At 53.5% G+C, this 69,732-nt stretch overlaps 1 protein-coding gene across 1 annotated transcript; it reads left to right on the plus strand.

The window, feature by feature from the left end:
* Positions 1 to 6,395: 6,395 nt before the first annotated feature.
* LOC141157785 (uncharacterized) lies at positions 6,396 to 59,682 on the plus strand. Its single transcript, XM_073645314.1, has 11 exons — positions 6,396 to 6,409; positions 42,050 to 42,173; positions 42,840 to 42,893; positions 45,038 to 45,060; positions 45,428 to 45,488; positions 46,122 to 46,175; positions 47,967 to 48,023; positions 55,629 to 55,958; positions 58,895 to 58,969; positions 59,204 to 59,263; positions 59,635 to 59,682. Exons 1-11 carry the CDS (start codon positions 6,396 to 6,398, stop codon positions 59,680 to 59,682), a joined length of 900 nt encoding a protein of 299 aa, XP_073501415.1.
* Positions 59,683 to 69,732: the final 10,050 nt, after the last annotated feature.

Raw genomic sequence — 69,732 nt, forward strand, 5'->3', positions numbered from 1 at the left:
CAGTGAGGCTATGGATTCTTTAAGGCACGAGCAGTGAGGCTATGGATTCTTTACAGTACGAGCAGTGAGGCTATGGATTCTTTACGGAACGAGCAGTGAAGTTATGGATTCTTTACGGTACGAGCAGTGAGGCTATGGATTCTTTACGGTATGAGCAGTGAGGCTATGGATTCTTTACAGTACGAGCAGAGAGGCTATGGATTCTTTATGGTATGAGCAGTGAGGGTATGGATTCTTTACAGTACGAGCAGTGAGGGTTTGGATTCTTTACGGTACGAGCAGTGAGGGTATGGATTCTTTACAGTATGAGCAGTGAGGGTACAGATTCTTGACAGTACGAGCAGTGAGGGTACAGATTCTTGACAGTATGAGCAGTGATGCTATGGATACTTTACGGAACGAGCAGTGAGGGTATGGATTCTTTACGGTATGAGCAGTGAGGCTATGGATTCTTTACAGTACGAGCAGTGAGGCTATGGATTCTTTACGATATGAGCAGTGAGGCTATGGATTCTTTACGGTATGAGCAGTGAGGCTATAGATTCTTTACGGAACGAGCAGTGAAGGTATGGATTCTTACGGTACGAGCAGTGAGGCTATGGATTCTTTATAATACGAGCAGTGAGGCTATGGATTCTTGACAGTATGAGCAGTGAGGCTATGGATTCTTTATGGAACGAGCAGTGAGGATATGGATTCTTTACGGTAAGAGCAGTGAGGCTATGGATTCTTTACAGTACGAGCAGTGAGGCTATGGATTCTTTACGGTATGAGCAGTGAGGCTATGGATTCTTTACAGTACGAGCAGTGAGGCTATGGATTCTTTACAGTACGAGCAGTGAGGCTATGGATTCTTTACAGTACGAGCAGTGAGGCTATGGATTCTTTATGGAACGAGCAGTGAAGGTATGGATTCTTTGCAGTACGAGCAGTGAGGCTATGGATTCTTGACAGTGTGAGCAGTGAGGCTATGGATTCTTTACGGTATGAGCAGTGAGGGTATGGATTCTTGACAGTATGAGCAGTGAGGGTATGGATTCTTTACAGTACGAGCAGTGAGGCTATGGATTCTTTACGGTACGAGCAGTGAGGGTATGGATTCTTTACGGTACGAGCAGTGAGGCTATGGATTCTTTACGGTATGAGCAGTGAGGCTATGGATTCTTTACTGTATGAGCAGTGAGGCTATGGATTCTTTACAGTACGAGCAGAGAGGCTATGGATTCTTTACGGTATGAGCAGTGAGGGTATGGATTCTTTACAGTACGAGCAGTGAGGCTATGGATTCTTTACAGTACGAGCAGTGAGGCTATGGATTCTTGACAGTGTGAGCAGTGAGGCTATGAATTCTTTACGGTATGAGCAGTGAGGGTATGGATTCTTGACAGTATGAGCTGTGAGGGTATGGATTCTTGACAGTATGAGCAGTGAGGGTATGGATTCTTTACAGTACGAGCAGTGAGGGTATGGATTCTTTACGGTACGAGCAGTGAGGCTATGGATTCTTTACGGTATGAGCAGTGAGGGTATGGATTCTTTACTGTATGAGCAGTGAGGCTATGGATTCTTTACAGTACGAGCAGAGAGGCAATGGATTCTTTACGGTATGAGCAGTGAGGGTATGGATTCTTTACAGTACGAGCAGTGACGGTATGGATTCTTTACGGTACGAGCAGTGAGGCTATGGATTCTTTACAGTACGAGCAGTGAGGGTACAGATTCTTGACAGGACGAGAAGTGAGGGTACAGATTCTTGACAGTATGAGCAGTGAGGCTATGGATACTTTACGGAACGAGCAGTGAGGGTATGGATTCTTTACGGTATGAGCAGTGAGGCTATGGATTCTTTACAGTACGAGCAGTGAGGATATGGATTCTTTACGATATGAGCAGTGAGGCTATGCATTCTTTACGGTATGAGCAGTGAGGCTATAGATGCTCTACGAAACGAGCAGTGAAGGTATGGATTCTTTACAGTACGAGCAGTGAGGCTATGGATTCTTTACAGTACGAGCAGTGAGGCTATGGATTCTTGACAGTATGAGCAGTGAGGCTATGGATTCTTTATGGAACGAGCAGTGAGGCTATGGATTCTTTACGGTAAGAGCAGTGAGGCTATGGATTCTTTACAGTACGAGCAGTGAGGCTATGGATTCTTTATGGTATGAGCAGTGAGGCTATGGATTTTTTACAGTACGAGCAGTGAGGCTAAGGATTCTTTACAGTACGAGCAGTGAGGCTATGGATTCTTTACAGTACAAGCAGTGAGGCTATGGATTCTTTACAGTACGAGCAGTGAGGCTATGGATTCTTTACGGAACTAGCAGTGAAGGTGTGGATTCTTTACGGTACGAGCAGTGAGGCTATGGATTCTATACAGTACGAGCAGTGAGGCTATGGATTCTTGACAGTGTGAGCAGTGAGGCTATGGATTCTTTACGGTATGAGCAGTGAGGGTATGGATTCTTGACAGTATGAGCAGTGAGAGTATGGATTATTGACAGTATGAGCAGTGAGGGTATGGATTCTTTACAGTACGAGCAGTGAGGGTATGGATTCTTTACGGTACGAGCAGTGAGGCTATGGATTCTTTACGGTATGAGCAGTGAGGCTATGGATTATTTACGGTATGAGCAGTGAGGCTATGGATTCTTTACAGTACGAGCAAAGAGGCTATGGATTCTTTACGGTATGAGCAGTGAGGGTATGGATTCTTTACAGTACGAGCAGTGAGGGTATGGATTCTTTACGGTACGAGCAGTGAGGGTATGGATTCTTTACAGTACGAGCAGTGAGGGTACAGATTCTTGACAGTACGAGCAGTGAGGGTACAGATTCTTGACAGTATGAGCAGTGAGGCTATGGATACTTTACGGAACGAGCAGTGAGGGTATGGATTCTTTACGGTATGAGCAATGAGGCTATGGATTCTTTACAGTATGAGCAGTGAGGCTATGGATTCTTTACAGTACGAGCAGTGAGGCTATGGATTCTTTACGGAACGAGCAGTGAAGGTATGGATTCTTTACGGTATGAGCAGTGAGGGTATGGATTCTTGACAGTATGAGCAGTGAGGCTATGGATTCTTTACGGTATGAGCAGTGAGGCTATGTATTCTTTACAGTACGAGCAGAGAGGCTATGGATTCTTTACGGTATGAGCAGTGAGTGTATGGATTCTTTACAGTACGAGCAGTGAGGGTTTGGATTCTTTATGGTACGAGCAGTGAGGGTATGTATTCTTTACAGTACGAGCAGTGAGGGTACAGATTCTTGACAGTACGAGCAGTGAGGGTACAGATTCTTGACAGTATGAGCAGTGAGGCTATGGATACTTTACGGAACGAGCAGTGAGGGTATGGATTCTTTACGGTATGAGCAGTGAGGCTATGGATTCTTTACAGTACGAGCAGTGAGGCTATGGATTCTTTACGATATGACCAGTGAGGCTATGGATTCTTTACGGTATGAGGAGTGAGACTATAGATTCTTTACGGAACGAGCAGTGAAGGTATGGATTCTTTACGGTACGAGCAGTGAGGCTATGGATTCTTTACAGTACGAGCAGTGAGGCTATGGATTCTTGACATTATGAGCAGTGAGGCTATGGATTCTTTTTGGAACTAGCAGTGAGGATATGGATTTTTTATGGTAAGAGCAGTGAGGCTATGGATTCTTTACAGTACGTGCAGTGAGGCTATGGATTCTTTAAGGTATGAGCAGTGAGGCTGTGGATTCTTTACAGTACGATCAGTGAGGCTATGGATTCTTTACAGTACGAGCAGTGAGGCTATGGATTCTTTACAGTACGAGCAGTGAGGCTATGGATTCTTTACGGAACGAGCAGTGAAGCTATGGATTCTTTACGGTACGATCAGTGAGGCTATGGATTCTTTACAGTACGAGCAGTGAGGCTATGGATTCTTGACAGTGTGAGCAGTGAGGCTATGGATTCTTTACGGTATGAGCAGTGAGGGTATGGATTCTTGACAGTATGAGCAGTGAGGGTATGGATTCTTGACAGTATGAGCAGTGAGGGTATGGATTCTTTACAGTACGAGCAGTGAGGGTATGGATTCTTTACGGTACGAGCAGTGAGGCTATGGATTCTTTACAGTACGAGAAGAGAGGCTATGGATTCTTTATGGAACGAGCAGTGAGGATATGGATTCTTTACGGTAAGAGCAGTGAGGCTATGGATTCTTTACAGTACGAGCAGTGAGGCTATGGATTCTTTATGGCATGAGCAGTGAGGCTATGGATTCTTTACAGTACGAGCAGTGAGGCTATGGATTCTTTACAGTACGAGCAGTGAGGCTATGGATTCTTTACAGTACGAGCAGTGAGGCTATGGATTCTTTACGGAACGAGCAGTGAAGGTATGGATTCTTTACGGTACGAGCAGTGAGGCTATGGATTCTTTACAGTACGAGCAGTGAGGCTATGGATTCTTGACAGTGTGAGCAGTGAGGCTATGGATTCTTTACGGTATCCGCAGTGAGGGTATGGATTCTTGACAGTATGAGAAGTGAGGGTATGGATTCTTGACAATATGAGCAGTGAGGGTATGGATTCTTTACAGTACGAGCAGTGAGGGTATGGATTCTTTACGGTACGAGCAGTGAGGCTATGGATTCTTTACAGTACGAGCAGTGAGGGTATGGATTCTTTACGGTATGAGCAGTGAGGCTATGGATTCTTTACAGTATGAGCAGCAATGCTATGGATTCTTTACGGTATGAGCAGTGAGGGTATGGATTCTATACAGTACGGGCAGTGAGGCTATGGATTCTTTACAGTACGAGCAGTGAGGGTATGGATTCTTCACGGTACGAGCAGTGAGGGTATGGATTCTTTACGGTACGAGCAGTGAGGCTATGGATTCATTACGGTACGAGCAGTGAGGGTATGGATTCTTTACGGTACGAGCAGTGAGGCTATGGATTCTTTACGAAACGAGCAGTGAGGGTATGGATTCTTTACGGTACGATCAGTGAGGCTGTGGATTCTTTACGGTATGAGCAGTGAGGCTATGGATTCTTTACGGTATGAGCAGTGAGGCTATGGATTCTTTACGGTATGAGCAGTGAGGGTATGGATTCTTTACAGTACGAGCAGTGAGGGTATGGATTCTTTACGGTACGAGCAGAGAGGGTACAGATTCTTTACAGTACGAGCAGTGAGGGTACAGATTCTTTACAGTACGAGCAGTGAGGGTACAGATTCTTGACAGTACGAGCAGTGAGGGTACAGATTCTTGACAGTATGAGCAGTGAGGCTATGGATACTTTACGGAACGAGCAGTGAGGGTATGGATCCTTTACGGTATGAGCAGTGAGGCTATGGATTCTTTACAGTACGAGCAGTGAGGCTATGGATTCTTTACGATATGAGCAGTGAGGCTATGGATTCTTTACGGTATGAGCAGTGAGGCTATAGATTCTTTACGGAACGAGCAGTGAAGGTATGGATTCTTTACGGTACGAGCAGTGAGGCTATGGATTCTTTACAGTACGAGCAGTGAGGCTATGGATTCTTGACAGTATGAGCAGTGAGGCTATGGATTCTTTACGGAACGAGCAGTGAGGCTATGGATTCTTTACGGTACGAGCAGTGAGGCTATGGATTCTTTACGGTATGAGCAGTGAGGCTTTGGATTCTTTACAGTACGAGCAGTGAGGCTATGGATGCTTTACAGTACGAGCAGTGAGGCTATGGATTCTTTACGGAACGAGCAGTGAAATTATGGATTCTTTACAGTACGAGCAGTGAGGCTATGGATTCTTTACAGTACGAGCAGTGAGGCTATGGATTTTTGACAGTGTGAGCAGTGAGGCTATGGATTCTTTACGGTATGAGCAGTGAGGGTATGGATTTTTGACAGTATGAGCAGTGAGGGTATGGATTCTTGACAGTATGAGCAGTGAGGGTATGGATGCTTTACAGTACGAGCAGTGAGGGTATGGATTCTTTACAGTACGAGCAGTGAGGGTATGGATTCTTTACGGTACGAGCAGTGAGGGTACAGATTCTTGACAGTACGAGCAGTGAGGGTACAGATTCTTGACAGTATAAGCAGTGAGGCTATGGATACTTGACGGAACGAGCAATGAGGGTATGGATTCTTTACGGTATGAGCAGTGAAGCTATGGATTCTTTACAGTACGAGCAGTGCGGCTATGGATTCTTTACGGTATGACCAGTGAGGCTATGGATTCTTTACGGTATGAGCAGTGAGGCTATAGATTCTTTACGGAACGAGCAGTGAAGGTATGGATTCTTTACGGTACGAGCAGTGAGGCTATGGATTCTTTACAGTACGAGCAGTGAGGCTATGGATTCTTGACAGTATGAGCAGTGAGGCTATGGATTCTTTATGGAACGAGCAGTGAGGTTATGGATTCTTTACGGTAAGAACAGTGAGGCTATGGATTCTTTACAGTACGAGCAGTGAGGCTATGGATTCTTTACGGTATGAGCAGTGAGGCTATGGATTCTTTACAGTACGAGCAGTGAGGCTATGGATTCTTTACAGTACGAGCAGTGAGGCTATGGATTCTTTACGGAACGAGCAGTGAAGTTATGGATTCTTTACGGTACGAGCAGTGAGGTTATGGATTCTTTACGGTATGAGCAGTGAGGCTATGGATTCTTTACAGTACGAGCAGAGAGGCTATGGATTCTTTACGGTATGAGCAGTGAGGGTTTGGATTCTTTACAGTAAGAGCAGTGAGGGTATGGATTCTTTACAGTACGAGCAGTGAGGGTACAGATTCTTGACAGTACGAGCAGTGAGGGTACAGATTCTTGACAGTATGAGCAGTGAGGCTATGGATACTTTACGGAACGAGCAGTGAGGGTATGGATTCTTTACGGTATGAGCAGTGAGGCTATGGATTCTTTACAGTACGAGCAGTGAGGCTATGGATTCTTTACGATATGAGCAGTGAGGCTATGGATTCTTTACGGTATGAGCAGTGAGGCTATAGATTCTTTACAGTACGAGCAGTGAGGGTATGGATTCTTGACAGTATGAGCAGTGAGGCTATGGATTCTTTACAGTATGAGCAGTGAGGGTATGGATTCTTGACAGTATGAGCAGTGAGGCTATGGATTCTTTACAGTACGAGCAGTGAGGCTATGGATTCTTTACAGTACGAGCAGTGAGGGTATGGATTCTTGACAGTATGAGCAGTGAGGCTATGGATTCTTTACAGTACAAGCAGTGAGGCTATGGATTCTTTACAGTACGAGCAGTGAGGCTATGGATTCTTTACGGTATGAGCAGTGAGGCTATGGATTCTTTACGGTACAAGCAGTGAGGCTATGGATTCTTTACAGTACGAGCAGTGAGGCTATGGATTCTTTACAGTACGAGCAGTGAGGGTATGGATTCTTTACAGTACGAGCAGTGAGGCTATGGATTCTTTACAGTACGAGCAGTGAGGCTATGGATTCTTTACAGTACGAGCAGTGAGGGTATGGATTCTTGACAGTATGAGCAGTGAGGCTATGGATTCTTTACAGTACAAGCAGTGAGGCTATGGATTCTTTACAGTACGAGCAGTGAGGCTATGGATTCTTTACAGTACGAGCAGTGAGGCTATGGATTCTTTACAGTACGAGCAGTGAGGCTATGGATTCTTTACAGTATGATCAGTGAGGGTATGGATTTTTGACAGTATGAGCAGTGAGGGTATGGATTCTTTACGGTATGAGCAGTGAGGGTATGGATTCTTGACAGTATGAGCAGTGAGGCTATGGATTCTTTACAGTACGAGCAGTTTGGGTATGGATTCTTTACGGTACGAGCAGTGAGGCTATGGATTCTTGACAGTATGAGCAGTGAGGGTATGGATTCTTTACAGTACGAGCAGTGAGGGTATGGATTCTTTACAGTACGAGCAGTGAGGGTATGTAACTAATAGCTGGAACAGCGTCAGTGCAATAGGAAAATACTATATTTTCAAAGCGTGAATAATTTGCACAAACATTGGACATTCTGCTGCCTCTGCTGTGTCTTCTTCTGTCTCTGACGTCCTCGCTCCGGCAGGGTCCGATGCCCCTCAGCTGCCCCCGCTCCGGTGTCTGCACCTTGTCCCCTGAGGAGCTGGATGAGCTCATGTCTCCGGATCTCAGGTGTCATTACATGCCAACGGCACACAGGTGACTCCGGGGGCGGCTCATCCCCCAGGGTCCGACATGGTGAGGTCACAAATCTTCACAGGGCTGCACCAACTCAAATGGCTGATAACAGGGAGTAGTAGATTGTAGTCCCCTGTGAAAGATAAGGCAGAATGTAACGACTGCAGCTCTCGAGGTGACTGTAGGATAAGACACAATGTAACAGCAGAATAGTGACTGCAGCTCTGGAGGTGACTGGAGGATAAGACATGATGTAACAGCAGAATAGTGACTGCAGCTCTGGAGGTGACTGGAGGATAAGACACAAAGTAACAGCAGAATAGCAACTGCAGCTCTGGAGGTGACTGGAGGAGAAGACATGATGTAAAAGCAGAATAGTGACTGCAGCTCTGGAGGTGACTGGAGGATAAGACACGATGTAAAAGCAGAATCGTGACTGCAGCTCTGGAGGTGACTGTAGGATAAGACACAATGTAACAGCAGAATAGTGAGTGCAGCTCTGGAGGTGACTGGAGGATAAGACATGATGTAACAGCAGAATAGTGACTGCAGCTCTGGAGGTGACTGGAGGATAAGACACAATGTAACAGCAGAATAGTGAGTGCAGCTCTGGAGGTGACTGCAAGAGAAGACCTGATGTAACAGCAGAATAGTGACTGCAGCTCTGGAGGATGAGACATGATGTAAAAGGAGAATAGTGACTGCAGCTCTGGAGGATGAGACATGATGTAACAGCAGAATAGTGACTGCAGCTCTGGAGGTGACTGGAGGATAAGACCTGATGTGACTGCAGCTCTGGAGGTGACTGGAGGATGAGACATGATATAACAGCAGATTAGTGAGTGCAGCTCTGGAGGTGACTGGAGGATAAGACACAATGTAACAGCAGAATAGTGACTGCAGCTCTGGAGGTGACTGGAGGAGAAGACATGATGTAAAAGCAGAATAGTGACAGCAGCTCTGGAGGTGACTGGAGGATAAGACACAATGTAACAGCAGAATAGTGACTGCAGCTCTGGAGGTGACTGGAGGATAAGACATGATGTAACAGCAGAATCGTGATTGCAGCTCTGAAGGTGACTGGAGGATAAGACAAGATGTAAAAGCAGAATAGTGACTGCAGCTCTGGAGGTGACTGGAGGATAAGACACGATGTAAAAGCAGAATAGTGACTGCAGCTCTGGAGGTGACTGGAGGATGAGACATGATATAACAGCAGATTAGTGAGTGCAGCTCTGGAGGTGACTGGAGGATAAGACACGATGTAAAAGCAGAATAGTGACTGCAGCTCTGGAGGTGACTGGAGGATGAGACATGATATAACAGCAGATTAGTGACTGCAGCTCTGGAGGTGACTGGAGGATGAGACATGATATAACAGCAGAATAGTGACTGCAGCTCTGGAGGTGACTGGAGGAGAAGACATGATGTAAAAGCAGAATAGTGACTGCAGCTCTGGAGGTGACTGGAGGATAAGACACAATGTAACAGCAGAATAGTGACTGCAGCTCTGGAGGTGACTGGAGGATAAGACATGATGTAACAGCAGAATCGTGATTGCAGCTCTGAAGGTGACTGGAGGATAAGACAAGATGTAAAAGCAGAATAGTGACTGCAGCTCTGGAGGTGACTGGAGGATAAGACACGATGTAAAAGCAGAATAGTGACTGCAGCTCTGGAGGTGACAGGAGGATAAGACACGATGTAAAAGCAGAATAGTGACTGCAGCTCTGGAGGTGACTGAAGGATAAGACATGATGTAACAGGAGAGTAGTGAGTGCAGCTCTGGAGGTGACTGGAGGATAAAACACGGTGTAAAAGCAGAATAGTGAGTGCAGCTCTGGAGGTGACTGTAGGATAAGACACAATGTAACAGCAGAATAGTGACTGCAGCTCTGGAGGTGACTGGAGGATAAGACCTGATGTAACAGCAGAATAGTGAGTGCAGCTCTGGAGGTGACTGGAGGCCCCTGTGCGGCGGCTCTTGAGCTCAGAGAAGTGTTTGTATAACTGACTGGAGGATAAGACACGAAGTAAAAGCAGAATAGTGACTGCAGCTCTGGAAGTGACTGGAGGATATGACACAAAGTAACAGCAGAATAGCGACTGCAGCTCTGGAGGTGACTGGAGGATAACACACGATGTAAAAGCAGAATAGTGACTGCAGCTCTGGAGGTGACTGGAGGATAAGACAATGTAAAAGCAGAATAGTGACTGCAGCTCTGGAGGTGACTGGAGGATAAGACACGCTGTAAAAGCAGAATAGTGACTGCAGCTCTGGGGGTGACTGGAGGATGAGACACAAAGTAACAGCAGAATAGCGATTGCAGCTCTGGAGGTGACTGGAGGATAAGACACAATGTAAAAGCAGAATAGTGAGTGCAGCTCTGGAGGTGACTGGAGGATAAGACACAAAGTAACAGCAGAATAGCGACTGCAGCTCTGGAGGTGACTGGAGGATAAGACACGCTGTAAAAACAGAATAGTGACTGCAGCTCTGGGGGTGACTGGAGGATAAGACACAAAGTAACAGCAGAATAGCGACTGCAGCTCTGGAGGTGACTGGAGGATAAGACACAATGTAACAGCAGAATAATGACTGCAGCTCTGAAAGTGACTGGAGGATAAGACACAAAGTAACAGCAGAATAGCGACTGCAGCTCTGGAGGTGACTGGAGGATAAGACACGAAGTAAAAGCAGAATAGTGACTGCAGCTCTGAAAGTGACTGGAGGATAAGACACAAAGTAACAGCAGAATAGCGACTGCAGCTCTGGAGGTGACTGGAGGATAACACACAATGTAAAAGCAGAATAGTGACTGCAGCTCTGGGGATGACTGGAGGATAAGACACAAAATAACAGCAGAATAGCGACTGCAGCTCTGGAGGTGACTGGAGGATACGACACAAAGTAACAGCAGAATAGCGACTGCAGCTCTGGAGGTGACTGGAGGAGAAGACATGATGTAAAAGCAGAATAGTGATTGCAGCTCTGGAGGTGACTGGAGGATAAGACACAAAGTAACAGCAAAATAGCGACTGCAGCTCTGGAGGTGACTGGAGGATAAGACACAATGTAAAAGCAGAATAGTGAACACAGCTCTAGAGGTGACTGGAGGATAAGACACAATGTAAAAGCAGAATAGAGACTGCAGCTCTGGGGGTGACTGGAGGATAAGACACAAAGTAACAGCAGAATAGCAACTGCAGCTCTGGAGGTGACTGGAGGAGAAGACATGATGTAAAAGCAGAATAGTGACTGCAGCTCTGGAGGTGACTGGAGGATAAGACACGAAGTAAAAGCAGAATAGTGACTGCAGCTCTGGAAGTGACTGGAGGATAAGACACAAAGTAACAGCAGAATAGCGACTGCAGCTCTGGAGGTGACTGGAGGATAACACACGATGTAAAAGCAGAATAGTGACTGCAGCTCTGGAGGTGACTGGAGGATAAGACAATGTAAAAGCAGAATAGCGACTGCAGCTCTAGAGGTGACTGGAGGATAAGACACGCTGTAAAAGCAGAATAGTGACTGCAGCTCTGGGGGTGACTGGAGGATAAGACACAAAGTAACAGCAGAATAGCGACTGCAGCTCTGGAGGTGACTGGAGGATAAGACACAATGTAAAAGCAGAATAGTGAGTGCAGCTCTGGAGGTGACTGGAGGATAAGACACAAAGTAACAGCAGAATAGCGACTGCAGCTCTGGAGGTGACTGGAGGATAAGACACGCTGTAAAAGCAGAATAGTGACTGCAGCTCTGGGGGTGACTGGAGGATAAGACACAAAGTAACAGCAGAATAGCGACGGCAGCTCTGGAGGTGACTGGAGGATAAGACACAATGTAAAAGCAGAATAGTGACTGCAGCTCTGGAGGTGACTGGAGGATAAGACACAAAGTAACAGTAGAATAGCGACTGCACCTCTGGAGGTGACTGGAGGATAACACACGATGTAAAAGCAGAATAGTGAGTGCAGCTCTGGAGGTGACTGTAGGATAAGACACAATGTAACAGCAGAATAGTGACTGCAGCTCTGGAGTTGACTGGAGGATAAGACACAACGTAAAAGCAGAATAGCGACTGCAGATCTGGAGGTGACTGGAGGATAAGACACAAAGTAACAGCAGAATAGTGACTGCAGCTCTGGAGTTTACTGGAGGATAAGACACGATGTAACAGCAGAATAGTGACTGCAGCTCTGGAGGTGACTGGAAGAGAAGACCTGATGTAACAGCAGAATAGTGACTGCAGCTCTGGGGGTGACTGGAGGAGAAGACCTGATGTAACAGCAGAATAGTGACTGCAGCTCTGGAGGTGACTGGAAGAGAAGACCTGATGTAACAGCAGAATAGTGACTGCAGCTCTGGGGGTGACTGGAGGATAAGACATGATGCAACAGCAGAAAAGTGAATGCAGCTCTGGAGGGGACTGGAGGATAAGACACAATGTAACAGCAGAATAGTGAGTGCAGCTCTGGAGGTGACTGTAGGATAAGACACAATGTAACAGCAGAATAGTGACTGCAGCTCTGGAGGTGACTGGAGGATAAGACACGATGTAAAAGCAGAATAGTGAGTGCAGCTCTGGAGGTGACTGGAGGATAAGACACGATGTAAAAGCAGAATAGTGACTGCAGCTCTGGGGGTGACTGGAGGATAAGACAAGATGTAAAAGCAGAATAGTGACTGCAGCTCTGGAGGTGACTGGAGGATAAGACACGATGTAAAAGCAGAATAGTGAGTGCAGCTCTGGAGGTGACTGGAGGATAAGACACGATGTAAAAGCAGAATAGTGACTGCAGCTCTGGAGGTGACTGAAGGATTAGACATGATGTAACAGCAGAATAGTGACTGCAGCTCTGGAGGTGACTGGAGGATAAGACACGATGTAACAGCAGAATAATGACTGCAGCTCTAGAGGTGACTGAAGGATAAGACACGAAGTAAAAGCAGAATAGTGAGTGCAGCTCTGGAAGTGACTGGAGGATAAGACACAAAGTAACAGCAGAATAGTGACTGCAGCTCTGGAGGTGACTGGAGGATAACACACGATGTAAAAGCAGATTAGTGACTGCAGCTCTAGAGTTGACTGGAGGATAAGACACAAAATAACAGCAGAATAGCGACTGCAGCTCTGGAGGGGACTGGAGGATAACACACAATGTAAAATCAGAATAGTGACTGCAGCTCTGGAGGTGACTGGAGGATAAGACACAAAGTAACAGCAGAATAGCAACTGCAGCTCTGGAGGTGACTGGAGGAGAAGACATGATGTAAAAGCAGAATAGTGACTGCAGCTCTGGAGGTGACTGGAGGATAAGACACAAAGTAACAGCAGAATAGCGACTGCAGCTCTGGAGGTGACTGGAGGATAAGACACAATGTAAAAGCAGCATAGTAACTACAGCTCTGGAGGTGACTGGAGGATAAGACACAATGTAAAAGTAGAATAGAGACTGCAGCTCTGGAGGTGACTGGAGGATAAGACACGATGTAACAGCAGAATAGTGACTGCAGCTCTGGAGGTGACTGGAGGATAAGACACAAAGTAACAGCAGAATAGTGACTGCAGCTCTGGGGGTGACTGGAGGATACGACACAAAGTAACAGCAGAATAGTGAGTGCAGCTCTGGAGGTGACTGGAGGATAAGACAAGATGTAAAAGCAGAATAGTGACTGCAGCTCTGGAGGTGACTGGAGGATAAGACACGATGTAAAAGCAGAATAGTGACTGCAGCTCTGGAGGTGACTGGAGGATAAGACACGATGTAAAAGCAGAATAGTGACTGCAGCTCTGGAGGTTACTGAAGGATAAGACATGATGTAACAGCAGAATAGTGACTGCAGCTCTGGAGGTGACTGAAGGATAAGACATGATGTAAGAGCATAGTAGTGAGTGCAGCTCTGGAGGTGACTGAAGGATAAGACATGATGTAAGAGCAGAATAGTGAGTGCAGCTCTGGAGGTGACTGGAGGATAAGACACAAAGTAACAGCAGAATAGCGACTGCAGCTCTGGAGGTGACTGGAGGATAAGACACGATGTAAAAGCAGAATAGTGAGTGCAGCTCTGGAGGTTACTGGAGGAGAAGACATGATGCAACAGCAGAATAGTGTCTGCAGCTCTGGAGGGGACTGGAGGATAAGACATGATATAACAGCAGAATAGTGAGTGCAGCTCTGGAGGTGACTGTAGGATAAGACCCAATGTAACAGCAGAATAGTGACTGCAGCTCTGGAGGTGACTGGAGGATAAGACACCACGTAAAAGCAGAATAGTGACTGCAGCTCTGGAAGTGACTGGAGGATAAGACACAAAGTAACAGCAGAATAATGACTGCAGCTCTGGAGGTGACTGGAGGATAAGACACGATGTAAAAGCAGAATAGTGACTGCAGCTCTGGAGGTGACTGAAGGATAAGACACAATGTAACAGCAGAATAGTGAGTGCAGCTCTGGAGGTGACTGGAGGATAAGACACAATGTAACAGCAGAATAATGACTGCAGCTCTGAAAGTGACTGGAGGATAAGACACAAAGTAACAGCAGAATAGCGACTGCAGCTCTGGAGGTGACTGGAGGATAAGACACGAAGTAAAAGCAGAATAGTGACTGCAGCTCTGAAAGTGACTGGAGGATAAGACACAAAGTAACAGCAGAATAGCGACTGCAGCTCTGGAGGTGACTGGAGGATAACACACGATGCAAAAGCAGAATAGCGACTGCAGCTCTGGAGGTGACTGGAGGATAACACACAATGTAAAAGCAGAATAGTGACTGCAGCTCTGGGGATGACTGGAGGATCAGACACAAAATAACAGCAGAATAGCGACTGCAGCTCTGGAGGTGACTGGAGGATACGACACAAAGTAACAGTAGAATAGCGACTGCAGCTCTGGAGGTGACTGGAGGAGAAGACATGATGTAAAAGCAGAATAGTGATTGCAGCTCTGGAGGTGACTGGAGGATAAGACACAAAGTAACAGCAAAATAGCGACTGCAGCTCTGGAGGTGACTGGAGGATAAGACACAATGTAAAAGCAGAATAGTGACTACAGCTCTGGAGGTGACTGGAGGATAAGACACAATGTAAAAGCAGAATAGAGACTGCAGCTCTGGGGGTGACTGGAGGATAAGACACAAAGTAACAGCAGAATAGCAACTGCAGCTCTGGAGGTGACTGGAGGATAAGACACAATGTAAAAGCAGAATAGCGACTGCAGCTCTGGAGGTGACTGGAGGATAAGACACAATGTAAAAGCAGCATAGTGAGTGCAGCTCTGGAGGTGACTGTAGGATAAGACACAATGTAAAAGCAGAATAGAGATTTCAGCTCTGGAGGTGACTGGAGAATAAGGCACAATGTAACAGCAGAATAGCGACTGCAGCTCTGGAGGTGACTGGAGGATAAGACACAATGTAAAAGCAGAATAGTGACTACAGCTCTGGAGGTGACTGGAAGATAAGACACAATGTAAAAGCAGAATAGTGAGTGCAGCTCTGGAGGTGACTGTAGGATAAGACACAATGTAAAAGCAGAATAGAGATTTCAGCTCTGGAGGTGACTGGAGAATAAGGCACAATGTAACAGCAGAATAGCGACTGCAGCTCTGGAGGTGACTGGAGGATAAGACCTGATGTAACAGCAGAATAGTGAGTGCAGCTCTGGAGGTGACTGGAGGCCTGTGAGGTGGAGGCCCCTGTGCGGCGGCTCTTGAGCTCAGAGAAGTGTTTGTATAAATCTGATGATGGGGGATTCTTGTCGCGCCTGGAATTCCTCCTCCTCCTCCTCTTCTCCTCTTCTCCTTCCTCTCCTACCTGCAGTCGTCCATACTCTGTGTGCAGTAGATGATGGAGAATGATGAGAGTTATGTCCGGGCTGTGACTGTTCTTCGGGGTTCAGAGGTCAGATCCGGTGGGTCCTGATCTCTGGGATCTAGTATGGTCCAGTTCTCGGCCGCAGTGATGAAGTGGTGCATGACGTGGCGGCAGATGCGGAGCCTCCACCACTGACCTTCAGTTGGCGCTGAGTCCGGCCTAGTACTCACATCTGTGTCCATTTTGTCTGAACCCACCAGTAATGACCATCAGAAAGTCACATGACCCCAGACCCCATTTTTTTATTGGTTAAAAGGGGCATTTACTTTTACATCTGTGGACATCTTGGCACAGCTCGGGTCGGAGGCGCCATCTTGCTTTGCTCAGCCAATCGGTGGGATGTATATACCGGGCCATCTGTGCCCATCAATTCTATTGGTGTACAACGATAGTCCCAGAGCTCAGGATGCTTCAAGACCACAGGATGAGCTCCTCCTACTTGAAGATTCGGGCATTCTCTCACTTCTAGTGCATCTAGCAGGAATCTACCCTCTCCTCATCTTTGTGCTGCATGGCATCCTGCTAGCGACTGGAGAGTGAAAAACGGACGGTGCACACACGCCGCCTGCGCTGTCCGCCATCTTCTCTCACCCATCACCCAAATCTGTCCGGAGTGGGACACGTCTCTGTATTTTCTTCCAGGTCATCAGTCTACGAGAAGTACGAGCAAGTGGGTCTCCTCGACCTCGGGTGGATGAAAAACAGCAATGTCTGAACAATGTGCAACTATTCATCTGATGATGAGCAACAACATGCCGTATGCTCCTCCTCCAACTCCATCGCCTCCTCCTCTAGCGCTGTCTGTCCTGCATTGTCAGCTCTCCTGCCTCCACCAGCATCAGCTCTCCTGCCTCCTCCAGCATCAGCTCTCCTGCCTCCTCCAGCATCAGATCTCCTGCCTCCTCCATCATCAGCTCTCCTGCCTCCTCCAGTATCAGCTCTCCTGCCTCCTCCAGCATCAGCTCTCCTGCCTCCTCCAGCATCAGCTCTCCTGCCTTCTCCAGTATCAGCTCTCCTGCCTCCTCCAGTATCAGCTCTCCTGCCTTCTCCAGTATCAGCTCTCCTGCCTCCTCCAGCATCAGCTCTCCTGCCTCCTCCAGTATCAGCTCTCCTGCCTCCTCCAGCATCAGCTCTCCTGCCTCCTCCAGTATCAGCTCTCCTGCCTCCTCCAGCATCAGCTCTCCTGCCTCCTCCAGCATCAGCTCTCCTGCCTCCTCCAGTATCAGCTCTCCTGCCTCCTCCAGTATCAGCTCTCCTGCCTCCTCCGGCATCAGCTCTCCTGTCTTCTCAAGTATCAGCTCTCCTGACTCCTCCAGCATCAGCTCTCCTGCCTCCTCCAGCATCAGCTCTCCTGCCTCCTCCAGCATCAGATCTCCTGCCTACTCCAGCATCAGCTCTCCTGCCTCCTCCAGTATCAGCTCTACTGCCTCCTCCAGCATCAGCTCTCCGGCCTCCTCCAGCATCAGCTCTCCTGCCTTCTCCAGTATCAACTCTCCTGCCTCCTCCAGTATCAGCTCTCCTGCCTCCTCCAGCATCAGCTCTCCTGCCTCCTCCAGCATCAGCTCTCCTGCCTCCTCCAGTATCAGCTCTCCTGCCTCCTCCAGTATCAGCTCTCCTGCCTCCTCCGGCATCAGCTCTCCTGTCTTCTCAAGTATCAGCTCTCCTGACTCCTCCAGCATCAGCTCTCCTGCCTCCTCCAGCATCAGCTCTCCTGCCTCCTCCAGCATCAGATCTCCTGCCTACTCCAGCATCAGCTCTCCTGCCTCCTCCAGTATCAGCTCTACTGCCTCCTCCAGCATCAGCTCTCTGGCCTCCTCCAGCATCAGCTCTCCTGCCTTCTCCAGTATCAACTCTCCTGCCTCCTCCAGTATCAGCTCTCCTGCCTCCTCCAGCATCAGCTCTCCTGCCTCCTCCAGTATCAGCTCTCCTGCCTCCTCCGGCATCAGCTCTCCTGTCTTCTCCAGTATCAGCTCTCCTGCCTCCTCCAGTATCAGCTCTCCTGCCTCCTCCAGTATCGGCTCTCCTGCCTCCTCCAGCATCGGCTCTCCTGCCTCCTCCAGTATCGGCTCTCCTGCCTACTCCAGTATCAGCTCTCCTGCCTCCTTCAGCATCAGCTCTCCTGCCTCCTCCAGTATCAGCTCTCCTGCCTCCTCCAGTATCAGCTCTCCTGCCTCCTCCAGCATCAGCTCTCCTGCCTCCTCCAGTGTCAGCTCTCCTGCCTCCTCCAGCATCAGTTCTCCTGCCTCCTCCAGTATCAGCTCTCCTGCCTCCTCCAGCATCAGCTCTCCTGCCTCCTCCATTATCAGCTCTCCTGCATTCTCCAGAATCAGCTCTCCTGCCTTCTGCAGCATCAGCTCTCCTGCCTCCTCCAGTATCAACTCTCCTGCCTCCTCCAGCATCAGATCTCCTGCCTTCTCCAGCATCAGCTCTCCTGCTTCCTCCAGTATCAGCTCTCCTGCCTTCTCCAGCATCAGCTCTCCTGCCTCCTCCAGTATCAGCTCTCCTTCCTCCTCCAGCATCAGCTCTCCTGCCTCCTCCAGCATCAGCTCTCCTGTCTTTGCCAGCATCAACTCTCCTGCCTCCTCCAGCATCAGCTCTCCTGTCTTCTCCAGTATCAGCTCTCTTGCCTCCTCCAGCATCAGCTCTCCTGCCTCCTCCAGCATCAGATCTCCTGCCTACTCCAGCATCAGCTCTCCTGCCTCCTCCAGTATCAGCTCTACTGCCTCCTCCAGCATCAGCTCTCCGGCCTCCTCCAGCATCAGCTCTCCTGCCTTTTACAGTATCAGCTCTCCTGCCTTCTCCAGTATCAGCTCTCCTGCCTCCTCCAGCATCAGCTCTCCTGCCTCCTCCAATATAAGCTCTCCTGCCTCCTCTAGTATCAGCTCTCCTGCATCCTCCGGTATCAGCTCTCCTGCCTCCTCCGGCATCAGCTCTCCTGTCTTCTCCAGTATCAACTCTCCTGCCTCCTCCAGTATCAGCTCTCCTGCCTCCTCCAGTATCGGCTCTCCTGCCTCCTCCAGCATCGGCTCTCCTGCCTCCTCCAGTATCGGCTCTCCTGCCTACTCCAGTATCAGCTCTCCTGCCTCCTTCAGCATCAGCTCTCCTGCCTCCTCCAGTATCAGCTCTCCTGCCTCCTCCAGTATCAGCTCTCCTGCCTCCTCCAGCATCAGCTCTCCTGCCTCCTCCAGTATCAGCTCTCCTGCCTCCTCCAGCATCAGCTCTCCTGCCTCCTCCAGTATCAGCTCTCCTGCCTCCTCCAGCATCAGCTCTCCTGCCTCCTCCATTATCAGCTCTCCTGCCTTCTCCAGAATCAGCTCTCCTGCCTTCTGCAGCATCAGCTCTCCTGCCTCCTCTAGTATCAACTCTCCTGCCTCCTCCAGCATCAGCTCTCCTGCCTTCTCCAGCATCAGCTCTCCTGCCTCCTCCAGCATCAGCTCTCCTGCCTTCTCCAGCATCAGCTCTCCTGCCTCCTCCAGTATCAGCTCTCCTTCCTCCTCCAGCATCAGCTCTCCTGCCTCCTCCAGCAACAGCTCTCCTGTCTTTGCCAGCATCAACTCTCCTGCCTCCTCCAGCATCAGCTCTCCTGTCTTCTCCAGTATCAGCTCTCCTGCCTCCTCCAGCATCAGCTCTCCTGCCTTCTCCAGCATCAGCTATCTTGCCTCATCCAGTATCAGATCTCTTGACTCCTCCAGTATCAGCTCTCCTGCCTCCTCCAGTATCAGCTCTCCTGCCTCCTCCAGCATCAGCTCTCCTGCCTTGTCCAGCATCAGCTCTCCTGCCTCCTCCAGTATCAACTCTCCTGCCTTCTCCAGTATCAGCTCTCCTGCCTCCTCCAGCATCAGCTCTCCTGCCTCGTCCAGCATCAGCTCTCCTGCCTCCTCCAGTATCAGCTCTCCTGCCTCCTCCAGTATCAGCTCTCCTGCCTCCTCCAGTATCAGCACTCCTGCCTTCTCCAGTATCAGCTCTCCTGCCTCCTCCAGTATCAGCTCTCCTGCCTCCTCCAGCATCAGCTCTCCTGCCTCCTCCAGTATCAGCTCTCCTGCTTCCTCCAGTATCAGCTCTCCTGCCTTCTCCAGCATCAGCTCTCCTGCATCCTCCAGTATCAGCTCTCCTGCCTTCTCCAGTATCAGCTCTCCTGCCTTCTTCAGCATCAGATCTCCTGCCTCCTCCAGTATCAACTCTCCTGCCTCCTCCTGCATCAGCTCTCCTGCCTTCTCCAGCATCAGCTCTCCTGCCTCCTCTAGTACCAATTCTTCCTCCTCTAGTGTCCTCTGTGTTGCCTCCACCTCTTCCAGCAATATCTCACCATCTTCGTCCACCACCATCTCTCCTGCCTTCTCCAGCATCAGCTCTCCTGCCTTCTCCAGTATCAGCTCTCCTGCCTTCTCCAGCATCAGCTCTCCTGCCTCCTCCAGCATCAGTTTTCCTGCCTCCTCCAGTATCAGCTCTCCTGCCTTCTCCAGCATCAGCTCTCCTGCCTCCTCCAGTATCAGCTCTCCTGCCTCCTCCAGCATCAGCTCTGCTGCCTTCTCCAGTATCAGCTCTCCTGCCTTCTCCAGCATCAGCTCTCCTGCCTCCTCCAGTATCAGCTCTCCTGCCTCCTCCAGTATTAGCTCTCCTGCCTCCTCCAGCATCAGCTCTCCTGCCTCCTCCAGCATCAGCTCTCCTGCCTCCTCCAGTATCAGCTCTCCTGCCTCCTCTAGTATCAGCTCTACTGCCTCCTCTAGCATCAGCTCTCCTGCCTTCTCCAGCATCAGCTCTCCTGCCTCCTCCAATATCAGCTCTCCTGCCTTCTCCAGTATCAGCTCTCCTGCCTTCTCCAGCATCAGCTCTCCTGCCTCCTCCATTATCAGCTCTCCTGCCTTCTCCAGCATCAGCTCTCCTGCCTCCTCCATTATCAGCTCTCCTGCCTCCTCCAGCATCAGCTCTCCTGCCTTCTCCAGCATGAGCTCTCCTGCGTCCTCCAGTATCAGCTCTCCTGCCTCCTCTAGCATCAGCTCTCCAGCCTACTCCAGTATCAGCTCTCCTGCCTTCTCCAGCATCAGCTCTCCTGCCTCCTCCAGTATCAGCTCTCCTGCCTCCTCCAGCATCAGCTCTCCTGCCTCCTCCAGTATCAGCTCTCCTGCCACCTCCAGCATCAGCTCTCCTGCCTTCTCCAGCATCAGCTCTCCTGCCTCCTCCAGCATCAGCTCTCCTGCCTTCTCCAGCATCAGCTCTCTTGCCTCCTCCAATATCAGATCTCTTGCCTCCTCCAGTGTCAGCTCTCCTGACTCCTTCAGCATCAGCTCTCCAGCCTCCTCCAGCATCAGCTCTCCTGCCTCCTCCAGTATCAGCTCTCCTGCCTCCTCCAGTATCAGCTCTCCTGCCTCCTCCAGTATCAGCTCTCCTGCCTCCTCCAGCATCAGCTCTCCTGCCTCCTCCAGCATCAGCTCTCCTGCCTCCTCCAATATCAGCTCTCCTGCCTCCTCCAGCATCAGCTCTCCTGCCTCCTCCAGTATCAGCTCTCCTGCCTACTCCAGCATCAGCTCTCCTGCCTTATCCAGCATCATCTCTCCTGCCTCCTCCAGCATCATCTCTCCTGCCTTCTCCAATATCAGCTCTCCTGCCTCCTCCAGCATCTGCTCTCCTGCCTCCTCCAGTATCGGCTCTCCTGTCTCCTCTAGCACCAATTCTTCCTCCTCCTTTAGTGTCCTCTCTGTTGCCTCCACCTCTTCCAGCAATATCTCACCATCTTCCTCCAGCACCATCTCCCCTGCCTTCTCCAGTATCAGCTCTCCTGCCTCCTCCAGTATCAGCTCTCCTGCCTTCTCCAGTATCAGCTCTCCAGCCTCCTCCAGCATCAGCTCTCCTGCCTCCTCCAGCATCAGCTCTCCTGCCTCCTCCAGCATCAGCTCTCCTGCCTCCTCCAGCATCAGCTCTCCTGCCTTCTCCTGCATCAGCTCTCCTGCCTTCTCCAGTATCAGCTCTCCTGCCTTCTCCAGCATCAGCTCTCCTGCCTCCTCCAGTATCAGCTCTCCTGCCTCCTCCAGTATCAGCTCTCCTACCTCCTCCAGCATCAGCTCTCCTGCCTCCTCCAGCATCAGCTCTCCTGCCTCCTCCAGTATCAGCTCTCCTGCCTCCTGCAGCATCATCTCTCCTGCCTCCTCCAGTATCAGCTCTCCTGCCTCCTCCAGCATCAGCTCTCCTGCCTCCTTCAGCATCAGCTCTACTGCCTTCTCCAGCATCGGCTCTCCTGCCTCCTCTAGTATCAGCTCTCCTGCCTCCTCTAGCATCAGCTCTCCTGCCTCCTCTAGCATCAGCTCTCCTGCCTTCTCCAGTATCAGCTCTCCGGCCTTCTCCAGCATCAGCTCTCCTGCCTCCTCCAGTATCAGCTCTCCTGCCTCCTCCAGCATCAGCTCTCCTGCCTCCTCCAGCATCAGCTCTCCTGCCTCCTCCAGTATCAGCTCTCCTGCCTCCTCCAGTATCAGCTCTCCTGCCTCCTCTAGCATCAGCCCTCCTGCCTCCTCCAGTATCAGCTCTCCTGCCTTCTCCAGTATCATCTCTCCTGCCTCCTCCAGCATCAGCTCTCCTGCCTCCTCCAGTATCAGCTCTCCTGCCTCCTCCTGCATCAGCTCTCCTGCCTTCTCCATCATCAGCTCTCCTGCCTCCTCCAGCATCAGCTTTCCTGTCTTCTCCAGCATCAGCTCTCCTGCCTCCTCCAGCATCAGCTCTCCTACCTCCTCCAGCATCAGCTCTCCTGCCTCCTCCCTCCACCAGCATCAGTTCTCCTGCCTCCTCCAGTATCAGCTTTCTAGCCTCCTCCAGCATCAGCTCTCTTGCCTCCTCCAGCATCAGCTCTCCTGCCTCCTCCAGGATCAGCTCTCCTGCCTCCTCCAGCATCAGCTCTCCTGCCTCCTCCAGCATCAGCTCTCCTGCCTCCTCCAGCATCATCTCTCCTGCCTCATCCAGCATCAGCTCTCCTGCCTCCTCCAGTATCAGCTCTCCTGCCTCCTCCAGCATCAGCTCTCCTGCCTCCTACAGCATCAGCTCTCCTGCCTCCTCCCTCCACCAGCATCAGTTCTCCTCCCTCCTCCAGTATCAGCTTTCTAGCCTCCTCCAGTATCAGCTCTCTTGCCTCCTCCAGCATCAGCTCTCCTGCCTCCTCCAGGATCAGCTCTCCTGCCTCCTCCAGAATCAGCTCTCCTGCCTTCTCCAGTATCAGCTCTCCTGCCTTCTCCAGCATCAGCTCTCCTGCCTCCTCCAGTATCAGCTCTCCTGCCTCCTCCAGCATCAGCTCTCCTGCCTCCTCCAGCATCAGCTCTCCTGCCTCCTCCATTATCAACTCTCCTGCCTCCTGCAGCATCATTTCTCCTGCCTCCTCCAGTATCAGCTCTCCTGCCTCCTCCAGCATCAGCTCTCCTGCCTCCTCCAGCATCAGCTCTCCTGCCTTCTCCAGTATCAGCTCTCCTGCCTCCTCTAGCATCAGCTCTCCTGCCTCCTCTAGTATCAGCTCTCCCGCCTACTCCATTATCAGCTCTCCTGCCTTCTCCATCATCAGCTCTCCTGTCTCCTCCAGCATCAGCTCTCCAGCCTCCTCCAGCATCAGCTCTCCTGCCTTCTCCAGCATCAGCTCTCCTGCCTCCTCCAGTATCAGCTCTCCTGCCTCCTCCAGCATCAGGTCTCCTGCCTCCTCCAGGATCAGCTCTCCTGCCTAATCCAGTATCAGCTCTCCTGCCTCCTCTAGCATCAGCTCTCCTGCCTCCTCCAGTATCAGCTCTCCTGCCTTCTCCAGTATCAGCTCTCCTGCCTCCTCCTGCATCAGCTCTCCTGCCTCCTCCAGTATCAGCTCTCCTGCCTCCTCCATTATCAGCTCTCCTGCCTCCTCCAGCATCAGCTCTCCTGCCTTCTCCAACATCAGCTCTCCTGCCTCCTCCAGTATCAGCTGTCCTGCCTCCTCTAGCATCAGCTCTCCTGCCTCCTCCAGTATCAGCTCTCCTGCCTTCTCCAGCTTCAGCACTCCTGCCTCCTCCAGTATCAGCTCTCCTGCCTCCTCCAGCATCAGCTCTCCTGCCTCCTCCAGCATCAGATCTCCTGCCTTCTCCAGCATCAGCTCTCCTGCCTCCTCCAGCATCAGCTCTCCTGTCTTCTCCAGTATCAGCTCTCCTGCCTCCTCCAGTATCAGCTCTCCTGCCTCCTCCAGCATCAGCTCTCCTGCCTCCTCCAGCATCAGCTCTCCTGCCTTCTCCAGTATCAGCTCTCCTGCCTTCTCCAGCATCAGCTCTCCTGCCTCCTCCAGTATCAGCTCTCCTGCCTCCTCCAGAATCAGCGCTCCTGCCTCCTCCAGCATCAGCTCTCCTGCCTCCTCCAGCATCAGCTCTCCTGCCTCCTCCAGTATCAACTCTCCTGCCTCCTGCAGCATCATTTCTCCTGCCTCCTCCAGTATCAGCTCTCCTGCCTCCTCCAGCATCAGCTCTCCTGCCTCCTCCAGCATCAGCTCTCCTGCCTTCTCCAGTATCAGCTCTCCTGCCTCCTCTAGCATCAGCTCTCCTGCCTCCTCTAGTATCAGCTCTCCCGCCTTCTCCAGTATCAGCTCTCCTGCCTTCTCCATCATCGGCTCTCCTGCCTCCTCCAGTATCAGCTCTCCAGCCTCCTCCAGCATCAGCTCTCCTGCCTTCTCCAGCATCAGCTCTCCTGCCTCCTCCAGTATCAGCTCTCCTGCCTCCTCCAGCATCAGGTCTCCTGCCTCCTCCAGGATCAGCTCTCCTGCCTAATCCAGTATCAGCTCTCCTGCCTCCTCCAGTATCAACTCTCCTGCCTCCTGCAGCATGATTTCTCCTGCCTCCTCCAGTATCAGCTCTCCTGCCTCCTCCAGCATCAGCTCTCCTGCCTCCTCCAGCATCAGCTCTCCTGCCTTCTCCAGTATCAGCTCTCCTGCCTCCTCTAGCATCAGCTCTCCTGCCTCCACTAGTATCAGCTCTCCCGCCTTCTCCAGTATCAGCTCTCCTGCCTTCTCCATCATCAGCTCTCCTGCCTCCTCCAGTATCAGCTCTCCAGCCTCCTCCAGGATCAGCTCTCCTGCCTTCTCCATCATCAGTTCTCCTGCCTCCTCCAGTATCAGCTCTCCTGCCTGCTCCAGCATCAGGTCTCCTGCCTCCTCCAGGATCAGCCCTCCTGCCTAATCCAGTATCAGCTCTCCTGCCTCCTCCTGCATCAGCTCTCCTGCCTCCTCCAGTATCAGCTCTCCTGCCTCCTCCATTATCAGCTCTCCTGCCTCCTCCAGCATCAGCTCTCCTGCCTTCTCCAACATCAGCTCTCCTGCCTCCTCCATCATCAGCTCTCCTGCCTTCTCCAGCATCAGCTCTCCTGCCTCCTCCAGTATCTGCTCTCCTGCCTCCTCTAGCATCAGCTCTCCTGCCTACTCCAGTATCAGCTCTCCTGCCTTCTCCAGCATCAGCTCTCCTGCCTCCTCCAGCATCAGCTCTCCTGCCTTCTCCAGCATCAGCTCTCATGCCTTCTCCAGCATCAGCTCTCCTGCCTTCTCCAGCATCAGCTCTCCTGCCTCCTGCAGCATCAGCTCTCCTGCCTCCTCCAGCATCAGCTCTCCTGCCTCCTCCAGTATCAGCTCTCCTGCCTCCTCCAGTATTAGGTCTCCTGCCTTCTCCAGTATCAGCTCTCCTGCCTTCTCCAGTATCAGCTCTCCTGCCTCCTCCAGCATCAGCTCTCCTGCCTCCTCCAGTATCAGCTCTCCTGCCTACTCCAGCATCAGCTCTCCTGCCTTATCCAGCATCATCTCTCCTTCCTCCTCCAGCATCAGCTCTCCTGCCTTCTCCAATATCAGCTCTCCTGCCTCCTCCAGCATCTGCTCTCCTGCCTCCTCCAGTATCGGCTCTCCTGCCTCCTCTGGCACCAATTCTTCCTCCTCCTTTAGTGTCCTCTCTGTTGCCTCCACCTCTTCCAGCAATATCTCACCATCTTCCTCCAGCACCATCTCCCCTGCCTTCTCCAGTATCAGCTCTCCTGCCTCCTCCAGTATCAGCTCTCCTGCCTTCTCCAATATCAGCTCTCCAGGCTCCTCCAGCATCAGCTCTCCTGCCTCCTCCAGCATCAGCTCTCCTGCCTCCTCCAGCATCAGCTCTCCTGCATCCTCCAGCATCAGCTCTCCTGCCTTCTCCTGCATCAGCTCTCCTGCCTTCTCCAGTATCAGCTCTCCTGCCTTCTCCAGCATCAGCTCTCCTGCCTCCTCCAGTATCAACTCTCCTGCCTCCTCCAGTATCAGCTCTCCTACCTCCTCCAGCATCAGCTCTCCTGCCTCCTCCAGGATCAGCTCTCCTGCCTCCTCCAGTATCAGCTCTCCTGCCTCCTGCAGCATCATCTCTCCTGCCTCCTCCAGTATCAGCTCTCCTGCCTCCTCCAGCACCAGCTCTCCTGCCTCCTCCAGCATCAGCTCTACTGCCTTCTCCAGCATCAGCTCTCCTGCCTCCTCTAGTATCAGCTCTCCTGCCTCCTCTAGCATCAGCTCTCCTGCCTCCTCTAGCATCAGCTCTCCTGCCTTCTCCAGTATCAGCTCTCCTGCCTTCTCCAGCATCAGCTCTCATGCCTCCTCCAGTATCAGCTCTCCTGCCTTCTCCAGTATCAGCTCTCCTGCCTTCTCCAGCATCAGCTCTCATGCCTCCTCCAGTATCAGCTCTCCTGCCTCCTCCAGCATCAGCTCTCCTGCCTTCTCCAGCTTCAGCTCTCCTGCCTCCTCTAGTATCAGCTCTCCTGCCTCCTCCAGCATCAGCTCTCCTGCCTCCTCCAGCATCAGCTCTCCTGCCTCCTCCAGTATCAGCTCTCCTGCCTCCTCCAGTATCAGCTCTCCTGCCTCCTCTAGCATCAGCCCTCCTGCCTCCTCCAGTATCAGCTCTCCTGCCTCCTCCAGTATCAGCTCTCCTGCCTCCTCTAGCATTAGCTCTCCTGCCTCCTCCAGTATCAGCTCTCCTGCCTCCTCCTGCATCAGCTCTCCTGCCTTCTCCAGCATCAGCTCTCCTGCCTCCTCCAGCATCAGCTTTCCTGTCTTCTCCAGCATCAGCTCTCCTGCCTCCTCCAGCATCAGCTCTCCTGCCTCCTCCAGCATCAGCTCTCCTGTCTCCTCCCTCCACCAGCATCAGTTCTCCTGCCTCCTCCAGTATCAGCTTTCTAGCCTCCTCCAGTATCAGCTCTCCTGCCTCCTCCAGTATCAGCTCTCCTGCCTCCTCTAGTATCAGCTCTCCTGCCTCCTCTAGCATCAGCCCTCCTGCCTCCTCCAGCATCAGCTCTCCTGCCTCCTCCAGTATCAGCTCTCCTGCCTCCTCCAGTATCAGCTCTCCTGCCTCCTCTAGCATCAGCCCTCCTGCCTCCTCCAGTATCAGCTCTCCTGCCTCCTCCAGTATCAGCTCTCCTGCCTCCTCTAGCATTAGCTCTCCTGCCTCCTCCAGTATCAGCTCTCCTGCCTCCTCCTGCATCAGCTCTCCTGCCTTCTCCAGCATCAGCTCTCCTGCCTCCTCCAGCATCAGCTTTCCTGTCTTCTCCAGCATCAGCTCTCCTGCCTCCTCCAGCATCAGCTCTCCTGCCTCCTCCAGCATCAGCTCTCCTGTCTCCTCCCTCCACCAGCATCAGTTCTCCTGCCTCCTCCAGTATCAGCTTTCTAGCCTCCTCCAGTATCAGCTCTCCTGCCTCCTCCAGTATCAGCTCTCCTGCCTCCTCTAGCATCAGCCCTCCTGCCTCCTCCAGGATCAGCTCTCCTGCCTCCTCCAGCATCAGCTCTCCTTCCTCCTCCAGCATCAGCTCTCCTGCCTCCTCCAGCATCATCTCTCCTGCCTCATCCAGCATCAGCTCTCCTGCCTCCTCCAGTATCAGCTCTCCTGCCTCCTCCAGCATCAGCTCTCCTGCCTCCTACAGCATCAGCTCTCCTGCCTCCTCCCTCCACCAGCATCAGTTCTCCTGCCTCCTCCAGTATCAGCTTTCTAGCCTCCTCCAGTATCAGCTCTCTTGCCTCTTCCAGCATCAGCTCTCCTGCCTCCTCCAGTATCAGCTCTCCTGCCTCCTCCAGCATCAGCTCTCCTGCCTCCTACAGCATCAGCTCTCCTGCCTCCTCCCTCCACCAGCATCAGTTCTCCTGCCTCCTCCAGTATCAGCTTTCTAGCCTCCTCCAGTATCAGCTCTCTTGCCTCCTCCAGCATCAGCTCTCCTGCCTCCTCCAGGATCAGCTCTCCTGCCTCCTCCAGCATCAGCTCTCCTTCCTCCTCCAGCATCAGCTCTCCTGCCTCCTCCAGCATCATCTCTCCTGCCTCATCCAGCATCAGCTCTTCTGCCTCCTCCAGTATCAGCTCTCCTGCCTCCTCCAGCATCAGCTCTCCTGCCTCCTACAGCATCAGCTCTCCTGCCTCCTCCCTCCACCAGCATCAGTTCTCCTGCCTCCTCCAGTATCAGCTTTCTAGCCTCCTCCAGTATCAGCTCTCTTGCCTCCTCCAGCATCAGCTCTCCTGCCTCCTCCAGGATCAGCTCTCCTGCCTCCTCTAGGATCAGCTCTCCTGCCTCCTCCAGCATCAGCTCTCCTGCCTCCTCCAGCATCATCTCTCCTGCCTCATCCAGCATCAGCTCTCCTGCCTCCTCCAGTATCAGCTCTCCTGCCTCCTCCAGCATCAGCTCTCCTGCCTCCTACAGCATCAGCTCTCCTGCCTCCTCCAGCATCAGCTCTCTGGCCTCCTCCAGTATCAGCTGTCCTGCCTCCTCCAGCATCAGCTCTCCTGCCTCATCCAATATCAGCTCTCCTGCCTCCTACAGCATCAGCTCTCCTGCCTCCTCCAGTATCAGCTCTCCTGCCTTCTCCAGCATCAGCTCTCCTGCCTCCTCCAGTATCAGCTCTCCTGCCTTCTCCAGCATCAGCTCTCCTGCCTCCTCCAATATCAGCTCTCCTGCCTCCTCCAGTATCAGCTCTCCTGCCTCCTCCATTATCAGCTCTCCTGCCTCCTCCAGCATCAGCTCTCCTGCCTTCTCCAACATCAGCTCTCCTGCCTTCTCCAGCATCAGCTCTCCTGCCTCCTCCAGTATCTGCTCTCCTGCCTCCTCTAGCATCAGCTCTCCTGCCTACTCCAGTATCAGCTCTCCTGCCTTCTCCAGCATCAGCTCTCCTGCCTCCTCCAGCATCAGCTCTCCTGCCTTCTCCAGCATCAGCTCTCATGCCTTCTCCAGCATCAGCTCTCCTGCCTCCTCCAGCATCAGCTCTCCTGCCTCCTGCAGCATCAGCTCTCCTGCCTCCTCCAGCATCAGCTGTCCTGCCTTCTCCAACATCAGCTCTCCTGCCTCCTCCAGTATCAGCTCTCCTGCCTCCTCCAGTATTAGGTCTCCTGCCTTCTCCATTATCAGCTCTCCTGCCTCCTCCAGTATCAGCTCTCCTGCCTCCTCCAGTATCAGCTCTCCTGCCTCCTCCAGCATCAGCTCTCCTGCCTTCTCCAGCATCAGCTCTCCTGCTCCTCCACCATCAGCTCTCCTGCCTCCTCCAGCATCAGCTCTCCTGTCTTCTCCAGCATCAGCTCTCCTGCCTCCTCCAGCATCAGCTCTCCTGCCTTCTCCAGCATCAGCTCTGTTGCCTCCTCCAATATCAGATCTCTTGCCTCCTCCAGTATCATCTCTCCTGCCTCCTCCAGCATCAGCTCTCCTGCCTCCTCCAGTATCAGCTCTCCTGCCTCCTCCAGTATCAGCTCTCCTGCCTCCTCCAGTATCAGCTCTCCTGTCTTCTCCAGCATCAGCTCTCTTGCCTCCTCCAGCATCAGCTCTCCTGCCTCCTCCAGTATCAGCTCTGCTGCCTCCTGCAGCATCAGCTCTCTTGCCTCCTCCAGCATCAGCTCTCCTGCCTCCTCCAGCATCAGCTCTCCTGCTTCCTCCAGTATCAACTCTCCTGCTTCCTCCAGTATCAGCTCTCCTGCCTCCTCCAGCATCAGCTCTCCTGTCTTCTCCAGCATCAGCTCTCTTGCCTCCTCCAATATCAGATCTCTTGCCTCCTCCTATATCAGCTCTCATGCCTCCTCCAGCATCAGCTCTCCTGCCTCCTCCAGTATCAGCTCTCCTGCCTCCTCCAGCATCAGCTCTACTGCCTCCTCCAGTATCAACTCTCCTGCCTCCTCCAGCATCAGCTCTCCTGCCTTGTCCAGCATCAGCTCTCCTGCTTTCTCCAGCATCAGCTCTCTTGCCTCCTCCAATATCAGATCTCTTGCCTCCTCCTATATCAGCTCTCATGCCTCCTCCAGCATCAGCTCTCCTGCCTCCTCCAGTATCAGCTCTCCTGCCTCCTCCAGCATCAGCTCTCCTGCCTCCTCCAGTATCAACTCTCCTGCCTCCTCCAGCATCAGCTCTCCTGCCTTGTCCTTCATCAGCTCTCCTGCTTTCTCCAGCATCAGCTCTCTTGCCTCCTCCAGTATCAGCTCTCCTGCCTCCTCCAGTATCAGCTCTCCTGCCTCCTCCAGCATCAGCTCTCCTGCCTCCTTCAGCATCAGCTCTCCTGCCTTGTCCAGCATCAGCTCTCCTGCCTCCTCCAGTATCAGCTCTACTGCCTCCTCCAGAATCAGCTCTCCTGCCTCCTCCAGCATCAGTTCTCCTGCCTCCTCCAGCATCATCTCTCCTGCCTCATCCAGCATCAGCTCTCCTGCCTCCTCCAGTATCAGCTCTCCTGCCTCCTCCAGCATCAGCTCTCCTGCCTCCTACAGCATCAGCTCTCCTGCCTCCTCCCTCCACCAGCATCAGTTCTCCTGCCTCCTCCAGTATCAGCTTTCTAGCCTCCTCCAGTATCAGCTCTCTTGCCTCCTCCAGCATCAGCTCTCCTGCCTCCTCCAGGATCAGCTCTCCTGCCTCCTCTAGGATCAGCTCTCCTGCCTCCTCCAGCATCAGCTCTCCTGCCTCCTCCAGCATCATCTCTCCTGCCTCATCCAGCATCAGCTCTCCTGCCTCCTCCAGTATCAGCTCTCCTGCCTCCTCCAGCATCAGCTCTCCTGCCTCCTACAGCATCAGCTCTCCTGCCTCCTCCAGCATCAGATCTCTGGCCTCCTCCATTATCAGCTGTCCTGCCTCCTCCAGCATCAGCTCTCCTGCCTCCTCCAATATCAGCTCTCCTGCCTCCTACAGCATCAGCTCTCCTGCCTCCTCCAGTATCAGCTCTCCTGCCTTCTCCAGCATCCGCTCTCCTGCCTCCTCCAGTATCAGCTCTCCTGCCTTCTCCAGCATCAGCTCTCCTGCCTCCTCCAATATCAGCTCTCCTGCCTCCTCCAGTATAAGCTCTCCTGCCTCCTCCATTATCAGCTCTCCTGCCTCCTCCAGCATCAGCTCTCCTGCCTTCTCCAACATCAGCTCTCCTGCCTTCTCCAGTATCAGCTCTCCTGCCTCCTCCAGTATCTGCTCTCCTGCCTCCTCTAGCATCAGCTCTCCTGCCTACTCCAGTATCAGCTCTCCTGCCTTCTCCAGCATCAGCTCTCCTGCCTCCTCCAGCATCAGCTCTCCTGCCTTCTCCAGCATCAGCTCTCATGCCTTCTCCAGCATCAGCTCTCCTGCCTCCTCCAGCATCAGCTCTCCTGCCTCCTGCAGCATCAGCTCTCCTGCCTCCTCCAGCATCAGCTGTCCTGCCTTCTCCAACATCAGCTCTCCTGCCTCCTCCAGTATCAGCTCTCCTGCCTCCTCCAGTATTAGGTCTCCTGCCTTCTCCAGTATCAGCTCTCCTGCCTCCTCCAGTATCAGCTCTCCTGCCTCCTCCAGTATCAGCTCTCCTGCCTCCTCCAGCATCAGCTCTCCTGCCTTCTCCAGCATCAGCTCTCCTGCCTCCTCCAGCATCAGCTCTCCTGCCTCCTCCAGCATCAGCTCTCCTGTCTTCTCCAGCATCAGCTCTCCTGCCTCCTCCAGCATCAGCTCTCCTGCCTTCTCCAGCATCAGCTCTGTTGCCTACTCCAATATCAGATCTCTTGCCTCCTCCAGTATCATCTCTCCTGCCTCCTCCAGCATCAGCTCTCCTGCCTCCTCCAGCATCAGCTCTCCTGCCTCCTCCAGTATCAGCTCTCCTGCCTCCTCCAGTATCAGCTCTCCTGCCTCCTCCAGTATCAGCTCTCCTGTCTTCTCCAGCATCAGCTCTCTTGAATCCTCCAGCATCAGCTCTCCTGCCTCCTCCAGCATCAGCTCTCCTGCCTCCTGCAGCATCAGCTCTCTTGCGTCCTCCAGCATCAGCTCTCCTGCCTCCTCCAGCATCAGCTCTCCTGCCTCCTCCAGTATCAGCTCTCCTACCTCCTCCAGTATCAGCTCTCCTGCCTCCTCCAGCATCAGCTCTCCTGTCTTCTCCAGCATCAGCTCTCCTGCCTCCTCCAGCATCAGCTCTCCTGCCTCATCCAGTATCAGCTCTACTGCCTCCTCTGGCATCAGCTCTCCTGTCTTCTCCAGCATCAGCTCTCTTGCCTCCTCCAGCATCAGCTCTCTTGCCTCCTCCAGTATCAGCTCTCCTGCCTTCTCCAGCATCAGCTCTCTTGCCTCCTCCAATATCAGATCTCTTGCCTCCTCCTATATCAGCTCTCATGCCTCCTCCAGCATCAGCTCTCCTGCCTCCTGCAGTATCAGCTCTCCTGCCTCCTCCAGCATCAGCTCTCCTGACTCCTCCAGTATCAACTCTCCTGCCTCCTCCAGCATCAGCTCTCCTGCCTTGTCCAGCATCAGCTCTCCTGCTTTCTCCAGCATCAGCTCTCTTGCCTCCTCCAATATCAGATCTCTTGCCTCCTCCTATATCAGCTCTCATGCCTCCTCCAGCATCAGCTCTCCTGCCTCCTCCAGTATCAGCTCTCCTGCCTCCTCCAGCATCAGCTCTCCTGCCTCCTCCAGTATCATCTCTCCTGCCTCCTTCAGCATCAGCTCTCCTGCCTTGTCCAGCATCAGCTCTCCTGCTTTCTCCAGCATCAGCTCTCTTGCCTCCTCCAGTATCAGCTCTCCTGCCTCCTCCAGTATCAGCTCTCCTGCCTCCTCCAGCATCAGCTCTCCTGCCTCCTTCAGCATCAGCTCTCCTGCCTTGTCCAGCATCAGCTCTCCTGCCTCCTACAGTATCAGCTCTACTGCCTCCTCCAGCATCACCTCTCCTGCCTCCTCCAGTATCAGCTCTCCTGACTCCTCCAGTATCAGCTCTCCTGCCTTCTCCAGCATCAGCTCTCCTGCCTCCTCCAGTATCAGCTCTCCTGCCTTCTCCAGTATCAGCTCTCCTGTATTCTCCAGCATCAGCTCTCCTGCCTCCTCCAGTATCAACTTTCCTGCCTCCTCCAGCATCAGCTCTCCTGCCTTCTCCAGCATCAGCTCTCCTACCTCCTCCAGTATCAGCTGTCCTGCCTCCTCTAGCATCAGCTCTCCTGCCTCCTCCAGTATCAGCTCTCCTGCCTTCTCCAGCTTCAGCACTCCTGCCTCCTCCAGTATCATCTCTCCTGCCTCCTCCAGCATCAGCTCTCCTGCCTCCTCCAGCATCAGATCTCCTGCCTTCTCCAGCATCAGCTCTCCTGCCTCCTCCAGCATCAGCTCTCCTGTCTTCTCCAGTATCAGCTCTCCTGCCTCCTCCAGTATCAGCTCTCCTGCCTCCTCCAGTATCAGCTCTCCTGCCTCCTCTAGCACCAATTCTTCCTCTTCCTCTAGTGTCCTCTCTGTTGCCTCCACCTCTTCCAGCAATATCTCACCATCTTCCTCCAGCACCATCTCTCCTGCCTTCTCGAGTATCAGCTCTCCTGCCTCCTCCAGTATCAGCTCTCCTGCCTCCTCCAGTATCAGCTCTCCTGCCTCCTCCAGCATCAGCTCTCCTTCCTCCTCCAGCATCAGCTCTCCTGCCTCCTCCAGCATCAGCTCTCCTGCCTCCTCCAGCATCAGCTCTCCTGCCTTCTCCAGTATCAGCTCTCCTGCCTTCTCCAGCATCAGCTCTCCTGCCTCCTCCAGTATCAGCTCTCCTGCCTCCTCCAGAATCAGCGCTCCTGCCTCCTCCAGCATCAGCTCTCCTACCTCCTCCAGCATCAGCTCTCCTGCCTCCTCCAGTATCAACTCTCCTGCCTCCTGCAGCATCATTTCTCCTGCCTCCTCCAGTATCAGCTCTCCTGCCTCCTCCAGCATCAGCTCTCCTGCCTCCTCCAGCATCACCTCTCCTGCCTTCTCCAGTATCAGCTCTCCTGCATCCTCTAGCATCAGCTCTCCTGCCTCCTCTAGTATCAGCTCTCCCGCCTTCTCCAGTATCAGCTCTCCTGCCTTCTCCATAATCAGCTCTCCTGCCTCCTCCAGTATCAGCTCTCCAGCCTCCTCCAGCATCAGCTCTCCTGCCTTCTCCAGCATCAGCTCTCCTGCCTCCTCCAGGATCAGCTCTCCTGCCTCCTCCAGCATCAGGTCTCCTGCCTCCTCCAGGATCAGCTCTCCTGCCTAATCCAGTATCAGCTCTCCTGCCTCCTCTAGCATCAGCTCTCCTGCCTCCTCCAGTATCAGCTCTCCTGCCTTCTCCAGTATCAGCTCTCCTGCCTCCTCCTGCATCAGCTCTCCTGCCTCCTCCAGTATCAGCTCTCCTGCCTCCTCCATTATCAGCTCTCCTACCTCCTCCAGCATCAGCTCTCCTGCCTTCTCCAACATCAGCTCTCCTGCCTCCTCCATCATCAGCTCTCCTGCCTTCTCCAGCATCAGCTCTCCTGCCTCCTCCAGTACCTGCTCTCCTGCCTCCTCTAGCATCAGCTCTCCTGACTACTCCAGTATCAGCTCTCCTGCCTTCTCCAGCATCAGCTCTCCTGCCTCCTCCAGCATCAGCTCTCCTGCCTTCTCCAGCATCAGCTCTCATGCCTTCTCCAGCATCAGCTCTCCTGCCTTCTCCAGCATCAGCTCTCCTGCCTCCTGCAGCATCAGCTCTTCTGCCTCCTCCAGCATCAGCTCTCCTGCCTCCTCCAGTATCAGCTCTCCTGCCTCCTCCAGTATTAGGTCTCCTGCCTTCTCCAGTATCAGCTCTCCTGCCTTCTCCAGTATCAGCTCTCCTGCATCCTCCAGCATCAGCTCTCCTGCCTCCTCCAGCATCAGCTCTCCTTTCTTCTCCAGCATCAGCTCTCCTGCCTCCTCCAGCATCAGCTCTCCTGCCTTCTCCAGCATCAGCTCTCTTGCCTCCTCCAATATCAGATCTCTTGCCTCCTCCAATATCAGCTCTCATGCCTCCTCCAGCATCAGCTCTCCTGCCTCCTCCAGTATCAGCTCTCCTGCCTCCTCCAGCATCAGCTCTCCTGCCTCCTCCAGTATCAGCTCTCCTGCCTCCTCCAGCATCAGCTCTCCTGCCTTGTCCAGCATCAGCTCTCCTGCTTTCTCCAGCATCAGCTCTCTTGCCTCCTCCAGTATCAGCTCTCCTGCCTCCTCCAGTATCAGCTCTCCTGCCTCCTCCATCATCAGCTCTCCTGCCTCCTTCAGCATCAGCTCTCCTGCCTTGTCCAGCATCAGCTCTCCTGCCTCCTCCAGTATCAGCTCTACTGCCTCCTCCAGCATCACCTCTCCTGCCTCCTCCAGTATTAGCTCTCCTGACTCCTCCAGTATCAGCTCTCCTGCCTTCTCCAGCATCAGCTCTCCTGCCTCCTCCAGTATCAGCTCTCCTGCCTTCTCCAGTATCAGCTCTCCTGCCTTCTCCAGCATCAGCTCTCCTGCCTCCTCCAGTATCAACTTTCCTGCCTCCTCCAGCATCAGCTCTCCTGCCTTCTCCAGCATCAGCTCTCCTGCCTCCTCCAGTATCAGCTGTCCTGCCTCCTCTAGCATCAGCTCTCCTGCCTCCTCCAGTATCAGCTCTCCTGCCTTCTCCAGCTTCAGCACTCCTGCCTCCTCCAGTATCAGCTCTCCTGCCTCCTCCAGCATCAGCTCTCCTGCCTCCTCCAACATCAGATCTCCTGCCTTCTCCAGCATCAGCTCTCCTGCCTCCTCCAGCATCAGCTCTCCTGCCTCCTCCAATATCAGCTCTCCTTCCTCCTCCAGCATCAGCTCTCCTGCCTCCTCCAGTATCAGTTCTCCTGCCTCCTCTATCACCAATTCTTCCTCCTCCTCTAGTTTCCTCTCTGTTGCCTCCATCTCTTCCAGCAATATCTCACCATCTTCCTCCAGCACCATCTCTCCTGCCTTCTCCAGTATCAGCTCTCCTGCCTTCTCCAGCATCAGCTCTCCTGCCTCCTCCAGTATCAGCTCTCCTGCCTCCTCAAGTATCAGCTCTCCTGCCTTCTCCAGCATCAGCTCTCCTGCCTCCTCCAGTATCAGCTCTCCTGCCTCCTCAAGTATCAGCTCTCATGCCTCCTCCAGTATCAGCTCTCCTGCCTCCTCCAGCATCAGCTCTCCTGCCTCCTCCAGTATCAGCTCTCCTGCCTCCTGCAGCATCATCTCTCCTACCTCCTCCAGCATCAGCTCTCCTGCCTCCTCCAGTATCAGCTCTCCTGCCTCTTCCAGCATCAGCTCTCCTGCCTTCTCCAGCATCAGCTCTCCTGCCTCCTCTAGGATCAGCTCTCCTGCCTCCTCTAGCATCAGCTCTCCTGCCTCCTCCAGTATCAGCTCTCCTGCCTTCTCCAGCATCAGCTCTCCTGCCTCCTCCAGTATCACCTCTCCTGCCTTCTCCAGCATCAGCTCTCCTGCCTTCTCCAGCATCAGCTCTCCTGCCTCCTCCAATATCAGCTCTCCTGTCTTCTCCAGTATCAGCTCTCCTGCCTCCTCCAGTATCAGCTCTCCTGCCTCCTCCAGTATCAACTCTCCTGCCTCCTCTAGCACCAATTCTTCCTCTTCCTCTAGTGTCCTCTCTGTTGCCTCCACCTCTTCCAGCAATATCTCACCATCTTCCTCCAGCACCATCTCCCCTGCCTTCTCCAGTATCAGCTCTCCTGCCTCCTCCAGTATCAGCTCTCCTGCCTTCTCCAGCATCAGCTCTCCTGCCTCCTCTATTATCAGCTCTCCTGCCTCCTCCAGCATCAGCTCTCCTGCCTTCTCGAGTATCAGCTCTCCTGCCTCCTCCAGTATCAGCTCTCCTGCCTCCTCCAGTATCAGCTCTCCTGCCTCCTCCAGCATCAGCTCTCCTGCCTCCTCTAGCATCAGCTCTCCTGCCTCCTCCAGCATCAGCTCTCCTGCCTCCTCCAGCATCAGCTCTCCTGCCTTCTCCAGTATCAGCTCTCCTGCCTTCTCCAGCATCAGCTCTCCTGCCTCCTCCAGTATCAGCTCTCCTGCCTCCTCCAGAATCAGTGCTCCTGCCTCCTCCAGCATCAGCTCTCCTGCCTCCTCCAGTATCAACTCTCCTGCCTCCTGCAGCATCATTTCTCCTGCCTCCTCCAGTATCAGCTCTCCTGCCTCCTCCAGCATCAGCTCTGCTGCCTCCTCCAGCATCAGCTCTCCTGCCTTCTCCAGTATCAGCTCTCCTGCCTCCTGCAGCATCATTTCTCCTGCCTCCTCCAGTATCAGCTCTCCTGCCTCCTCCAGCATCAGCTCTGCTGCCTCCTCCAGCATCAGCTCTCCTGCCTTCTCCAGTATCAGCTCTCCTGCCTCCTCTAGCATCAGCTCTCCTGCCTCCTCCAGCATCAGCTCTCCTGCCTTCTCCAGTATCAGCTCTCCTGCCTTCTCCAGCATCAGCTCTCCTGCCTCCTCCAGTATCAGCTCTCCTGCCTCCTCCAGAATCAGCGCTCCTGCCTCCTCCAGCATCAGCTCTCCTGCCTCCTCCAGTATCAACTCTCCTGCCTCCTGCAGCATCATTTCTCCTGCCTCCTCCAGTATCAGCTCTCCTGCCTCCTCCAGCATCAGCTCTCCTGCCTCCTCCAGCATCAGCTCTCCTGCCTCCTCTAGTATCAGCTCTCCCGCCTTCTCCAGTATCAGCTCTCCTGCCTTCTCCATCATCAGCTCTCCTGCCTCCTCCAGTATCAGCTCTCCTGCCTCCTCAAGTATCAGCTCTCCTGCCTTTCCAGCATCAGCTCTCCTGCCTCCTCCAGTATCAGCTCTCCTGCCTCCTCAAGTATCAGCTCTCATGCCTCCTCCAGTATCAGCTCTCCTGCCTCCTCCAGCATCAGCTCTCCTGCCTCCTCCAGTATCAGCTCTCCTGCCTCCTGCAGCATCATCTCTCCTACCTCCTCCAGCATCAGCTCTCCTGCCTCCTCCAGTATCAGCTCTCCTGCCTCTTCCAGCATCAGCTCTCCTGCCTTCTCCAGCATCAGCTCTCCTGCCTCCTCTAGGATCAGCTCTCCTGCCTCCTCTAGCATCAGCTCTCCTGCCTCCTCCAGTATCAGCTCTCCTGCCTTCTCCAGCATCAGCTCTCCTGCCTCCTCCAGTATCACCTCTCCTGCCTTCTCCAGCATCAGCTCTCCTGCCTTCTCCAGCATCAGCTCTCCTGCCTCCTCCAATATCAGCTCTCCTGTCTTCTCCAGTATCAGCTCTCCTGCCTCCTCCAGTATCAGCTCTCCTGCCTCCTCCAGTATCAGCTCTCCTGCCTCCTCTAGCACCAATTCTTCCTCTTCCTCTAGTGTCCTCTCTGTTGCCTCCACCTCTTCCAGCAATATCTCACCATCTTCCTCCAGCACCATCTTCCCTGCCTTCTCCAGTATCAGCTCTCCTGCCTCCTCCAGTATCAGCTCTCCTGCCTTCTCCAGCATCAGCTCTCCTGCCTCCTCTATTATCATCTCTCCTGCCTCCTCCAGCATCAGCTCTCCTGCCTTCTCGAGTATCAGCTCTCCTGCCTCCTCCAGTATCAGCTCTCCTGCCTCCTCCAGTATCAGCTCTCCTGCCTCCTCCAGCATCAGCTCTCCTGCCTCCTCTATCATCAGCTCTCCTGCCTCCTCCAGCATCAGCTCTCCTGCCTCCTCCAGCATCAGCTCTCCTGCCTTCTCCAGTATCAGCTCTCCTGCCTCCTCCAGCATCAGCTCTCCTGCCTCCTCCAGTATCAGCTCTCCTGCCTCCTGCAGCATCATCTCTCCTACCTCCTCCAGCATCAGCTCTCCTGCCTCCTCCAGTATCAGCTCTCCTGCCTCTTCCAGCATCAGCTCTCCTGCCTTCTCCAGCATCAGCTCTCCTGCCTCCTCTAGGATCAGCTCTCCTGCCTCCTCTAGCATCAGCTCTCCTGCCTCCTCCAGTATCAGCTCTCCTGCCTTCTCCAGCATCAGCTCTCCTGCCTCCTCCAGTATCACCTCTCCTGCCTTCTCCAGCATCAGCTCTCCTGCCTTCTCCAGCATCAGCTCTCCTGCCTCCTCCAATATCAGCTCTCCTGTCTTCTCCAGTATCAGCTCTCCTGCCTCCTCCAGTATCAGCTCTCCTGCCTCCTCCAGTATCAGCTCTCCTGCCTCCTCTAGCACCAATTCTTCCTCTTCCTCTAGTCTCCTCTCTGTTGCCTCCACCTCTTCCAGCAATATCTCACCATCTTCCTCCAGCACCATCTCCCCTGCCTTCTCCAGTATCAGCTCTCCTGCCTCCTCCAGTATCAGCTCTCCTGCCTTCTCCAGCATCAGCTCTCCTGCCTCCTCTATTATCAGCTCTCCTGCCTCCTCCAGCATCAGCTCTCCTGCCTTCTCGAGTATCAGCTCTCCTGCCTCCTCCAGTATCAGCTCTCCTGCCTCCTCCAGTATCAGCTCTCCTGCCTCCTCCAGCATCAGCTCTCCTGCCTCCTCTAGCATCAGCTCTCCTGCCTCCTCCAGCATCAGCTCTCCTGCCTCCTCCAGCATCAGCTCTCCTGCCTTCTCCAGCATCAGCTCTCTTGCCTCCTCCAATATCAGATCTCTTGCCTCCTCCAATATCAGCTCTAATGCCTCCTCCAGCATCAGCTCTCCTGCCTCCTCCAGTATCAGCTCTCCTGCCTCCTCCAGCATCAGCTCTCCTGCCTCCTCCAGTATCAGCTCTCCTGATTCCTCCAGCATCAGCTCTCCTGCCTTGTCCAGCATCAGCTCTCCTGCTTTCTCCAGCATCAGCTCTCTTGCCTCCTCCAGTATCAGCTCTCCTGCCTCCTCCAGTATCAGCTCTCCTGCCTCCTCCAGCATCAGCTCTCCTGCCTCCTTCAGCATCAGCTCTCCTGCCTTGTCCAGCATCAGCTCTCCTGCCTCCTCCAGTATCAGCTCTACTGCCTCCTCCAGCATCACCTCTCCTGCCTCCTCCAGTATTAGCTCTCCTGACTCCTCCAGTATCAGCTCTCCTGCCTTCTCCAGCATCAGCTCTCCTGCCTCCTCCAGTATCAGCTCTCCTGCCTTCTCCAGTATCAGCTCTCCTGCCTTCTCCAGCATCAGCTCTCCTGCCTCCTCCAGTATCAACTTTCCTGCCTCCTCCAGCATCAGCTCTCCTGCCTTCTCCAGCATCAGCTCTCCTGCCTCCTCCAGTATCAGCTGTCCTGCCTCCTCTAGCATCAGCTCTCCTGCCTCCTCCAGTATCAGCTCTCCTGCCTTCTCCAGCTTCAGCACTCCTGCCTCCTCCAGTATCAGCTCTCCTGCCTCCTCCAGCATCAGATCTCCTGCCTCCTCCAGTATCAACTTTCCTGCCTCCTCCAGCATCAGCTCTCCTGCCTTCTCCAGCATCAGCTCTCCTGCCTCCTCCAGTATCAGCTGTCCTGCCTCCTCTAGCATCAGCTCTCCTGCCTCCTCCAGTATCAGCTCTCCTGCCTTCTCCAGCTTCAGCACTCCTGCCTCCTCCAGTATCAGCTCTCCTGCCTCCTCCAGCATCAGATCTCCTGCCTTCTCCAGCATCAGCTCTCCTGCCTCCTCCAGCATCAGCTCTCCTGCCTCCTCCAATATCAGCTCTCCTTCCTCCTCCAGCATCAGCTCTCCTGCCTCCTCCAGTATCAGTTCTCCTGCCTCCTCTATCACCAATTCTTCCTCCTCCTCTAGTGTCCTCTCTGTTGCCTCCATCTCTTCCAGCAATATCTCACCATCTTCCTCCAGCACCATCTCTCCTGCCTTCTCCAGTATCAGCTCTCCTGCCTTCTCCAGCATCAGCTCTCCTGCCTCCTCCAGTATCAGCTCTCCTGCCTCCTCAAGTATCAGCTCTCCTGCCTTCTCCAGCATCAGCTCTCCTGCCTCCTCCAGTATCAGCTCTCCTGCCTCCTCAAGTATCAGCTCTCATGCCTCCTCCAGTATCAGCTCTCCTGCCTCCTCCAGCATCAGCTCTCCTGCCTCCTCCAGTATCAGCTCTCCTGCCTCCTGCAGCATCATCTCTCCTACCTCCTCCAGCATCAGCTCTCCTGCCTCCTCCAGTATCAGCTCTCCTGCCTCTTCCAGCATCAGCTCTCCTGCCTTCTCCAGCATCAGCTCTCCTGCCTCCTCTAGGATCAGCTCTCCTGCCTCCTCTAGCATCAGCTCTCCTGCCTCCTCCAGTATCAGCTCTCCTGCCTTCTCCAGCATCAGCTCTCCTGCCTTCTCCAGCATCAGCTCTCCTGCCTCCTCCAATATCAGCTCTCCTGTCTTCTCCAGTATCAGCTCTCCTGCCTCCTCCAGTATCAGCTCTCCTGCCTCCTCCAGTATCAGCTCTCCTGCCTCCCCTAGCACCAATTCTTCCTCTTCCTCTAGTGTGCTCTCTGTTGCCTCCACCTCTTCCAGCAATATCTCACCATCTTCCTCCAGCACCATCACCCCTGCCTTCTCCAGTATCAGCTCTCCTGCCTCCTCCAGTATCAGCTCTCCTGCCTTCTCCAGCATCAGCTCTCCTGCCTCCTCTATTATCAGCTCTCCTGCCTCCTCCAGCATCAGCTCTCCTGCCTTCTCGAGTATCAGCTCTCCTGCCTCCTCCAGTATCAGCTCTCCTGCCTCCTCCAGTATCAGCTCTCCTGCCTCCTCCAGCATCAGCTCTCCTGCCTCCTCTAGCATCAGCTCTCCTGCCTCCTCCAGCATCAGCTCTCCTGCCTCCTCCAGCATCAGCTCTCCTGCCTTCTCCAGTATCAGCTCTCCTGCCTTCTCCAGCATCAGCTCTCCTGCCTCCTCCAGTATCAGCTCTCCTGCCTCCTCCAGAATCAGTGCTCCTGCCTCCTCCTGCATCAGCTCTCCTGCCTCCTCCAGTATCAACTCTCCTGCCTCCTGCAGCATCATTTCTCCTGCCTCCTCCAGTATCAGCTCTCCTGCCTCCTCCAGCATCAGCTCTGCTGCCTCCTCCAGCATCAGCTCTCCTGCCTTCTCCAGTATCAGCACTCCTGCCTCCTCTAGCATCAGCTCTCCTGCCTCCTCCAGCATCAGCTCTCCTGCCTTCTCCAGTATCAGCTCTCCTGCCTTCTCCAGCATCAGCTCTCCTGCCTGCTCCAGTATCAGCTCTCCTGCCTCCTCCAGAATCAGCGCTCCTGCCTCCTCCAGCTTCAGCTCTCCTGCCTCCTCCAGTATCAACTCTCCTGCCTCCTGCAGCATCATTTCTCCTGCCTCCTCCAGTATCAGCTCTCCTGCCTCCTCCAGCATCAGCTCTCCTGCCTCCTCCAGCATCAGCTCTCCTGCCTCCTCTAGTATCAGCTCTCCCGCCTTCTCCAGTATCAGCTCTCCTGCCTTCTCCATCATCAGCTCTCCTGCCTCCTCCAGTATCAGCTCTCCTGCCTCCTCAAGTATCAGCTCTCCTGCCTTCTCCAGCATCAGCTCTCCTGCCTCCTCCAGTATCAGCTCTCCTGCCTCCTCAAGTATCAGCTCTCATGCCTCCTCCAGTATCAGCTCTCCTGCCTCCTCCAGCATCAGCTCTCCTGCCTCCTCCAGTATCAGCTCTCCTGCCTCCTGCAGCATCATCTCTCCTACCTCCTCCAGCATCAGCTCTCCTGCCTCCTCCAGTATCAGCTCTCCTGCCTCTTCCAGCATCAGCTCTCCTGCCTTCTCCAGCATCAGCTCTCCTGCCTCCTCTAGGATCAGCTCTCCTGCCTCCTCTAGCATCAGCTCTCCTGCCTCCTCCAGTATCAGCTATCCTGCCTTCTCCAGCATCAGCTCTCCTGCCTCCTCCAGTATCACCTCTCCTGCCTTCTCCAGCATCAGCTCTCCTGCCTTCTCCAGCATCAGCTCTCCTGCCTCCTCCAATATCAGCTCTCCTGTCTTCTCCAGTATCAGCTCTCCTGCCTCCTCCAGTATCAGCTCTCCTGCCTCCTCCAGTATCAGCTCTCCTGCCTCCTCTAGCACCAATTCTTCCTCTTCCTCTAGTGTCCTCTCTGTTGCCTCCACCTCTTCCAGCAATATCTCACCATCTTCCTCCAGCACCATCTCCCCTGCCTTCTCCAGTATCAGCTCTCCTGCCTCCTCCAGTATCAGCTCTCCTGCCTTCTCCAGCATCAGCTCTCCTGCCTCCTCTATTATCAGCTCTCCTGCCTCCTCCAGCATCAGCTCTCCTGCCTTCTCGAGTATCAGCTCTCCTGCCTCCTCCAGTATCAGCTCTCCTGCCTCCTCCAGTATCAGCTCTCCTGCCTCCTCCAGCATCAGCTCTCCTGCCTCCTCTAGCATCAGCTCTCCTGCCATCTCCAGCATCAGCTCTCCTGCCTCCTCCAGCATCAGCTCTCCTGCCTTCTCCAGTATCAGCTCTCCTGCCTCCTCCAGCATCAGCTCTCCTGCCTCCTCCAGTATCAGCTCTCCTGCCTCCTGCAGCATCATCTCTCCTACCTCCTCCAGCATCAGCTCTCCTGCCTCCTCCAGTATCAGCTCTCCTGCCTCTTCCAGCATCAGCTCTCCTGCCTTCTCCAGCATCAGCTCTCCTGCCTCCTCTAGGATCAGCTCTCCTGCCTCCTCTAGCATCAGCTCTCCTGCCTCCTCCAGTATCAGCTCTCCTGCCTTCTCCAGCATCAGCTCTCCTGCCTCCTCCAGTATCACCTCTCCTGCCTTCTCCAGCATCAGCTCTCCTGCCTTCTCCAGCATCAGCTCTCCTGCCTCCTCCAATATCAGCTCTCCTGTCTTCTCCAGTATCAGCTCTCCTGCCTCCTCCAGTATCAGCTCTCCTGCCTCCTCCAGTATCAGCTCTCCTGCCTCCTCTAGCACCAATTCTTCCTCTTCCTCTAGTGTCCTCTCTGTTGCCTCCACCTCTTCCAGCAATATCTCACCATCTTCCTCCAGCACCATCTCCCCTGCCTTCTCCAGTATCAGCTCTCCTGCCTCCTCCAGTATCAGCTCTCCTGCCTTCTCCAGCATCAGCTCTCCTGCCTCCTCTATTATCAGCTCTCCTGCCTCCTCCAGCATCAGCTCTCCTGCCTTCTCGAGTATCAGCTCTCCTGCCTCCTCCAGTATCAGCTCTCCTGCCTCCTCCAGTATCAGCTCTCCTGCCTCCTCCAGCATCAGCTCTCCTGCCTACTCTAGCATCAGCTCTCCTGCCTCCTCCAGCATCAGCTCTCCTGCCTCCTCCAGCATCAGCTCTCCTGCCTTCTCCAGTATCAGCTCTCCTGCCTTCTCCAGCATCAGCTCTCCTGCCTCCTCCAGTATCAGCTCTCCTGCCTCCTCCAGAATCAGTGCTCCTGCCTCCTCCAGCATCAGCTCTCCTGCCTCCTCCAGTATCAACTCTCCTGCCTCCTGCAGCATCATTTCTCCTGCCTCCTCCAGTATCAGCTCTCCTGCCTCCTCCAGCATCAGCTCTGCTGCCTCCTCCAGCATCAGCTCTCCTGCCTTCTGCAGTATCAGCTCTCCTGCCTCCTCTAGCATCAGCTCTCCTGCCTCCTCCAGCATCAGCTCTCCTGCCTTCTCCAGTATCAGCTCTCCTGCCTTCTCCAGCATCAGCTCTCCTGCCTCCTCCAGTATCAGCTCTCCTGCCTCCTCCAGAATCAGCGCTCCTGCCTCCTCCAGCATCAGCTCTCCTGCCTCCTCCAGTATCAACTCTCCTGCCTCCTGCAGCAACATTTCTCCTGCCTCCTCCAGTATCAGCTCTCCTGCCTCCTCCAGCATCAGCTCTCCTGCCTCCTCCAGCATCAGCTCTCCTGCCTCCTCCAGCATCAGCTCTCCTGCCTCCTCTAGTATCAGCTCTCCCGCCTTCTCCAGTATCAGCTCTCCTGCCTTCTCCATCATCAGCTCTCCTGCCTCCTCCAGTATCAGCTCTCCTGCCTCCTCAAGTATCAGCTCTCCTGCCTTCTCCAGCATCAGCTCTCCTGCCTCCTCCAGTATCAGCTCTCCTGCCTCCTCAAGTATGAGCTCTCATGCCTCCTCCAGTATCAGCTCTCCTGCCTCCTCCAGCATCAGCTCTCCTGCCTCCTCCAGTATCAGCTCTCCTGCCTCCTGCAGCATCATCTCTCCTACCTCCTCCAGCATCAGCTCTCCTGCCTCCTCCAGTATCAGCTCTCCTGCCTCTTCCAGCATCAGCTCTCCTGCCTTCTCCAGCATCAGCTCTCCTGCCTCCTCTAGGATCAGCTCTCCTGCCTCCTCTAGCATCAGCTCTCCTGCCTCCTCCAGTATCAGCTCTCCTGCCTTCTCCAGCATCAGCTCTCCTGCCTCCTCCAGTATCACCTCTCCTGCCTTCTCCAGCATCAGCTCTCCTGCCTTCTCCAGCATCAGCTCTCCTGCCTCCTCCAATATCAGCTCACCTGTCTTCTCCAGTATCAGCTCTCCTGCCTCCTCCAGTATCAGCTCTCCTGCCTCCTCCAGTATCAGCTCTCCTGCCTCCTCTAGCACCAATTCTTCCTCTTCCTCTAGTGTCCTCTCTGTTGCCTCCACCTCTTCCAGCAATATCTCACCATCTTCCTCCAGCACCATCTCCCCTGCCTTCTCCAGTATCAGCTCTCCTGCCTCCTCCAGTATCAGCTCTCCTGCCTTCTCCAGCATCAGCTCTCCTGCCTCCTCTATTATCAGCTCTCCTGCCTCCTCCAGCATCAGCTCTCCTGCCTTCTCGAGTATCAGCTCTCCTGCCTCCTCCAGTATCAGCTCTCCTGCCTCCTCCAGTATCAGCTCTCCTGCCTCCTCCAGCATCAGCTCTCCTGCCTCCTCTAGCATCAGCTCTCCTGCCTCCTCCAGCATCAGCTCTCCTGCCTCCTCCAGCATCAGCTCTCCTGCCTTCTCCAGTATCAGCTCTCCTGCCTTCTCCAGCATCAGCTCTCCTGCCTCCTCCAGTATAAGCTCTCCTGCCTCCTCCAGAATCAGTGCTCCTGCCTCCTCCAGCATCAGCTCTCCTGCCTCCTCCAGTATCAACTCTCCTGCCTCCTGCAGCATCATTTCTCCTGCCTCCTCCAGTATCAGCTCTCCTGCCTCCTCCAGCATCAGCTCTCCTGCCTCCTCCAGCATCAGCTCTCCTGCCTTCTCCAGTATCAGCTCTCCTGCCTCCTCTAGCATCAGCTCTCCTGCCTCCTCCAGCATCAGCTCTCCTGCCTTCTCCAGTATCAGCTCTCCTGCCTTCTCCAGCATCAGCTCTCCTGCCTCCTCCAGTATCAGCTCTCCTGCCTCCTCCAGAATCAGCGCTCCTGCCTCCTCCAGCATCAGCTCTCCTGCCTCCTCCAGTATCAACTCTCCTGCCTCCTGCAGCATCATTTCTCCTGCCTCCTCCAGTATCAGCTCTCCTGCCTCCTCCAGCATCAGCTCTCCTGCCTACTCCAGCATCAGCTCTCCTGCCTCCTCTAGTATCAGCTCTCCCGCCTTCTCCAGTATCAGCTCTCCTGCCTTCTCCATCATCAGCTCTCCTGCCTCCTCCAGTATCAGCTCTCCAGCCTCCTCCAGCATCAGCTCTCCTGCCTTCTCCAGCATCATCTCTCCTGCCTCCTCCAGTATCAGCTCTCCTGCCTCCTCCCGCATCAGGTATCCTGCCTCCTCCAGGATCAGCTCTCCTGCCTAATCCAGTATCAGCTCTCCTGCCTCCTCTAGCATCAGCTCTCCTGCCTCCTCCAGTATCAGCTCTCCTGCCTTCTCCAGTATCAGCTCTCCTGCCTCCTCCTGCATCAGCTCTCCTGCCTCCTCCAGTATCAGCTCTCCTGCCTCCTCCATTATCAGCTCTCCTGCCTCCTCCAGCATCAGCTCTCCTGCCTTCTCCAACATCAGCTCTCCTGCCTCCTCCATCATCAGCTCTCCTGCCTTCTCCAGCATCAGCTCTCCTGCCTCCTCCAGTAACTGCTCTCCTGCCTCCTCTAGCATCAGCTCTCCTGCCTGCTCCAGTATCAGCTCTCCTGCCTTCTCCAGCATCAGCTCTCCTGCCTCCTCCAGCATCAGCTTTCCTGCCTTCTCCAGCATCAGCTCTCATGCCTTCTCCAGCATTAGCTCTCCTGCCTCCTCCAGCATCAGCTCTCCTACCTCCTGCAGCATCAGCTCTCCTGCCTCCTCCAGCATCAGCTCTCCTGCCTGCTCCAGTATCAGCTCTCCTGCCTCCTCCAGTATTAGGTCTCCTGCATTCTCCAGTATCAGCTCTCCTGCCTTCTCCAGTATCAGCTCTCCTGCCTCCTCCAGCATCAGCTCTCCTGCCTCCTCCAGCATCAGCTCTCCCGTCTTCTCCAGCATCAGCTCTCCTGCCTCCTCCAGCATCAGCTCTCCTGCCTTCTCCAGCATCAGGTCTGTTCCCTCCTCCAATATCAGATCTCTTGCCTCCTCCAGTATCATCTCTCCTGCCTCCTGCAGCATCAGCTCTCCTGCCTCCTCCAGTATCAGCTCTCCTGCCTCCTCCAGTATCAGCTCTCCTGCCTCCTCCCGTATCAGCTCTCCTGCCTCCTCCAGTATCAGCTCTCCTGTCTTCTCCAGCATCAGCTCTCTTGCCTCCTCCAGCATCAGCTCTCCTGCCTTCTCCAGCATCAGCTCTCTTGCCTCCTCCAATATCAGATCTCTTGCCTCCTCCAATATCAGCTCTCCTGCCTCCTCCAGCATAAGCTCTCCTGCCTCCTCCAGTATCAGCTCTCCTGCCTCCTCCAGCATCAGCTCTCCTGCCTCCTCCAGTATCAGCTCTCCTGCCTCCTCCAGCATCAGCTCTCCTGCCTTGTCCAGCATCAGCTCTCCTGCTTTCTCCACCATCAGCTCTCTTGCCTCCTCCAGTATCAGCTCTCCTGCCTCCTCCAGTATCAGCTCTCCTGCCTCCTCCAGCATCAGCTCTCCTGCCTCCTTCAGCATCAGCTCTCCTGCCTTGTCCAGCATCAGCTCTCCTGCCTCCTCCAGTATCAGCTCTACTGCCTCCTCCAGCATCACCTCTCCTGCCTCCTCCAGTATTAGCTCTCCTGACTCCTCCAGTATCAGCTCTCCTGCCTTCTCCAGCATCAGCTCTCCTGCCTCCTCCAGTATCAGCTCTCCTGCCATCTCCAGTATCAGCTCTCCTGCCTTCTCCAGCATCAGCTCTCCTGCCTCCTCCTGTATCAACTTTCCTGCCTCCTCCAGCATCAGCTTTCCTGCCTTCTCCAGCATCAGCTCTCCTGCCTCCTCCAGTACCAGCTGTCCTGCCTCCTCTAGCATCAGCTCTCCTGCCTCCTCCAGTATCAGCTCTCCTGCCTTCTCCAGCTTCAGCACTCCTGCCTCCTCCAGTATCAGCTCTCCTGCCTCCTCCAGCATCAGCTCTCCTGCCTCCTCCAGCATCAGATCTCCTGCCTTCTCCAGCATCAGCTCTTCTGCCTCCTCCAGCATCAGCTCTCCTGCCTCCTCCAATATCAGCTCTCCTTCCTCCTCCAGCATCAGCTCTCCTGCCTCCTCCAGTATCAGTTCTCCTGCCTCCTCTAGCACCAATTCTTCCTCCTCCTCTAGTGTCCTCTCTGTTGCCTCCACCTCTTCCAGCAATATCTCACCATCTTCCTCCAGCACCATCTCTCCTGCCTTCTCCAGTATCAGCTCTCCTGCCTTCTCCAGCATCAGCTCTCCTGCCTCCTCCAGTATCAGCTCTCCTTCCTCCTCAAGTATCAGCTCTCCTGCCTTCTCCAGCATCAGCTCTCCTGCCTCCTTCAGTATCAGCTCTCCTGCCTCCTCAAGTATCAGCTCTCATGCCTCCTCCAGTATTAGCTCTCCTGCCTCCTCCAGCATCAGCTCTCCTGCCTCCTCCAGTATTAGGTCTCCTGCATTCTCCAGTATCAGCTCTCCTGCCTTCTCCAGTATCAGCTCTCCTGCCTCCTCCAGTATCAGCTCTCCTGCCTCCTCAAGTATCAGCTCTCATGCCTCCTCCAGTATCAGCTCTCCTGCCTCCTCCAGCATCAGCTCTCCTGCCTCCTCCAGTATCAGCTCTCCTGCCTCCTGCAGCATCATCTCTCCTACCTCCTCCAGCATCAGCTCTCCTGCCTCCTCCAGTATCAGCTCTCCTGCCTCCTCCAGCATCAGCTCTCCTGCCTTCTCCAGCATCAGCTCTCCTGCCTCCTCTAGGATCAGCTCTCCTGCCTCCTCTAGCATCAGCTCTCCTGCCTCCTCCAAAATCAGCTCTCCTGCCTCCTCCAGCATTAGCTCTCCGGCCTCCTCCAGTATCAGCTCTCCTGCCACCTCCAGCATCAGCTCTCCTGCCTCCTCCAATATCAGCTCTCTTTCCTCCTCCAGCATCAGCTCTCCTGCCTCCTCCAGTATCAGTTCTCCTGCTTCCTCTAGCACCAATTCTTCCTCCTCCTCTAGTGTCCTCTCTGTTGCCTCCACCTCTTCTAGGAATATCTCACCATCTTCCTCCAGCACCATCTCTCCTGCCTTCTCCAGTATCAGCTCTCCTGCCTTCTCCAGCATCAGCTCTCCTGCCTCCTAAAGTATCAGCTCTCATGCCTCCTCCAGTATCAGCTCTCCTGCCTCCTCCAGCATCAGCTCTCCTGCCTCCTCCAGCATCAGCTCTCTTGCCTCCTCCAGCATCAGCTCTCCTGCCTCCTCCAGCATCATCTCTCCTGCCTCCTGCAGCATCATCTCCCCTGCCTTCTCCAGTATCAGCTCTCCTGCCTCCTCCAGTATCAGCTCTCCTGCCTTCTCCAGCATCAGCTCTCCTGCCTCCTCTGTTATCAGCTCTCCTGCCTCCTCCAGCATCAGCTCTCCTGCCTTCTCGAGTATCAGCTCTCCTGCCTCCTCCAGTATCAGCTCTCCTGCCTCCTCCAGTATCAGCTCTCCTGCCTCCTCCAGCATCAGCTCTCCTGCCTCCTCTAGCATCAGCTCTCCTGCCTCCTCCAGCATCAGCTCTCCTGCCTCCTCCAGCATCAGCTCTCCTGCCTTCTCCAGTATCATCTCTCCTGCCTCCTCCAGCATCAGCTCTCCTGCCTCCTCCAGTATCAGCTCTCCTGCCTCCTGCAGCATCATCTCTCCTACCTCCTCCAGCATCAGCTCTCCTGCCTCCTCCAGTATCAGCTCTCCTGCCTCTTCCAGCATCAGCTCTCCTGCCTTCTCCAGCATCAGCTCTCCTGCCTCCTCTAGGATCAGCTCTCCTGCCTCCTCTAGCATCAGCTCTCCTGCCTCCTCCAGTATCAGCTCTCCTGCCTTCTCCAGCATCAGCTCTCCTGCCTCCTCCAGTATCACCTCTCCTGCCTTCTCCAGCATCAGCTCTCCTGCCTTCTCCAGCATCAGCTCTCCTGCCTCCTCCAATATCAGCTCTCCTGTCTTCTCCAGTATCAGCTCTCCTGCCTCCTCCAGTATCAGCTCTCCTGCCTCCTCCAGTATCAGCTCTCCTGCCTCCTCTAGCACCAATTCTTCCTCTTCCTCTAGTGTCCTCTCTGTTGCCTCCACCTCTTCCAGCAATATCTCACCATCTTCCTCCAGCACCATCTCCCCTGCCTTCTCCAGTATCAGCTCTCCTGCCTCCTCCAGTATCAGCTCTCCTGCCTTCTCCAGCATCAGCTCTCCTGCCTCCTCTATTATCATCTCTCCTGCCTCCTCCAGCATCAGCTCTCCTGCCTTCTCGAGTATCAGCTCTCCTGCCTCCTCCAGTATCAGCTCTCCTGCCTCCTCCAGTATCAGCTCTCCTGCCTCCTCCAGCATCAGCTCTCCTGCCTCCTCTAGCATCAGCTCTCCTGCCTCCTCCAGCATCAGCTCTCCTGCCTCCTCCAGCATCAGCTCTCCTGCCTTCTCCAGTATCAGCTCTCCTGCCTTCTCCAGCATCAGCTCTCCTGCCTCCTCCAGTATCAGCTCTCCTGCCTCCTCCAGAATCAGTGCTCCTGCCTCCTCCAGCATCAGCTCTCCTGCCTCCTCCAATATCAACTCTCCTGCCTCCTGCAGCATCATTTCTCCTGCCTCCTCCAGTATCAGCTCTCCTGCCTCCTCTAGCATCAGCTCTGCTGCCTCCTCCAGCATCAGCTCTCCTGCCATCTCCAGTATCAGCTCTCCTGCCTCCTCTAGCATCAGCTCTCCTGCCTCCTCCAGCATCAGCTCTCCTGCCTTCTCCAGTATCAGCTCTCCTGCCTTCTCCAGCATCAGCTCTCCTGCCTCCTCCAGTATCAGCTCTCCTGCCTCCTCCAGAATCAGCGCTCCTGCCTCCTCCAGCATCAGCTCTCCTGCCTCCTCCAGTATCAACTCTCCTGCCTCCTGCAGCAACATTTCTCCTGCCTCCTCCAGTATCAGCTCTCCTGCCTCCTCCAGCATCAGCTCTCCTGCCTCCTCCAGCATCAGCTCTCCTGCCTCCTCTAGTATCAGCTCTCCCGCCTTCTCCAGTATCAGCTCTCCTGCCTTCTCCATCATCAGCTCTCCTGCCTCCTCCAGTATCAGCTCTCCTGCCTCCTCAAGTATCAGCTCTCCTGCCTTCTCCAGCATCAGCTCTCCTGCCTCCTCCAGTATCAGCTCTCCTGCCTCCTCAAGTATGAGCTCTCATGCCTCCTCCAGTATCAGCTCTCCTGCCTCCTCCAGCATCAGCTCTCCTGCCTCCTCCAGTATCAGCTCTCCTGCCTCCTGCAGCATCATCTCTCCTACCTCCTCCAGCATCAGCTCTCCTGCCTCCTCCAGTATCAGCTCTCCTGCCTCTTCCAGCATCAGCTCTCCTGCCTTCTCCAGCATCAGCTCTCCTGCCTCCTCTAGGATCAGCTCTCCTGCCTCCTCTAGCATCAGCTCTCCTGCCTCCTCCAGTATCAGCTCTCCTGCCTTCTCCAGCATCAGCTCTCCTGCCTCCTCCAGTATCACCTCTCCTGCCTTCTCCAGCATCAGCTCTCCTGCCTTCTCCAGCATCAGCTCTCCTGCCTCGTCCAATATCAGCTCACCGGTCTTCTCCAGTATCAGCTCTCCTGCCTCCTCCAGTATCAGCTCTCCTGCCTCCTCCAGTATCAGCTCTCCTGCCTCCTCTAGCACCAATTCTTCCTCTTCCTCTAGTGTCCTCTCTGTTGCCTCCACCTCTTCCAGCAATATCTCACCATCTTCCTCCAGCACCATCTCCCCTGCCTTCTCCAGTATCAGCTCTCCTGCCTCCTCCAGTATCAGCTCTCCTGCCTTCTCCAGCATCAGCTCTCCTGCCTCCTCTATTATCAGCTCTCCTGCCTCCTCCAGCATCAGCTCTCCTGCCTTCTCGAGTATCAGCTCTCCTGCCTCCTCCAGTATCAGCTCTCCTGCCTCCTCCAGTATCAGCTCTCCTGCCTCCTCCAGCATCAGCTCTCCTGCCTCCTCTAGCATCAGCTCTCCTGCCTCCTCCAGCATCAGCTCTCCTGCCTCCTCCAGTATCAGCTCTCCCGCCTTCTCCAGTATCAGCTCTCCTGCCTTCTCCATCATCAGCTCTCCTGCCTCCTCCAGTATCAGCTCTCCAGCCTCCTCCAGCATCAGCTCTCCTGCCTTCTGCAGCATCATCTCTCCTGCCTCCTCCAGTATCAGCTCTCCTGCCTCCTCCCGCATCAGGTATCCTGCCTCCTCCAGGATCAGCTCTCCTGCCTAATCCAGTATCAGCTCTCCTGCCTCCTCTAGCATCAGCTCTCCTGCCTCCTCCAGTATCAGCTCTCCTGCCTTCTCCAGTATCAGCTCTCCTGCCTCCTCCAGCATCAGCTCTCCTGCCTCCTCCAGCATCAGCTCTCCTGCCTCCTCTAGTATCAGCTCTCCCGCCTTCTCCAGTATCAGCTCTCCTGCCTTCTCCATCATCAGCTCTCCTGCCTCCTCCAGTATCAGCTCTCCTGCCTCCTCAAGTATCAGCTCTCCTGCCTTCTCCAGCATCAGCTCTCCTGCCTCCTCCAGTATCAGCTCTCCTGCCTCCTCAAGTATGAGCTCTCATGCCTCCTCCAGTATCAGCTCTCCTGCCTCCTCCAGCATCAGCTCTCCTGCCTCCTCCAGTATCAGCTCTCCTGCCTCCTGCAGCATCATCTCTCCTACCTCCTCCAGCATCAGCTCTCCTGCCTCCTCCAGTATCAGCTCTCCTGCCTCTTCCAGCATCAGCTCTCCTGCCTTCTCCAGCATCAGCTCTCCTGCCTCCTCTAGGATCAGCTCTCCTGCCTCCTCTAGCATCAGCTCTCCTGCCTCCTCCAGTATCAGCTCTCCTGCCTTCTCCAGCATCAGCTCTCCTGCCTCCTCCAGTATCACCTCTCCTGCCTTCTCCAGCATCAGCTCTCCTGCCTTCTCCAGCATCAGCTCTCCTGCCTCGTCCAATATCAGCTCACCGGTCTTCTCCAGTATCAGCTCTCCTGCCTCCTCCAGTATCAGCTCTCCTGCCTCCTCCAGTATCAGCTCTCCTGCCTCCTCTAGCACCAATTCTTCCTCTTCCTCTAGTGTCCTCTCTGTTGCCTCCACCTCTTCCAGCAATATCTCACCATCTTCCTCCAGCACCATCTCCCCTGCCTTCTCCAGTATCAGCTCTCCTGCCTCCTCCAGTATCAGCTCTCCTGCCTTCTCCAGCATCAGCTCTCCTGCCTCCTCTATTATCAGCTCTCCTGCCTCCTCCAGCATCAGCTCTCCTGCCTTCTCGAGTATCAGCTCTCCTGCCTCCTCCAGTATCAGCTCTCCTGCCTCCTCCAGTATCAGCTCTCCTGCCTCCTCCAGCATCAGCTCTCCTGCCTCCTCTAGCATCAGCTCTCCTGCCTCCTCCAGCATCAGCTCTCCTGCCTCCTCCAGCATCAGCTCTCCTGCCTTCTCCAGTATCAGCTCTCCTGCCTTCTCCAGCATCAGCTCTCCTGCCTCCTCCAGTATCAGCTCTCCTGCCTCCTCCAGAATCAGTGCTCCTGCCTCCTCCAGCATCAGCTCTCCTGCCTCCTCCAGTATCAACTCTCCTGCCTCCTGCAGCATCATTTCTCCTGCCTCCTCCAGTATCAGCTCTCCTGCCTCCTCCAGCATCAGCTCTCCTGCCTCCTCCAGCATCAGCTCTCCTGCCTTCTCCAGTATCAGCTCTCCTGCCTCCTCTAGCATCAGCTCTCCTGCCTCCTCCAGCATCAGCTCTCCTGCCTTCTCCAGTATCAGCTCTCCTGCCTTCTCCAGCATCAGCTCTCATGCCTCCTCCAGTATCAGCTCTCCTGCCTCCTCCAGAATCAGCGCTCCTGCCTCCTCCAGCATCAGCTCTCCTGCCTCCTCCAGTATCAACTCTCCTGCCTCCTGCAGCATCATTTCTCCTGCCTCCTCCAGTATCAGCTCTCCTGCCTCCTCCAGCATCAGCTCTCCTGCCTACTCCAGCATCAGCTCTCCTGCCTCCTCTAGTATCAGCTCTCCCGCCTTCTCCAGTATCAGCTCTCCTGCCTTCTCCATCATCAGCTCTCCTGCCTCCTCCAGTATCAGCTCTCCAGCCTCCTCCAGCATCAGCTCTCCTGCCTTCTGCAGCATCATCTCTCCTGCCTCCTCCAGTATCAGCTCTCCTGCCTCCTCCCGCATCAGGTATCCTGCCTCCTCCAGGATCAGCTCTCCTGCCTAATCCAGTATCAGCTCTCCTGCCTCCTCTAGCATCAGCTCTCCTGCCTCCTCCAGTATCAGCTCTCCTGCCTTCTCCAGTATCAGCTCTCCTGCCTCCTCCTGCATCAGCTCTCCTGCCTCCTCCAGTATCAGCTCTCCTGCCTCCTCCATTATCAGCTCTCCTGCCTCCTCCAGCATCAGCTCTCCTGCCTTCTCCAACATCAGCTCTCCTGCCTCCTCCATCATCAGCTCTCCTGCCTTCTCCAGCATCAGCTCTCCTGCCTCCTCCAGTATCTGCTCTCCTGCCTCCTCTAGCATCAGCTCTCCTGCCTGCTCCAGTATCAGCTCTCCTGCCTTCTCCAGCATCAGCTCTCCTGCCTCCTCCAGCATCAGCTCTCCTGCCTTCTCCAGCATCAGCTCTCATGCCTTCTCCAGCATCAGCTCTCCTGCCTCCTCCAGCATCAGCTCTCCTGCCTCCTGCAGCATCAGCTCTCCTGCCTCCTCCAGCATCAGCTCTCCTGCCTCCTCCAGTATCAGCTCTCCTGCCTCCTCCAGTATTAGGTCTCCTGCATTCTCCAGTATCAGCTCTCCTGCCTTCTCCAGTATCAGCTCTCCTGCCTCCTCCAGCATCAGCTCTCCTGCCTCCTCCAGCATCAGCTCTCCCGTCTTCTCCAGCATCAGCTCTCCTGCCTCCTCCAGCATCAGCTCTCCTGCCTTGTCCAGCATCAGGTCTGTTCCCTCCTCCAATATCAGATCTCTTGCCTCCTCCAGTATCATCTCTCCTGCCTCCTCCAGCATCAGCTCTCCTGCCTCCTCCAGTATCAGCTCTCCTGCCTCCTCCAGTATCAGCTCTCCTGCCTCCTCCAGTATCAGCTCTCCTGCCTCCTCCAGTATCAGCTCTCCTGTCTTCTCCAGCATCAGCTCTCTTGCCTCCTCCAGCATCAGCTCTCCTGCCTTCTCCAGCATCAGCTCTCTTGCCTCCTCCAATATCAGATCTCTTGCCTCCTCCAATATCAGCTCTCCTGCCTCCTCCAGCATAAGCTCTCCTGCCTCCTCCAGTATCAGCTCTCCTGCCTCCTCCAGCATCAGCTCTCCTGCCTCCTCCAGTATCAGCTCTCCTGCCTCCTCCAGCATCAGCTCTCCTGCCTTGTCCAGCATCAGCTCTCCTGCTTTCTCCACCATCAGCTCTCTTGCCTCCTCCAGTATCAGCTCTCCTGCCTCCTCCAGTATCAGCTCTCCTGCCTCCTCCAGCATCAGCTCTCCTGCCTCCTTCAGCATCAGCTCTCCTGCCTTGTCCAGCATCAGCTCTCCTGCCTCCTCCAGTATCAGCTCTACTGCCTCCTCCAGCATCACCTCTCCTGCCTCCTCCAGTATTAGCTCTCCTGACTCCTCCAGTATCAGCTCTCCTGCCTTCTCCAGCATCAGCTCTCCTGCCTCCTCCAGTATCAGCTCTCCTGCCATCTCCAGTATCAGCTCTCCTGCCTTCTCCAGCATCAGCTCTCCTGCCTCCTCCTGTATCAACTTTCCTGCCTCCTCCAGCATCAGCTTTCCTGCCTTCTCCAGCATCAGCTCTCCTGCCTCCTCCAGTACCAGCTGTCCTGCCTCCTCTAGCATCAGCTCTCCTGCCTCCTCCAGTATCAGCTCTCCTGCCTTCTCCAGCTTCAGCACTCCTGCCTCCTCCAGTATCAGCTCTCCTGCCTCCTCCAGCATCAGCTCTCCTGCCTCCTCCAGCATCAGATCTCCTGCCTTCTCCAGCATCAGCTCTTCTGCCTCCTCCAGCATCAGCTCTCCTGCCTCCTCCAATATCAGCTCTCCTTCCTCCTCCAGCATCAGCTCTCCTGCCTCCTCCAGTATCAGTTCTCCTGCCTCCTCTAGCACCAATTCCTCCTCCTCCTCTAGTGTCCTCTCTGTTGCCTCCACCTCTTCCAGCAATATCTCACCATCTTCCTCCAGCACCATCTCTCCTGCCTTCTCCAGTATCAGCTCTCCTGCCTTCTCCAGCATCAGCTCTCCTGCCTCCTCCAGTATCAGCTCTCCTTCCTCCTCAAGTATCAGCTCTCCTGCCTTCTCCAGCATCAGCTCTCCTGCCTCCTCCAGTATCAGCTCTCCTGCCTCCTCAAGTATCAGCTCTCATGCCTCCTCCAGTATCAGCTCTCCTGCCTCCTCCAGCATCAGCTCTCCTGCCTCCTCCAGTATCAGCTCTCCTGCCTCCTGCAGCATCATCTCTCCTACCTCCTCCAGCATCAGCTCTCCTGCCTTCTCCAGCATCAGCTCTCCTGCCTCCTCTAGGATCAGCTCTCCTGCCTCCTCTAGCATCAGCTCTCCTGCCTCCTCCAATATCAGCTCTCCTGCCTCCTCCAGCATTAGCTCTCCGGCCTCCTCCAGTATCAGCTCTCCTGCCACCTCCAGCATCAGCTCTCCTGCCTCCTCCAATATCAGCTCTCTTTCCTCCTCCAGCATCAGCTCTCCTGCCTCCTCCAGTATCAGTTCTCCTGCTTCCTCTAGCACCAATTCTTCCTCCTCCTCTAGTGTCCTCTCTGTTGCCTCCACCTCTTCTAGCAATATCTCACCATCTTCCTCCAGCACCATCTCTCCTGCCTTCTCCAGTATCAGCTCTCCTGCCTTCTCCAGCATCAGCTCTCCTGCCTCCTAAAGTATCAGCTCTCATGCCTCCTCCAGTACCAGCTCTCCTGCCTCCTCCAGCATCAGCTCTCCTGCCTCCTCCAGCATCAGCTCTCTTGCCTCCTCCAGCATCAGCTCTCCTGCCTCCTCCAGCATCATCTCTCCTGCCTCCTGCAGCATCATCTCTCCTGCCTCCTCCAGTATCAGCTCTCCTGCCTCCTCCAGTATCAGCTCTCCTGCCTCCTCCAGCATCAGCTCTCCTGCCTTCTCCAGCATCAGCTCTCCTGCCTCCTCTAGTATCAGCTCTTCTGCCTCCTCTAGCATCAGCTCTCCTGCCTCCTCCAGTATCAGCTCTCCTGCCTTCTCCAGCATCAGCTCTCTGCCTCCTCCAGTATCAGCTCTCCTGCCTCCTCCAGCATCAGCTCTCCTGCCTCCTCCAGCATCAGCTCTCATGCCTTCTCCAGCATCAGCTCTCCTGCCTCCTCCAGCATCAGCTCTCCTGCCTCCTGCAGCATCAGCTCTCCTGCCTCCTCCAGCATCAGCTCTCCTGCCTCCTCCAGTATCAGCTCTCCTGCCTCCTCCAGTATTAGGTCTCCTGCATTCTCCAGTATCAGCTCTCCTGCCTTCTCCAGTATCAGCTCTCCTGCCTCCTCCAGCATCAGCTCTCCTGCCTCCTCCAGCATCAGCTCTCCCGTCTTCTCCAGCATCAGCTCTCCTGCCTCCTCCAGCATCAGCTCTCCTGCCTTCTCCAGCATCAGGTCTGTTCCCTCCTCCAATATCAGATCTCTTGCCTCCTCCAGTATCATCTCTCCTGCCTCCTCCAGCATCAGCTCTCCTGCCTCCTCCAGTATCAGCTCTCCTGCCTCCTCCAGTATCAGCTCTCCTGCCTCCTCCAGTATCAGCTCTCCTGCCTCCTCCAGTATCAGCTCTCCTGTCTTCTCCAGCATCAGCTCTCTTGCCTCCTCCAGCATCAGCTCTCCTGCCTTCTCCAGCATCAGCTCTCTTGCCTCCTCCAATATCAGATCTCTTGCCTCCTCCAATATCAGCTCTCCTGCCTCCTCCAGCATAAGCTCTCCTGCCTCCTCCAGTATCAGCTCTCCTGCCTCCTCCAGCATCAGCTCTCCTGCCTCCTCCAGTATCAGCTCTCCTGCCTCCTCCAGCATCAGCTCTCCTGCCTTGTCCAGTATCAGCTCTCCTGCCTCCTCCAGCATCAGCTCTCCTGCCTCCTTCAGCATCAGCTCTCCTGCCTTGTCCAGCATCAGCTCTCCTGCCTCCTCCAGTATCAGCTCTACTGCCTCCTCCAGCATCACCTCTCCTGCCTCCTCCAGTATTAGCTCTCCTGACTCCTCCAGTATCAGCTCTCCTGCCTTCTCCAGCATCAGCTCTCCTGCCTCCTCCAGTATCAGCTCTCCTGCCATCTCCAGTATCAGCTCTCCTGCCTTCTCCAGCATCAGCTCTCCTGCCTCCTCCTGTATCAACTTTCCTGCCTCCTCCAGCATCAGCTTTCCTGCCTTCTCCAGCATCAGCTCTCCTGCCTCCTCCAGTACCAGCTGTCCTGCCTCCTCTAGCATCAGCTCTCCTGCCTCCTCCAGTATCAGCTCTCCTGCCTTCTCCAGCTTCAGCACTCCTGCCTCCTCCAGTATCAGCTCTCCTGCCTCCTCCAGCATCAGCTCTCCTGCCTCCTCCAGCATCAGATCTCCTGCCTTCTCCAGCATCAGCTCTTCTGCCTCCTCCAGCATCAGCTCTCCTGCCTCCTCCAATATCAGCTCTCCTTCCTCCTCCAGCATCAGCTCTCCTGCCTCCTCCAGTATCAGTTCTCCTGCCTCCTCTAGCACCAATTCTTCCTCCTCCTCTAGTGTCCTCTCTGTTGCCTCCACCTCTTCCAGCAATATCTCACCATCTTCCTCCAGCACCATCTCTCCTGCCTTCTCCAGTATCAGCTCTCCTGCCTTCTCCAGCATCAGCTCTCCTGCCTCCTCCAGTATCAGCTCTCCTTCCTCCTCAAGTATCAGCTCTCCTGCCTTCTCCAGCATCAGCTCTCCTGCCTCCTCCAGTATCAGCTCTCCTGCCTCCTCAAGTATCAGCTCTCATGCCTCCTCCAGTATCAGCTCTCCTGCCTCCTCCAGCATCAGCTCTCCTGCCTCCTCCAGTATCAGCTCTCCTGCCTCCTGCAGCATCATCTCTCCTACCTCCTCCAGCATCAGCTCTCCTGCCTCCTCCAGTATCAGCTCTCCTGCCTCCTCCAGCATCAGCTCTCCTGCCTTCTCCAGCATCAGCTCTCCTGCCTCCTCTAGGATCAGCTCTCCTGCCTCCTCTAGCATCAGCTCTCCTGCCTCCTCCAATATCAGCTCTCCTGCCTCCTCCAGCATTAGCTCTCCGGCCTCCTCCAGTATCAGCTCTCCTGCCACCTCCAGCATCAGCTCTCCTGCCTCCTCCAATATCAGCTCTCTTTCCTCCTCCAGCATCAGCTCTCCTGCCTCCTCCAGTATCAGTTCTCCTGCTTCCTCTAGCACCAATTCTTCCTCCTCCTCTAGTGTCCTCTCTGTTGCCTCCACCTCTTCTAGCAATATCTCACCATCTTCCTCCAGCACCATCTCTCCTGCCTTCTCCAGTATCAGCTCTCCTGCCTTCTCCAGCATCAGCTCTCCTGCCTCCTAAAGTATCAGCTCTCATGCCTCCTCCAGTATCAGCTCTCCTGCCTCCTCCAGCATCAGCTCTCCTGCCTCCTCCAGCATCAGCTCTCTTGCCTCCTCCAGCATCAGCTCTCCTGCCTCCTCCAGCATCATCTCTCCTGCCTCCTGCAGCATCATCTCTCCTGCCTCCTCCAGTATCAGCTCTCCTGCCTCCTCCAGTATCAGCTCTCCTGCCTCCTCCAGCATCAGCTCTCCTGCCTTCTCCAGCATCAGCTCTCCTGCCTCCTCTAGTATCAGCTCTTCTGCCTCCTCTAGCATCAGCTCTCCTGCCTCCTCCAGTATCAGCTCTCCTGCCTTCTCCAGCATCAGCTCTCTGCCTCCTCCAGTATCAGCTCTCCTGCCTCCTCCAGCATCAGCTCTCCTGCCTCCTCCAGCATCAGCTCTCCTGCCTCCTCTAGCATCAGCTCTCCTGCCTCCTCCAGTATCAGCTCTCCTGCCTGCTCCAGCATCAGCTCTCCTGCCTCCTCCAGCATCAGCTCTCCTGCCTCCCCCAATATCAGCTCTCCTGCCTCCTCCAGCATCAGCTCTCCTGCCTCCTCCAGTATCAGCTCTCCTGCCTCCTCCATCACCAATTCTTCCTCCTCCTCTAGTGTCCTCTCTGTTGCCTCCTCCAGTATCAGCTCTCCTGCCTCCTCCAGCATCAGCTCTCCTGCCTCCTCCAGTATCAGCTCTCCTGCCTCCTCCAGCACCAATTCTTCCTCCTCCTCTAGTGTCCTCTCTGTTGCCTCCTCCAGTATCAACTCTCCTGCCTTCTCCAGTATCAGCTCTCCTGGCTTCTCCAGCACCAATTCTTCCTCCTCCTCTAGTGTCCTCTCTGTTGCCTCCACCTCTTCCTGCAATATCTCACCATCTTCCTCCAGCACCATCTCTTCTGCCTTCTTCAGCACATTTTCCTTTGCTTCTTCAAGTCCACTCCTCCAGCACCATCTATCTCATTTTCTTCTTCGCCACTTCCATTTCTCCTGCTTCCTCCTCATCTTCCAGTGCCACCTCTCCCTCGTCTTCCTCCAGCATCAACTCTCCCTTCTCCACTTTTTTTCTCTCCTGCCTCTGCCTTCAGCATGGTACCTTCCGTTATCTCCTCCTTATCCAGAGCCAACTCTCCCTTCATCTTCCTTGCTGCCTCATTCTTCTCCTCCAATGCCACTGCTCTCTCCTCCACTTACTCCAGTGATACCACTCCCTTCTTCTCCAGCGCCCTCTTCCTCCTCCAGCGCCACATCTCCCTCTTACTCTTCCTCCAGTGCCATCGCTCCTCGGTCTTCCTTTTTATCCAGCGCTCCTCCTCTACCAGCGTCACCTCTCCCTTCTCTTCGAGCATTACCTCTCCCTCCTCTTCCAGCGCCACCTCTCCCTTCTTCCTCCTCTTCCAGCGCCACCTCTCCCTTCTCCCTCCTCTTCCAGCGCCACTTCTCCCTTCTCCCTCATCTTCCAGCGCCACCTCTCCCTTCACCCTCATCTTCCAGCGCCACCTCTCCCTCCTCTTCCAGTGCCACCTCATCCTCATTTTCCTCCAGCGCCACTTCACCCTCATTTTCCTCCAGCGCCACTTCACCCTCATTTTCCTCCAGCGCCACCTCACCCTCATTTTCCTCCAGCCCCACCTCACCCTCATTTTCCTCCAGCGCCACCTCACCCTCATTTTCCTCCAGTGCCACCTCACTCTCATTTTCCTCCAGCTTCACATCACCCTCATTTTCCTCCTGCTTCACCTCACCCTCATTTTCCTCCAGCTTCACCTCACCCTCCAGTGATGCCTCTTCCTTCTTCTCCAGAGCCACCTCTTCTTCCTCCTCCGCCGCCACATCTCCCTTCTCTTCTTCCAGCGACACCTCTTCCTTCTCCTCGAGTGCTACATCTCCCTACTCCTATTACTCCGGCAATACCTCTCCCTTCTCCTCCCGTGCAACCTCTCCCTCCTCATCTTCCAGTATCACCTCTCCTTCGTCTTCCAGCATTACATCTCCCTCTTTCTTTTCCATGAGTACTCAACCTCTACCTACTCTTCCAGAGCCACCTCTCCCTCCTTTTACAGTACCACCTCTTCCTCCTTCTCCAGCACCACATCTCCTTCCTCCTCTTCCTGCAGCACAACTTCTCCTTCCTTTTACAGCGCTCCATCTCCCTCTTCCTTTTCCTCCAAGGTTCAACCTCTATCACCTTTTACAGTATCACCTCTCCTCTTGAAGCATCACATCTCTCTTCTCCTCTTCCTCTAGATACACCTTTCCCTTCTTCTCCAGTACCACCTCTTCATCCTCTTCCAGCACCACATCTCCTCCTCCTCTTCCAGTGCCACCTCTTCCTCCATTCACTCCAGCATCACCTCCCTCTTCTCTTATAGCATTACCTCTCCCTCCTATTCCAGCGCCACATCTTCCTCTTCCTCCAGAGTCACCATTCCTTCATCTTACAGAGCAAGATCTCCCTGCTCCTCTTCCTCCAAAATCACTTCTCACTTCTTCTCCAGCATTACATCTTCCTCTTCCAATGCCAATCCTCCCTCTTCCTTTTCTTCGAGAGCAACCTCTCCCTCCTCTTCCTCCTCCAGTGCCACATCATCATTTTCCTCCTCCAGCCTCATTCCTCCCTCTTCCTTTTCCATCAGTAAGACCTCTCCCTTCTCAAACCCCACCTCTCCCAGCATCACCTCTACCTCCTCTTCAATCACCACCTCTCCCTCCTCCTTCAGTGTCACTTCTTCCTTTTCCTCCACAGTGATCTCTCCTTCCTCTTCCAGAGCTACATCTCTCTCTCCTCCTCTTCCTCCAGAATCACCTCTCCCTTCTTCTCCAGCACCACTCATCTCTCTTCCTTTTCCTCCAGAGCCACCTCTACCTCCTCTTCCAGTGCTACATTACCCTCTTCTTTCTCCAGCGCCACATCCTCCTCCTCTCCCAGTGCCACCTATCCTTCCACTTCCAGTGCTACACCTCCCTCTTCCTTTTCCTCCAGTGCTAAACCTCTAACTCCTTATCCAGTGACCCTTTTCCCTCCTCTTCCAGCATCACTACTCCCTTCTCTTCTTCCTCCAGAGACACGTCTCCCCTCTTCTCCAGGGCTACCTCCTCCAGTGCAACATCTCCTTCCTCCAGTGCCACCTCTTCCTCCCTTTTCCTTCAGTAACACCTCTCCCTTCTCCTCCAATGCCACCTCTCCCTCCTCTTCCAGCATCACCTCTCCCACCTCTTTGAGAGTCACCTCTCGCTCCTTCCAGTGCCACATTTCCTTTTTCTTTCAGCACCACCTCTTCCTCCTCCAGTGCCACCTCTCCGTCATCTTCCTTCAGCGACACCTCTCCCTTCTCCTCTAGAGCCACCTCTCCTTCCTCTTCCAGCACAACATCTCCCTCTTCCCCTTCCTCCAGCGACACCTCTCCCTTCTCCTCTAGAGCCACCTCTCTTTCCTCTCCCAGCACATCTCCCTCTTCCCCTTCCTCCAGCGCCACCTCTCCCTTCTCCTCTAGAGTCACCTCTCCTTCCTCTCCCAGCACAACATCTCCCTCTTCCCCTTCCTCCAGCGCCACCTCTACCTTCTCCTCTAGAGTCACCTCTCCCTCCTTCCAGCGCCACATTTCCTTTTTCTTCCAGCACCACCTCTTCCTCCTCCAATGCCACCTCTCCGTCATCTTCCTTCAGCGACACCTCTCCCTTCTCCTCTAGAGTCACCTCTCCTTCCTCTCCCAGCACAACATCTCCCTCTTCCCTTTCGTCCAGCGCCACCTCTCCCTTCTCCTCTAGAGTCACCTCTCCCTCCTTCCAGCGCCACATTTCCTTTTTCTTCCAGCACCACCTCTTCCTCCTCCAATGCCACCTCTCCGTCATCTTCCTTCAGCGACACCTCTCCCTTCTCCTCTAGAGCCACCTCTTTCCTCTCCCAGCACAACATCTCCCTCTTCCCCTTCCTCCAGCGCCACCTCTCCCTCCTCTTCTAGGGCCACATCTCCCTCCTCCTTTACCTTAATCACCACCTCTCCATCCATCCTGTCTCACCTCTACTTCAGCCTCTACAGCGCCACCTCTCCCACCTCTTCGAGAGTCACCTCTCCCTTCTGTTCCAGAACCTTATCTCTCTCCTCCTTTACCTCCATAGCCACCTCTCCATCCTGTTCCAACGCTACCTCAGATTCCTAGGGCGCCACCTCTCCCACCTCCCCCAGTGCCACATCTCCTTCCTCCTTTACCTCCAGCACCACCTCTCCATCCTGTTCCAACGCTACCTCAGATTCCTACAGCGCCACCTCTCCTCTTTGAGCGTCATTTCTCTTGCCTCCTTCTCCAGCTTTGGTCCCAGGACAAGTTACAAGGGGGCCCAGATCTGTACACTCATCATAGGTGAGGGAAGTGTTAACAGAAAAACAAAACTCAGAAACACAAGGATTGTTTGAGGAAAACTTCAGGAATTTGACATTTGGATTGTTGCATCCCACAAGGGTCAATGGCTCTAGCCCCAATCATGTCCACCCACAGCGTGAGAGGTGGCACAAATATACAACTGTCTGCACAAGGAGGATGGTGCAAGGACAAGCATTGCCAACAACATGGCAGGAGAGAAGTGGTACTGTGCAGTGTCCACATATAGTACAGGAGAGAAGTGGTACTGTGCAGTGTCCACATATAGTACAGGAGAGAAGTGGTACTGTGCAGTGTCCACATATAGTACAGGAGAGAAGTGGTACTGTGCAGTGTCCACATATAGTACAGGAGAGAAGTGGAACTGTGCAGTGTCCACATATATAGTACAGGAAAGAAGTGATACTGTGCAGTTTCCACATATATAGTAGAGGAGAGAAGTGGAACTGTGCAGTGTCCACATATATAGTACAGGAAAGAAGTGATACTGTGCAGTGTCCACATATATAGTACAGGAAAGAAGTGATACTGTGCAGTTTCCACATATATAGTACAGGAAAGAAGTGATACTGTGCAGTTTCCACATATATAGTAGAGGAGAGAAGTGGTACTGTGCAGTTTCCACATATATAGTACAGGAAAGAAGTGATACTGTGCAGTGTCCACATATATAGTACAGGAAAGAAGTGATACTGTGCAGTTTCAACATATATAGTACAGGAGAGAAGTGGTACTGTGCAGTGTCCATATATATAGTACAGGAAAGAAGTGATACTGTGCAGTTTCCACATATACAGTAGAGGAGAGAAGTAGTACTGTGCAGTATCCACATATAGTACAGGAGAAAAGTGGTACTGTGCAGTGTCCACATATATAGTACAGGAGAGAAGTGGTACTGTGCAGTGTCCATATATATAGTACAGGAAAGAAGTGATACTGTGCAGTTTCCACATATGCAGTAGAGGAGAGAAGTAGTACTGTGCAGTATCCACATATAGTACAGGAGAAAAGTGGTACTGTGCAGTGTCCACATATATAGTACAGGAGAGAAGTGGTACTGTGCAGTGTCCACATATATAGTACAGGAGAGAAGTGGTACTGTGCAGTGTCCACATATATAGTACAGGAGAGAAGTGGTACTGTGCAGTGTCCACATATATAGTACAGGAGAGAAGTGGTACTGTGCAGTGTCCACATATATAGTACACACCTTCTCATTTAAAGATTTTTCTGTATTTTCCTGACTATGAAAATTGTACATTCACACTGAAGGCATCAAAACTATGAATTACCACAAGTGCTAAGCATCTCTGGGAACTCCTTCAAGATTGTTGGAAGACCATTTCCGGTGACTACCTCTTGAAGCTCATCAAGAGAATGCCAAGAGTGTGCAAAGCCGTCATCAAAGCAAAAGGTGGCTACTGTGAAGACCCTAGAATATAAGACATATTTCCAGTTGTTTCACACTTTTTTGTTAAGTATATAATTCCACATGTGGTAATTCATAGTTTTGATGCCTTCAGTGTGAATGGACAATTTTCATAGCCATGAAAATACAGAAAAATCTTTAAATGAGAAGATGTGTCCAAACTTTTGGTCTGTACTGTACGTGCAGCAGTCAGTGTCTGTATACATATATACGTGCAGCGGTCAGTGTCTGTATACATATATACGTGCAGCAGTCAGTGTGTGTATACATATATACGTGCAGCGGTCAGTGTCTGTATACATATATACGTGCAGCGGTCAGTGTCTGTATACATATATACGTGCAGCGGTCAGTGTGTGTATACATATATACGTGCAGCAGTCAGTGTGTGTATACATATATACGTGCAGCGGTCAGTGTCTGTATACATATATACGTGCAGCAGTCAGTGTGTGTATACATATATACGTGCAGCGGTCAGTGTGTGTATACATATATACGTGCAGCGGTCAGTGTATGTATACATATATACGTGCAGCAGTCAGTGTGTGTATACATATATACGTGCAGCGGTCAGTGTGTGTATACATATATACGTGCAGCGGTCAGTGTGTGTATACATATATACGTGCAGCAGTCAGTGTGTGTATACATATATACGTGCGGCGGTCAGTGTGTGTATACATATATACGTGCAGCGGTCAGTGTGTGTATACATATATACGTGCAGCTGTCAGTGTGTGTATACATATATACGTGCAGCTGTCAGTGTGTGTATACATATATAAGTGCAGCGGTCAGTGTGTGTATACATATATACGTGCAGCTGTCAGTGTGTGTATACATATATACGTGCAGCGGTCAGTGTGTGTATACATATATAAGTGCAGCGGTCAGTGTGTGTATACATATATACGTGCAGCTGTCAGTGTGTGTATACATATATACGTGCAGCGGTCAGTGTGTGTATACATATATACGTGCAGCGGTCAGTGTGTGTATACATATATACGTGCAGCAGTCAGTGTGTGTATACATATATACGTGCAGCGGTCAGTGTGTGTATACATATATACGTGCAGCGGTCAGTGTGTGTATACATATGTACGTGCAGCGGTCAGTGTGTATACATATATACGTGCAGCGGTCAGTGTGTGTATACATATATACGTGCAGCGGTCAGTGTCTGTATACATATATACGTGCAGCGGTCAGTGTGTGTATACATATATACGTGCAGCAGTCAGTGTGTGTATACATATATACGTGCAGCAGTCAGTGTGTGTATACATATATACGTGCAGCGGTCAGTGTGTGTATACATATATACGTGCAGCGGTCAGTGTGTGTATACATATATCCGTGCAGCAGTCAGTGTGTGTATACATATATACGTGCAGCAGTCAGTGTGTGTATACATATATACGTGCAGCAGTCAGTGTGTGTATACATATATACGTGCAGCAGTCAGTGTGTGTATACATATATACGTGCAGCAGTCAGTGTGTGTATACATATATACGTGCAGCAGTCAGTGTGTGTATACATATATACGTGCAGCAGTCAGTGTGTGTATAGATATATCCGTGCAGCAGTCAGTGTGTGTATACATATATCCGTGCAGCAGTCAGTGTGTGTATACATATATCCGTGCAGCAGTCAGTGTGTGTATACATATATACGTGCAGCAGTCAGTGTGTGTATACATATATACGTGCAGCGGTCAGTGTGTGTATACATATATCCGTGCAGCGGTCAGTGTGTGTATACATATATCCGTGCAGCAGTCAGTGTGTGTATACATATATACGTGCAGCAGTCAGTGTGTGTATACATATATACGTGCAGCAGTCAGTGTCTGTATACATATATACGTGCAGCGGTCAGTGTGTGTATACATATATACGTGCAGCAGTCAGTGTGTGTATACATATATACGTGCAGCAGTCAGTGTGTGTATACATATATACGTGCAGCAGTCAGTGTGTGTATACATATATACATGCAGCAGTCAGTGTGTGTATACATATATACGTGCAGCGGTCAGTGTGTGTATACATATATACGTCCAGCAGTCAGTGTGTGTATACATATATACGTGCAGCTGTCAGTGTGTGTATACATATATACGTGCAGCGGTCAGTGTGTGTATACATATATACGTGCAGCAGTGTGTGTATACATATATACGTGCAGCGGTCAGTGTGTGTATACATATATACGTGCAGCAGTCAGTGTGTGTATACATATATATACGTGCAGCAGTCAGTGTGTGTATACATATATACGTGCGGCGGTCAGTGTGTGTATACATATATACGTGCGGCGGTCAGTGTGTGTATACATATATACGTGCAGCTGTCAGTGTGTGTATACATATATACGTGCAGCAGTCAGTGTGTGTATACATATATAAGTGCAGCGGTCAGTGTGTGTATACATATATACGTGCAGCGGTCAGTGTGTGTATACATATATACGTGCAGCAGTGTGTGTATACATATATACGTGCAGCAGTCAGTGTGTGTATACATATATATACGTGCAGCAGTCAGTGTGTGTATACATATATACGTGCGGCGGTCAGTGTGTGTATACATATATACGTGCGGCGGTCAGTGTGTGTATACATATATACGTGCAGCAGTCAGTGTGTGTATACATATATACGTGCAGCGGTCAGTGTGTGTATACATATATACGTGCAGCAGTCAGTGTGTGTATACATATATAAGTGCAGCGGTCAGTGTGTGTATACATATATATACGTGCAGCAGTCAGTGTGTGTATACATATATACGTGCAGCGGTCAGTGTGTGTATACATATATACGTGCAGCAGTCAGTGTGTGTATACATATATAAGTGCAGCAGTCAGTGTGTGTATACATATATATACATGCAGCAGTCAGTGTGTGTATACATATATACGTGCGGCGGTCAGTGTGTGTATACATACATACGTGCGGCGGTCAGTGTGTGTATACATATATACGTGCAGCTGTCAGTGTGTGTATACATATATACGTGCAGCAGTCAGTGTGTGTATACATATATAAGTGCAGCGGTCAGTGTGTGTATACATATATACGTGCAGCGGTCAGTGTGTGTATACATATATACGTGCAGCAGTGTGTGTATACATATATACGTGCAGCGGTCAGTGTGTGTATACATATATACGTGCAGCAGTCAGTGTGTGTATACATATATATACGTGCAGCAGTCAGTGTGTGTATACATATATACGTGCGGCGGTCAGTGTGTGTATACATATATACGTGCAGCAGTCAGTGTGTGTATACATATATAAGTGCAGCGGTCAGTGTGTGTATACATATATACGTGCAGCGGTCAGTGTGTGTATACATATATACGTGCAGCAGTCAGTGTGTGTATACATATATAAGTGCAGCGGTCAGTGTGTGTATACATATATACGTGCAGCGGTCAGTGTGTGTATACATATATACGTGCAGCTGTCAGTGTGTGTATACATATATAAGTGCAGCGGTCAGTGTGTGTATACATATATACGTGCAGCTGTCAGTGTGTGTATACATATATACGTGCAGCTGTCAGTGTGTGTATACATATATACATGCAGCTGTCAGTGTGTGTATACATATATAAGTGCAGCGGTCAGTGTGTGTATACATATATACGTGCAGCTGTCAGTGTGTGTATACATATATACGTGCAGCGGTCAGTGTGTGTATACATATATACGTGCAGCAGTCAGTGTGTGTATACATATATACGTGCAGCGGTCAGTGTGTGTATACATATATACGTGCAGCAGTCAGTGTGTGTATACATATATACGTGCAGCGGTCAGTGTGTGTATACATTTATACGTGCAGCAGTCAGTGTGTGTATACATATGTACGTGCAGCGGTCAGTGTGTATACATATATACGTGCAGCGGTCAGTGTGTGTATACATATATACGTGCAGCGGTCAGTGTCTGTATACATATATACGTGCAGCGGTCAGTGTGTGTATACATATATACGTACAGCTGTCAGTGTGTGTATACATATATACGTGCAGCGGTCAGTGTGTGTATACATATATACGTACAGCT

Source organism: Phyllobates terribilis, unplaced genomic scaffold (assembly GCF_046119375.1).
Source record: "Phyllobates terribilis strain yellow unplaced genomic scaffold, ASM4611937v1 Scaffold_8__6_contigs__length_399053987, whole genome shotgun sequence".
Lineage (NCBI taxonomy): Eukaryota > Metazoa > Chordata > Amphibia > Anura > Dendrobatidae > Phyllobates > Phyllobates terribilis.

Coding starts and splice junctions, on each gene's coding strand:
- LOC141157785 (XM_073645314.1), top strand. Junction 48,024..55,628: donor CTACTGCCTCCTCCAGCATC/ACCTCTCCTGCC, acceptor TCTCCTGCCTCC/TCCAGCATCAGCTCTCCTGC. Junction 55,959..58,894: donor CCTCCAGTATCAGCTCTCCT/GCCTTCTCCAGC, acceptor AGCATCAGCTCT/TCTGCCTCCTCCAGCATCAG.